Source organism: Palaemon carinicauda, chromosome 19 (genome assembly GCF_036898095.1).
Source record: "Palaemon carinicauda isolate YSFRI2023 chromosome 19, ASM3689809v2, whole genome shotgun sequence".
Taxonomy (NCBI): Eukaryota; Metazoa; Arthropoda; class Malacostraca; order Decapoda; family Palaemonidae; genus Palaemon; species Palaemon carinicauda.
The window spans coordinates 80,591,104-80,663,192 of NC_090743.1; positions in this window are offsets into that span (position 1 = coordinate 80,591,104).

Consider the following 72,089-nt stretch of genomic DNA (forward strand, 5'->3'; position numbering starts at 1 on the left):
AGTATTGTGTTTAGTGATAACACTATAGACTGTTCTCTCTACACAGGTGACATTAAGCATAATAGACTGACACAAGTGCCAGGGATACTTATATGCACAGTGTTCCTAGTAATAACAGAATACATAGCAAAATTTTATATTTCCCTTAGAGTGGCTAATGTTTTTCCTTTTCAGGTGAAACTTATTTTAATTCTGTTATTACTATTTATGCTTTTATGCAGAATTGTTCTGCATAAGATGTAATTGAATACATCCCTGATTTCTATTTTTGTAATAAACAATAGAAGGAATCTTTGCGTCTCTTTCGCCTAGATTAGGAATAAAGTCAGAGCATCCTTGATTCTTTTAATATTTAAGAAAATATTGGGGAACTAAGGTTAAGACTGTTCCAAGCAAACAGGTAAGAACTGATTGTACTAAACTGTTTATTTTACTGAACTAAGGTTTCCTACACGTATATAAACCTGTCTCTCTTTTCAGCCAGACTTGGGAGGTATCAGTAACCTATACAGAGATATACCATTTAAGTTCAAACTATCCTTTATGTATATGATGACACTAATATACAAACTATTCGCTAGATTGTTCCTTGAACTCACAATCCTCGGGTTTTTTTCCTAGAGTCTACCCAGACTCTTCCTTGTAGGGGGCAGGAAGAGCTGACATAGTTTATGATCAGTTAATTGATGTATAACGGTAACATCAAGTGTCTCTAGGTCTAGAAGACCAAATAGGAAATATTTATCTCAAGATAACGGCACTATTGAAAATCCATAGATACATTAATGCTCTGGTAAACTTCCATCAGGACGACATGGACTGAGCCCAAAAAACGGATTTTGAAGCGAAGCGAACAATCTATTTTTGGGTGAGGTAGCCATTTCGTCCTGATGGACCCACCCTCTTTTTGGCAAAAGGATAATGAATCCCTCCCTATGGTACTGTATCTGGAACACCTACAAAGCTACAAAGAATGGCTTGGTGGCGCCTCGCGGTGGCGATCCGACGCACTATTTACATTACAGTAGGAGTGTCGAGAGCATTGTCTCTTTAACGACTCTCCTATATTCTTGCCACTTTTCCCCCTCGAAGCGGAAACGCTACTAGGGGTGTAGATAGCTATGAGATGTGTCAAGAATACGCCCTCTGATTACGCGATATCCAATTTTAAGGGATATTCACTCCAGGAGTTAGAATTCTGGATACCTTTGGTAAATTCTCTGGGATATATCACTGTAGTCAAATATAACCGAGGAAGCTACTAATGAAGGAACTTCCATCAGGACGACATGGCCACCTCACCCAAAAAAATATATATATCGGCACTAATGAGAGGTAATTAATTACTAATTTCTTGGGTGGGAATCTGGAAAATGAAGAACCAACCACTGTGCATTAGAACTTAATTTTTTTTTTCAAAAGTGAAAGTTTTTGGTGATGTTGAATCTCAAGGGTCCAAGTAATCTAAATAAAACATTTTGTCTTTTGAAAATATTCTAAATAAGTATCTAGACCTTGTGCTTACAGTGAACCACTTGAAGTGCAACCGACAACACTATACATAGCACCATTCAGATCTGTATAGATCATAATCTGGCACTTTTTCTGTGTCACCCAAATCAAAATCAGCGTTTCTCAATATTCAACTCGAAACTGGGCTTTCCTTCTTAACGAGGCCAAACTACTTAACCACTCTCACGGTACTTGAGAGAGAGAGAGAGAGAGAGAGAGAGAGAGAGAGAGAGAGAGAGAGAGAGAGAGAGAGAGAGAGATAGCATAGGCACCATGTAGGTCGTTATTAATTCCCAAAGCAATGTAAGAATCTCAAATTTCTGCTAACGTGACTCATTCACTTTGCTATATATATATATATATATATATATATATATATATATATATATATATATATATATATATATATATATATATATATATATATATATATATTTATATATATATATATATATATATATTTATATATATACATATATATATATATATATATATATATATATATAGAGAGAGAGAGAGAGAGAGAGAGAGAGAGAGAGAGAGAGAGAGAGAGAGAGAGAGAGAGAGAGAGAGAGAGAGATGCATTAATAAATGTTAAGTTTGTTCATTAAATTCACCGTTAAATCCTTAAATTTAACTTCCTATACCAAACATCAAAATTGAGGGGCACTCAGTAGAGCGCAGACCTCCACCGTGGCAGCTTATTACTCGACCTCTTGCTCAACCTTGACCTTTGGATGTATTAATCTGAGTGGATTTTCTTACACTCAAATATGAACCAAGTTTGAAGTCTCTGTGACAACAATGTCCAAACTTATGGCTGATTACGTGAACTGGACATTTTGCTTGACAGTGACCTTGACCTTCCAAAATTTAATCTTTCCAACTTTTTACATAAGTTCATCCCTGCAAGTTGCATTACTCTTCGATTAAAATTGTAGTCAGGAAACTCTTTGCAAACAAGCAAACAAACAAACAAACAAAAAAACAGAGGGAAACTTCGTTGGCGGAGGTAACAAAACCTTTACTATATACAAAGGAATACTTTCTGTATTACTTAAATCATTAGCTTATTACCAATATCAAATAACTAAACCTTTAAGCATTTATCTAAAACACCAATGTTAATTGTCCACCTGAATATACAAATTTGATCCATCCATGTGCCCAAAAAGAAATCTAAATAATTAGATTACCCAAGACATTGACCTGTTTAAATATTGCATTGAGCAAGAAACATCCTACCTTTCTTGCTCCTGCTTCAAGAGCCTTCCCCTTTACGTCGAAGACATTCCAAGCTGTGGCCAAGGCAGTGGAGGCAGGAAATGCCCTGCCCTAGAGGAGTGTAGGCGTCTGTCGTTAGCCCTGCCCATGGACGAGAAGGAATGGAAGGAAGTCCACCTAACCTTCTCAGTAGGGAAGCTAGATGCAGATATCGCGGGACGGCAGTTCAGCGAGAATCTCCCTAAGCTGTCAGACTTTCTCTTGCGCAGGGAGCAAGAGACGAAGGAGAGGCTTGCCACCTGCCTGTCCCTACAGATCTGCATCGAGATGTGTGCCGGCAACAAAAACACCCCAGACATGTTTACAGTCCTGGCCAAAATGCATATGGCCACCTTAGTGAAGAACCTGTACGGCTTCATGAAAGCTAGGAGAGCCTGTAGAGAGTTTGTGTTTGCTGCGGCATCAGTAAAACACGAACCCAGGAAGCTGATTTCTTCCAACATCTGGGGTAAAGACCTCTTCCCAAGTGAAGTGGTCACAGAGGTAGTCGAGAAAGCCGCCACAGAGAATAGGAACCTTCTCCAGAAGTGGGCCATCTCTTCAAAGAGGAAGTCTTCCCCGGAAGACTTCCTAAGACAACCTAAACGGAAGTCGAAAATGCCAAGACTACCATCTTGGCCTGCCCAGCAACATCCCACAATCACCATGACCGCAGTGCCCCAAGTGGTTGCTCAACCACAAACCACATTCCAAGTGGTACCTCAACAGCTGGTTGCCCAGTCACCAGCGTTCACCCAAGGTTTGAGAGGCAAACCAATACCTTTCGTCCGAAAGGAAGAGGCTCCCGACGGGGCTCCTCAAGACATTCCTTCCGAGGAAGGGGAGGACGCGGTCAGGGTGGCAAACCCTCCGGACAACCTAAGCAAGGAGATGCTTCAGGTAGGAGGGAGACTCCAACACTTTCAGGATCGTTGGACCTTCGATCCTTGGGCCCACAGCCTAATCAAGAATGGACTAGGATGGAAATGGAACAAGTTCCCACCATCATTTCCTCAATTCTTCCAACACTCCACCCCCTTACTGGAAAAATATACCTTAGAACTCTTGAGCAAATTGGTTATAAGGAAACCAAAGTCCATCAAATTCTAGGGAAGGCTGTTTTGTGTTTCCAAGAAGGACTCAGACAAACTCAGAGTCATTCTGGACTTGTCGCCACTCAACAAGTTCATTGAGAACAGCAAGTTCAGGATGTTAACCCTTCAACACACGAGGACCCTGTTACCCAAAGGGGTGTACATAGTCTCAATAGACCTGGCAGATGCTTACTGGCACCTCCCAGTCAGATGCCCCCTCTCCTCCTACCTATGATTCAAGTTACAGAAGAAAAAGTATGTCTTCAGAGCCATGCCCTTCGGACTAAACATAGCTCCAAGGATCTTCACGAAACTTGCAGACACAGTCATTCAACATCTATGCCTAGAAGGTGTTCAGGGAGACGCGTACCTGGACGACTGGCTGGTGTGGGCAGCATCCAAAAAAGTGATCCAGTTCCTGGAACATCTGGGATTCAAGATCAACTTCAAGAAGTCTCGACTCTCTCCAGCTCAAGAGTTTCAATGGCTGGGAATCAATTGGAACTTGAAGTCACACCACCTCTCCATTCCTCCCAGGAAGAGGAGAGAGATTGCGGGGTCTGTCAAGAGACTACTGAAATCCGACAGGATCTCAAGACGCCAACAGGAAAGAGTACTGGGCTCTCTCCAGTTTGCAACAGTAATAGACCCAGTGCTAAGAGCACAGTTGAAAGATGCGTCAGGAGTCTGGAGAAGATACGCATCAAACGCTCGAAGAGATCTACAAAGACCGATACCAACCTTACTACGATCACTTCTCAAGCCGTGGTCAAAGGTCAAGAGCCTAATGAGGACCGTGCCCTTGCAACCACCTCCCCCATCGGTGACCATCCACACGGATGTTTAGACGGAAGGATGGGGAGGTCACTCCTATCAAAGGAAAACCCAAGGGACTTGGTTATCCCTGTTCAAGACCTTTCACATCAATATTCTGGAGGCCATGGCAGTCCTCTTGACGCTGAAGAAACTATCCCCTTGCAGATCAGCCCACATCAGGCTGGTCTTGGACAGCAAAGTGATAGTGAGAAGTCTGAACCAATAAGGCTCAAGATCGCCCCACATCAACCATGTGATGTTAGCCAGCTTTCATTTAGCGAAAAAGAAGAGATGGCACTTATCAGCAGTTCACCTACAAGTGTTCCGCAATGTAACGGCGGACGCTCTATCCAGGCTAAAGCCGATAGAGTCAGAATGGTCCCTAGACGCAGACTCATTCTCCTTCATCTTGGAACAAGTCCAGGAACTGCAGATCGACCTCTTCGCGACCAGCAACAACAAGAAACTACCTCGATATGTAGCCCCATTCGAGGACCCTCTAGCGGAGGCAACGGATGCCATGTCCCTCGATTGGAATGAATGGACCCAGATCTACCTGTTCCCTCCAACCAATCTCCTGCTGAAGGTGCTCAACAAGCTGAGACCCTTCAAGGGAACGGCAGCTCTAGGGGCCCCCAAGTGGCCCAAGAGCAAATGGTTCCCTCTGGTAATGGAACTGAAGCTGAGGCTTGTCCCTCTACCAAACCCAGCTCTATCTCAACAGGTTCAGAAGTCGACTGTCTTCGCTTCATCACAGAGAACCCAAAACCTTCATCTCATGATTTCCTCGCCCTAGCGGTAAAGAAAAGATTTGTGATCTCAAAAGGCAGTATAGACTTCTTAGAAGAATACAAGTCTAAGTCAACCAGAAGACAATACGAATTGCCTCAGAAAAAGTGGGTGGCTTTCGTCAAAGCAAAAAGGCCAAAAGAAATCTCAATAGACTTCTGTCTGTCCTTCTTCATCCACCTTCATGAACAAGGCCTGGCAGCCAAAACAATAACTACATGCAAGTCAGCCTTGACTAGACCTCTTCTATACGCCTTCCAGGTGGACCTGGCAAACAAAATCTTTAACAAGATCCCAAAGGCACGCGCTAGACTTAGACCTGCAGCCCCTCCGAAGCCCATTTCATGGTCCCTGGACAAGGTTCTACACTATGCTTCAACCTTGAACAATGAAGATTGTTCTCTCAAGGATCTAACCCAAAATGTTATTTTCCTGTTCGCTATAGCCTCAGGGGCTAGAGTTAGTGAAATAGTAGCCCTATCAAGAGACGAGAGCCATATTCAATTCACAGAAGTGGGAGAACTGAATCTCTTTCCTGATCCTACCTTTCTCGCCAAGAACGAGCTACCCACCAAGAGATGGGGTCCCTGGAAAATCTGCCCTCTGAAGGAAGATGTCTCTCTCCGTCCAGTAGAATGTCTAAAGGTCTATCTTCAAAGAACTTCAGACTGCAGGGGAGGACAGCTCTTCAAAGTTGAAACCTCAGGATCAAACTAATCCCTAAAGCAACTGAGGGCGAAGCTCACTTACTTCATTTGCAGAGCGGATCCTGACAGTACACCCGCAGGTCATGATCCGAGAAAAATTGCTTCCTCACTGAACTTTTTTCAGTATATGGACTTTGAGCGTCAGAGCTCATACACTGGATGGAAGTCATCCAGAGTGTTTTACAAACATTATGCGAAGCAAGTACACGAACTTGAACGTTATGTGGTGGCAGCAGGTAGTGTAATAAATCCTGTTATCTAGTTCTGCAATGAACTGTGAATTGATTGGGACTTTCAATTCGGGTAAAAAGGTGATGACACCTTCTAGTGCAATACCCTTTTATGTGAGTGTCACCCTGGTGACACTAGGACTGTTCAAATTTCAGGTGCAGAATTATACGAATGACACATGTGCCGTGTGTACATTGTACACAGTGTTGATATCCAACATTTACAGAAAAATTATATTGATAAATTTTTCAATTTTATGAGTGGCATTAATTAATTTCTTCCTTTTCAGGTAGAAAAACTTTGACTGTACATGTTGAATGTATAATTATCCTCTATGTTCTTTACACTTGTTATCCCATTTACTCATTTAGCCTAAATAAATGAATAAAAATTGTAATTGCGTCTTATTTCGCCCCAAGTAGCTAAATAAAATGTAGCCAGAGTTCTTTTACCTATTTTCCTAAGTAAAACTTATTCTGATTGTACCAATACATGGAAACAAATAGATCTAGTTGATACTTATATTTGTTCCTGCATGTATACAAACCATGAGCCTTTTTTACTGTCTAGCAAGACACTTCCCTGCAGGGGGCAGGAAGCCCTAACATTGTTCCATGATTAGTGGTAATGACGTATAACGGTTGTGGAGAATTTTTTTTATGTTTTGAGTGGGAACTTAGTCCGGGAAAGTCTCCTTATGACAGTTACATAAAGTTCAACAGGGGAGGATAATGAGCACTTACTCTCGGGGCACAAACGCCCTGCTAATACTTTACTATCACAATTCACTAACCATCACTCTTATATACAAAAGGGGGAAAGAGGCCGGAGAACTCCACACGTAGAATATAAGTAATCTATGGCCTACTCTAGCTTTGTCAGGTCTATAGTCATCTCACTCTCAGGCTCTGTTCCGACTCCGTCCCAGCTACCCTAGCGAGATGCTGGACAGGTATTTTACGTTAATGTAATTAGACAAAATCCAAAATGGGAGCAGTGATGTAAAGTAGTTTAAAAGTTTAAAGATAAGGATCTTTACCTTCGAAGCAAATATATTAATGCAAAGTTCCTCGCTGTTACCACCTATAGACTTACTTAGGTTTATTCTTTAAATATTGGGTATTTTGTCCCGTGATCAACTATTCAATTCACACAATAACCTACATACATATACATATACCAAAGGCACTTCCCCCAATTTTGGGGGGTAGCCGACATCAACAAGAAACAAACAAAAAAGGGGGACCTCTACTCTCTACGTTCCTCCAGCCTAACCAGGGACTCAGCCGAGTTCAGCTGGTACTGCTAGGGTGCCACAGCCCAACCTCCCACATTTCCACCACAGATGAAGCTTCATACTGCTGAGTCCCCTACTGCTGCTACCTCCGCGGTCATCTAAGGCACCGGAGGAAGCAGCAGGGCCTACTGGAACTGCGTCACAATCGCTCGCCATTCATTCCTATTTCTAGCACGCTCTCTTGCCTCTCTCACATCTATCCTCCTATCACCCAGAGCTTTCTTCACACCATCCATCCACCCAAACCTTGGCCTTCCTCTTGTACTTCTCCCATCAACTCTTGCATTCATCACCTTCTTTAGAAGACAGCCATTTTCCATTCTCTCAACATGGCCAAACCACCTCAACACATTCATATCCACTCTAGCCGCTAACTCATTTCTTACACCCGTTCTCACCCTCACCACTTCGTTCCTAACCCTATCTACTCGAGATACACCAGCCATACTCCTTAGACACTTCATCTCAAACACATTCAATTTCTGTCTCTCCATCACTTTCATTCCCCACAACTCCAATCCATACATCACAGTTGGTACAATCACTTTCTCATATAGAACTCTCTTTACATTCATGCCCAACCCTCTATTTTTTACTACTCCTTTAACTGCCCCCAACACTTTGCAACCTTCATTGACTCTCTGACGTACATCTGCTTCCACTCCACCATTTGCTGCAACAACAGACCCCAAGTACTTAAACTGATCCACCTCCTCAAGTAACTCCATTCAACATGACATTCAACCTTGCACCACCTTCCCTTCTCGTACATCTCATAACCTTACTCTTACCCACATTAACTCTCAACTTCCTTCTCTCACACACCCTTCCAAATTCTGTCACTAGTCGGTCAAGCTTCTCTTCTGTGTCTGCTACCAGTACAGTATCATCCGCAAACAACAACTGATTTACCTCCCATTCATGATCATTCTCGCCTACCAGTTTTAATCCTCGTCCAAGCACTCGAGCATTTACCTCTCTCACCACTCCATCAACATACAAGTTAAACAACCACGGCGACATCACACATCCCTGTCTCAGCCCCACTCTCACCGGAAACCAATTGCTCACTTCATTTCCTATTCTAACACATGCTTTACTACCTTTGTAGAAACTTTTCACTGCTTGCAACAACCTTCCACCAACTCCATATAACCTCATCACATTCCACATTGCTTCCCTATCAACTCTATCATATGCTTTCTCCAGATCCATAAACGCAACATACACCTCCTTACCTTTTGCTAAATATTTCTCGCATATCTGCCTAACTGTAAAAATCTGATTCATACAACCCCTACCTCTTCTAAAACCACCCTGTACTTCCAAGATTGCATTCTCTGTTTTATCCTTAATCCTATTAATCAGTACTCTACCATACACTTTTCCAACTACACTCAACAAACTAATACCTCTTGAATTACAACACTCATGCACATCTCCCTTACCCTTATATAGTGGTACAATACATGCACAGACCCAATCTACTGGTACCATTGACAACACAAAACACACATTAAACAATCTCACCAACCATTCAAGTACAGTCACACCCCCTTCCTTCAACATCTCAGCTTTCACACCATCCATACCAGACGCTTTTCCTACTCTCGTTTCATCTAGTGCTCTCCTCACTTCCTCTATTGTAATCTCTCTCTCATTCTCATCTCCCATCACTGGCACCTCAACACCTGGAACAGCAATTATATCTGCCTCCCTATCATCCTCAACATTCAGCAAACTTTCAAAATATTCCGCCCACCTTTTCCTTGCCTCCTCTCCTTTTAACAACCTTCCATTTCCATCTTTCACTGTCTCTTCAATTCTTGCGCCGGCCTTCCTTACTCTCTTCACTTCTTTCCAAAACTTCTTCTTATTCTCTTCATATGACTGACCCAGTCCCTGACCCCCCCTCAGGTCAGCTGCCCTCTTTGCCTCACGTACCTTGCGCTTTACTTCCACCTTTTTCTCTCTATATTTTTCATACTTTTCTATACTATTACTCTGCAGCCATTCTTCAAGAGCCCTCTTTTTCTCTTCCACTTTTACCTTCACTCCTTCATTCCACCATTCACTGCCCTTCCTCATGCTGCCTCCAACAACCTTCTTGCCACATACATCACTTGCAATCCCAACAAAATTTTCTTTTGCTAACTTCCACTCCTCTAAATTACCAGTTTCTCTTACTCTCACCTCGTCATATGCCATTTTCAACCTTTCCTGATATTGACTTTTTACCCCCGGTTTTATTAGCTCTTCAACCCTCACTAGCTCCCTTTTACATCCACCTACTCTATTCCCCCACTCTTTTGCTACAACTAATTTTCCTTCCACCAAAAAATGATCAGACATACCGTTAGCCATACCCCTAAACACGTGCACGTCTTTCAATCTTCCAAACATTCTTTTAGTTATCAACACATAATCCATTAATGCCCTTTCTACTACTCTTCCATTTGCCACTCTTACCCATGTATACTTATTTTTATCTTTCTTTTTAAAAAAGCTAGCACTTATTACCATCTCTTGTTCAACACACATATCTACCAGTCTCTCACCACTCTCATTTTCACCTGGTACGCCATACTTCCCAATGACACCTTCTACCTCCCCAGCGCCCACTCTAGCATTTAAGTCACCCATAACAACTACATAATTCCTTCTACCCACCTAGTTAATTCATTCCAGAACTCATTCCGCTCTTCTTCACTTTTCTCACTACCTGGCCCATACGCACTGACAAACGCCCAACATTCCCTACCCAACCTAACCCTTACCCACATTAACCTAGATGATATCTCCTTCCATTCCACTACTTTACCTGTCATCCATTCATTCAGCAATAAAGCCACACCCTCTCTCGCTCTTCCCCTTTCAATCCCAGACACTCTACCAGACATTTCACCAAACATCACTTCACCCTTTCCTTTCATCTTTGTCTCACACAAGGCCAATACATCCATCCTTCTACTTCTAAACATACTTCCAATCTCACATCTTTTACTCTCTATCGTACTACATCCACGCACATTCAAACACCCCAAAACTAGAGTGCGGGGAGCAGTCACTCTCCCCCCAGCTCCATCTCTTTGTTGCTGTCTCACAGGATTTTTTATACAGGAGAGGGGGTTCCCAGCCCCCTCGTCCCGTCCCTTTTAGTCGCCTCTTACGACACGCAGGGATAATGTTGGCGCTATTCTAATTGTTTTATGCCCCCGCGGCCACAGGGGGCATAATAACCTAATATTGATTTATTTCACAAATTTACATTAAAAGAAAACGGACATCTTAACAGCACATAAAATGGTATCATTAGAAATGAAATTCAAATAATGAAAAATGGTTTAGACACGTGGTCTACAATAATTAATAATCAAAATGGGGTCGGACACGTGGCCCATGTGACCCAGAGACTGTGCTAGTCTCTAAGCAAGAAATAATAACGGAAAAATATTTACACACAATCCCACCGCACACAGTCCGAATGTTGTAATTAGCCAGGTTCCCTATCAAGTTAAAATTAGTCTAAGCTAAAAAATGGGGGATAACTAAATGGCCATTGATGTAGTACCTGCACTCCTTTGAGATTAGTCTTATGCCCGTGATAGCTGCTGACCTGGACGTCGCACTAATTGGCACCTTGCACTCTTTTCTGGCCCACCCCAAGAATCCTTGTTTGTGGTAATACGTTTCCCAGGTTCCACTCCTTCACTGTCTCCAGCCGGCAGCCACAGGACTCCTTGGTGAGTCACGTTTTGGGAGAGGGGGTGAGTCAGAGGTGCACAGGTTCACTGACCAAGCAGGTCAGTAGGCCCCATTCGTTCTTTTTAGCGAGCAATCTTCATTGTTCAAGGTCGAAGCCAGATGAAGCACCTTATCCAAAGACCATGAAATAGCCCTAGGAGGGGCTGCAGGTCGAAGTTTAGCACAGGCTTTCGGAATCTTCTTGAAGATTTCATTAGAAGAGTCCACTTGGAAGGCATAAAGAATTGGTCTAGCCAAGGCAGATTTGCATGTCGTAATCATATTAGCCGCTAGTCCTTGTCCGTGAAGATGGATGAAGAAGGACAAGCAGAAATCCGTAGAAATCTCTTGAGGTTTCTTCGCCTTAACAAAGGCCCCCCATTTCTTCCAGGAGGATTCGTATTGTCTTCTCGTTGACTTTGACTTGTACTCTTCTAAGAAGTTAATACTGTCTGCCGAAATCCCGAACCTTTTCTTGACCGCTAGGGTGAGAAAATCATGAGATGAAGGTTCTGGGTTTTCTCTGATGAAGCGTAGACAGTCGATTTCTGTACTAGCTGAGTCAGAACTGGTTCCGGCAACGGGATCAGCTTCAGGCGTAGTTTTGTTATCAACGGAAACCATACACTGCCTGGCCACTTGTGGGCCACTATCGCTGCCCATCCCCGAAAGGATCTCAGTTGTCGAGTGCTTCCAACAGAAGGTTGGTTGGTGGGAACAGGTAAATCCTGGACCACCTGTTCCAATCCGGGGACATTGCGTCCGTAGCTTCCGCTAGAGGATCCTCGTACAGGGCTACGTACCGGGCCAACTTCTTGTCGCTCGTTGCGAAGAGATCTACTTGCAATCCTGGGACTTTGTTCAATATGAACGAGAATGATCCTGGGTCTAGGGACCATTCGGATTCTATCGGGCTGAACCTGGATAGAGCGTCCGCTGTCACATTGCGGAATCCTTGAAGGTGGATTGCTGATAAGTGCCATTTCATCTTCTTGGATAGATGAAAGATTGCTAGTATCACATGATTTAGCTTAGGCGATCTCGAACCTTGTCAATTTATTCATCTCATAACCACTTCGCTGTCTAGATCCAGATGAATGTGGATAGAGTGGCGAAGTTTCAGTTTCTTCTGGGAAAGAAACACTGCCATGGCTTCCAGGTAATTGATGTGGAAGGACTTGAAGAGGGGGAACCAAGTTCCCTGTATCTTTCGATGATGAGAATGACCCCCCCCCCATCCTTCCTTTGAGGCATCCGTGTGGACGGTGACTGCAGGAGGGGGTGGTTGCAAGGGTACTTTTCCTCTTAAGCTCTTCACTTCCGACCATGGCTTGAGAATTGATCGTAGACGACTTGGTAGTGGTCTTAGTAGATTTCTTCGATCGTTGTAAGCGAATTTTCTCCAGATCCCTGATGCATCTTTTAGTCGTGCTCTCAAAAGTGGGTCCGTCAAAGAGGCAAACTGGAGAGACCCCAACACTCCCTCCTGTTGTCTTCTTGATATTCTTCGGGATTGAAGAAGATTTTTGACGGCCCCTGCTATCTCCTTTTTCTTTGCCATCGGCAATGAGAGGCAATGTGACTGTAAGTCCCAGTCAACTCCCAGCCACTGGAACTTTTGAGCTGGAGACAACCGAGACTTTTTCAAGTTTATCTTGAACCCTAGATACTCTAGGAACTGGATCACCTTTATGGAGGCTTGCACGCATTCTTCCTTGGATGCTGCCCACACCAGCCAGTCATCCAGGTAACCCATTACCTGAACATCCTTGAGGCGTAGTTGTCGAGAAACTGCATTCGCAAGCTTTGTAAATATTCTCGGTGCGATGTTCGAACCGAAGGGCATGGCTCTGAAGACATATCTTCTTTTCTGGAGCTTGAACCCTAAGTAGGGGGAAACCTGACGGTTGATTGGTACATGCCAGTACGCATCCGTCATGTCTATGGAGACTGTGTATGCCCTTTTGGGCAGAAGGATCCTTATATGCTGAAGCGTCAGCCTTCTGAACTTGTAGTTCACAATGAACTTGTTGAGTGGAGATAAGTCCAGAATGACTCTGAGCTTTTCCGAATCCTTTTTCGGAACACAGAATAGCCTTCCTTGAAACTTGATGGACTTTGCTTTCCGTATTACTTTCTTGTCCAGTAATTCCAGAACATATTCTTCCAAAACTGGGGTTGAAGGTTGGAAGAAATGAGGAAAGCTTGGTGGAGTCAGGTTCCAACTCCACCCTAGTCCCATCTTGATCAGGCTGTGGGCCCAAGGATCGGAGGTCCACCGATCCTGAAAATGGAGAAGTCTCCCTCCTACCGGCAGCATCTCACTTTGAGTGCTGGTTGGAGGATTTACCTCCTTGTCCATGTCCACCCTTGTAGCCTCTTCCTCTGAAGGGGTGTCTAGAGGAACCTCGAAAGGATCCTCGAGACTTTGGCTTAAAAGAAGCCGATTGCCTTTCAAAGGCTGGGTTGAAAACAGTCGCCAGTGTTTGGGGCACCAGTTGAAAGGTGGTGGTAGGTTGTGCCACTGTGGGGGACACCGTGGGTGGAGACAGGAAGCTGTTGGTGTTGCTGTCTTGGATGAGAGGGCAACTGAGGTCGTTTACACTTGTTCTTCGGCTGGGGACCTCCTTCAGCCAAAGATTTCCTTTTTGAGGATAAGCCCCACTTGGAGAGCAGATTTCTGTTCTCCGAGGCAGCCTTATCTACGAACTCTTTGACCACATCACTAGGAAAGAGGTCTTTTCCCCAGATATTAGAAGCTATGAGCTTCCTGGGTTCGTGTTTTACGGAGGCGGAAGCAAACACGAACTCTCTACAAGCCGTCCTGGCTCTGACAAAGTTGTACAGGTCCTTAGTTACTGTAGCCAAGTGAGCCTTGGCAAAGACCATATACATGTCTGGGGTATCGGGAATGCTAGCCATTGTTTCTAGCCCTGTTTGGAGAGACATAGACGCAGCCAGGCGTTCTTTAGTCTCGTGTTCTCTTTTTAAGAGAAACTCTGACAGCTTTGGGAGGTCCTCATTGAACTGTCGTCCAGCGATATCGGCCTCCAGCTTCCCGACTGAGAAGGTAACATGAACGTCCTTCCAGTCTTTATCATCTGAAGGGAAAGCAAGGGAGAAAGGCTTGCATTCTTCTAGCGTGGGACAGGGTTTTCCTGCCCTCGCCGCCTTAAGGGCTGCTTTAAGCCCTTTATCCATAAATGGAAAAGCACGTTGAGGGTCAGCAATAAATGATGGGTATTTCTTGCTCAAAGCCGGCACCTTTGAGCTAGTGAATGCCCTCTCTTTTAGGTATGACATAAGCATAGCTTGCGCCTTAGCGAGCTCAAAGGCAATTACTTCTTTGGGCTCCGTCTCTTCTTTGGCTACCGGTTCATTTTTGAGCCGGACATAACAGTCCGGGTAGACCCCTCTGCTGGGCCAAAACTCAATCTCCTCCATTGGAACGGAACCCAGTTTCTCCGAGAGGAAGATCCTGCCTGCTGACATAGGCATATGTTCCGCATCCCTCCACGGGTTAACGTCGGAGAATGCAGGAAGGTCCTTAACGTTTAGCTTCTTCGGGGCTAGGCATGAAGAAACTAACTGCTCAATTTCTATCCGGAAAGTGGTCTCTTTCTCAGTAGACTTCTTCTGTAAGTCATAAACCATTGACATTAAGGACTGGAGAGTACTAGTAATCGTCTCCAGATGAGGCGGTTGTGAAGATGTTGAGGGTGCTGGCTCAGCCACCGCAGCCGAAGAAATCGAAGCCACTTCGACGATCTCCACATCACTAGCAGGAGGGACAACTGCCTCCTGGTCTAACTCTTCTACAAGGAGATTCTTCTCGGTCTCCTCAGAGACGACAGGCATATTGTCGTCTAAATGGATACTTTCCAAAGTATCCGCAACATCAGGTTCTTTAGGCTTCTGAACCTGAATCTGCACCAAAGGGATTGCAGGTTTCGTCTGGGGGATGACAGCGTCATCACGCGCTCCGGGGAAGAGACAGTCCCTCATCCTAGCATTAGGAAGATATGGGCCCGAGGTGTTCTTTTGAAAACCTCTTACCCATTTACACAGTGCAGCCCTAGCTGCATCCCTAGACTCGGTAGACTTTTGTTCATCAAAAGCCTCCTTAACCAACTTCTCACACACGGTACATACCTTCGGGTCCCAGTACTTGAGAGCCCCTTTGGTGATGGAACAGCGAGCGTGAGACCTACACACGCCATGTCCGTATAAGTCCTTGCTGCGGACCTTACAAAAGTTGTTCCCGCACTCAGGATGCTTCTCCTGTAAATAAAAGAAAAGCAAATGAGCTTTCTGTGAAATTTTCTGATTCAACATAACAACAGTTATAATATTTAGCTTGGATAGGGTAAGCTATAGAAGGAAAGACACCCACATGTGTTTCCCGGTCAGCCATTTGCTATGACCCCCCCCCCCATATTGAACTAAAAAAATCATAAAGAATTAAATAATAATAGAGGAAATATCTAAGATATTTAGTGTCTTCTTGACACATCCTCTTAAAATGTTCAATATAGTGGATAAAGGGATTTTGACGAAGGAAAAATCTATTTCTGGGGAGAGACCTGTGGCGGTTGGTGAAAAGGGGTCCTTCTAATATACCTTTTCTGATAAAACCTTCCAATTATACAAGAGCAAGATAAAAGCATGGAATGCAGAGGTTACTACCCTCGCGCGAGCACCTTGTGGGTGTCATGTATAAAGCAAAGGCGCGTGAAAACCACTATTCACAGGCTTTCTTCCATTTAGCTAATCCCTTCGTCAAAGGGATGGGCTGATACAGAGGCACCAGCTATGCTACCAGAGCCGCGCCACCCACGCCCCGACGCGATCGCCATCTGAACATCCTTCTGTATTGGACATGATGGCTTGGAAAGGAAAGGGTGGGATCGTGCAAAATAATAGGGAAGGGTTCCACCGGGCGCCACAGGTCTCTCCCCAGAAATAGAGTTTTCCTTCGTCAAAATCCCTTTTCTGGGTCGACCTGTGGCGGCCGGTGAAAATGTACCAGAGAATGCCTTCCAAGCCCAATAATGACTAGTAATGAGGGGAGAGAAAAAAACACCATGTAAGGAAAACTATATATCATATTAAGGTAAGTAAGCATAAATCATAAACTAGCTACAGGACATAGTGAGCGTAAGGCTAAACAAACATGATAACAAGGAAGCCTCCGAGTATCAGAGCACAACAAGCAACAAAACTGACATGGCTAAAAATACCCCAACACTAAAATTACGGTAAACACATTAAAAGTTACAATCATCTTAACCTAATATGTAATTAACTAGGGCTAACGAACCACCAAGGAAGCGGCGTCGTGGTGCGAGTGGCGGGTAGGAGGGAGAAGAAACGAGATGGATGAAAGGAAGAACAAGAGATCACTGGGGAGAGATACGGCTCCCAGCTGCAACCGTTGGGTATTTAAGGGCCTGTAAGTTCTTTAGATAGTGGCGTTTGAAGACCATAGGAGATTTCCAACCTGTGTACTTTTTAAGGTCATCAAAATCCATATTTTGGAAATAATTGATGGAGGTAGCTACTGACCGGATATCATGAGCATGGGGAAATGATCCCGGATTGGCTAATTTTTTGATGAAGTATAGGATCTGTTGCCTAATACCCTCAATGGAAATAGTACCTCCTTGTTCTCTGATAAACAAGGGGCCAGACGATCGGGTAGCAGTTCTAGCTAAAAAGGCCCTGAGAGTAGTGACTGGACATAGAGAAGTATCTTGGAGAAGAGGAATAATCTTCCAAGGGGACCACCTATTTTGGGGGTCTTCATTTTTAGCTAGGAAAGCCCTGTCTGGAGAAAGAAGTACTTCACCTGAAGGGAGGAAATCTATGTTTTCCGAGTTTCGTGAGAGAGCCGCTAGTTCTGAGATTCTAGCACCCGAGGCCAAAGCTATTAGAAATAAAGTCTTCCTAAGAAGAGTGATATAGGAGCAGGATTCATTGTCCGTGTCTGAGGCAAGTTTGAGGACATCATTCAGAGACCAAGAGACCTTTTGTGGGCGAACCGAAGGTCGAAGCCTAGCACATGCTTTTGGAATAGATGAGAAATAAGAATCCGCCAGGTTAATGTTAAACCCAACCAGGAAGACCTTCTTCAAAGCTGACTTAATGGTGGTTATAGTGCTAGCTGCTAGGCCTTTGTCAAATATGGACCTAAAGAAGGAAATGGCTAAATTAGGAGTCATAACAGTATGGTCTGAATTCTTTAAGAAATCTGCTAGTTTCTTAACTGCCGAATCATATTGGCGAATCGTAGAGTCCCTTTTGTCTGATTCTATAAAGAAGACATTATCCGGGTCGATGTTCGCATCCTTACGAGCCGCAAACTTCATGAAATCCACAAAGTTAGGGTTTTGGCTATCCTTGAGGAATCTGACACAGTCCGAGTTTGGACCACTTGGGTCAGTTTGGGGAATGGGATCCGGAAGGGACGGAGTTTCAACTCGAGGAGGAGAGGAAACCAACTGCTCTTTGGCCAGTGAGGTGCCACTAAAGCCACTGCCCCTTGGAAGGAGTAGATCTTCTGCCAATGGTTCCAATCCAGGGTTAATGCGTCCATGGCATAAGCCTGAGGGTCCAGGTTCAGGGTCACATAACAGGCGAGTTTGTGATTGAGTTGGGTCGCGAATAGATCTACCTGGAGACCTGGAACCAGCCTGAGCATCCACCGGAAGGAATTTATGTCTAGGGACCATTCTGATTCCAGTGGTTTTGTCCTGGATAATGAGTCTGCTATCACATTCTGGACTCCTGCTAGGTGAGTTGCTGACAGGAACCAGTTTTTGTCGGCTGCCAAGGCGAAGATAGTGACCAGGATCTGATTCAGGTTGGGTGACTTGGATCCTCCTCTGTTGATGCAGTGTACTACTGCTGTGCTGTCTGAGACCACTCTGATGTGGGTCGACCTCGGAGGAGAGATTCTCTTCAGGGTCAAGAACACTGCCATGTCTTCGAGAACATTGATATGGAACTGCTTCATGGCGGGTGACCAAGAGCCCTGAAACATCTGATGTTGGGAGTAACCCCCCATCCACTCAGAGACGCGTCGGTATGAATTGTCACTTGTGGAGAGGGGAACTGTAGAGGAACCGATTTGGAGAGGTTCCTCCGTTCGGACCATGGTCGAAGTCTCATTTTCAAGACAGAGGGGATCTTCGAGATCTTGTCTCTCAAAGGTATTGTCGCTCTCTTTCTCCAAACTCGATTGATGTCTTTGAGTTTGGCTTTTAATAGGAGATCGGTTAGTGAGACAAATTGGAGAAGGCTGAGGATTCGTTCTAGAGCTCTTCTGGACACCTGTTTGCGTTTGAGAAAGTTCCTGACCTTGGAAGCTATCTCCCTTACCTTCTAGGGAGGAAGGGAGAGCCTGTGCTTTGAAAGGTCCCACCGGATGCCTAACCATTTGAAGTGGCTTGATGGTTGTAGGCGAGACTTTCGGATATTGACTTGGAATCCCAGTTTGGCGAAAAAGTGAATTACCTTCGACGTAGCTCTGTTGCATTCCTGGTTCGACTGGGCTCAAATGAGCCAATCGTCCAGATAGGCGATGATCTGTATCCCTTGGTTTCCGAGTTGTTCGAGCACTGTCTGTCCCAGTTTCGTGAATATCCTGGGATCAATGCTGAGACCGTAGGGCATGACTTTGAATGCAAAGGCTTTCTTGCCGAGACGGTAGCCTAGGTAAGGAGAGAAGTTTCGATCTACTGGGACATGATAATAGGCGTCGGTAAGATCGATAGAGGTGGTGACGGCCCCACGGGGAAGTAAGGTCCGTACCTGAGAGATAGTCAGCATACGGAACTTGTCGCAGAGGATGTAAGAGTTTAGTTTCGATAAGTCCAGAACTACTCTCAACGCCGACGAGTCTTTCTTCGGAACTGTAAACAGGCGGCCTTGGAATTTCAGGGATCGAACCCGTTTGATCGCTTTCTTCTTGAGTAACTCCGTGGTGTACTCTTCCAGGATGGGAGTGGGTCTCTGAAAGAAGGTCACTGGTGGAGGAGGAGATCCCTGTGACCATTTCCAACCCAAGCCCTTGGATATCATGCTGTGAGCCCATGGACTGAAGGTCCAATGGTCTCGAAAGTGATAAAGTCTCCCTCCTACCAGCAACACATCATTGGGAGGGAGTGAACTTAGGTCCCCTCCCTCCACGAGCACCCCTTGCTTTAGGTCCGCCTCGCTGGCGGAACTGTCCTCTACCTCTGAAGCTTCCTCTCTGGTGTCCACGAAAGGAACTGGAGGATTCGTAGGTAGGGTTGTATGCAGGAGAGGACATCCAAGTGGGGTTGGGCTGTGCACCAGGGGGAGCAGTGAGGTAGACTACTTGCTGAGGGGGAGCCGGTTGTTGAGAAGTCGAAGCAGAGGATGACTGTATCGACGAGTGACCCCGGACCGTCTTGTAAGGAATAAATCTCTACTTCTTCTTGAAGAAGGTCTGTTTCTGGGATTCGATCCTTCTTTTGGTCGAGAGACCCCACCTTACTTGCAAATTTTGGTTTGCCCTCTCCGCGTCCTGAAGAACCTTATCAACTTCATTCTGAGGGAAGAGGTTCTTACCCCAGCAGGAGGACGCTATCAGCCTGTTCGGTTCATGTCTGATGGAGGCCTCAGACAGAACGAACTTCCTGCAACTAACTCGAGCCGACCAGAAGTCGTGGAGGTCTATTTGGTAGGACAGAAGCAGGTTCTTTGTGAAAACTCTGAACAATGTTTCCGTTGGGTAAACCGATGCTAGGGACTCTATGGAGGTGATGGAGTGGAGGGACCTAGCTAGTCTATTACGGGTCTCGAACTCAGTTTTGAGAAGACTCTCTAGTAATCTGGGGAGCTTCTCAGAGAAAAGAGTAGAGGCACAGTCTGGGTCTAGCTTCCCCACTGTGAAGGTAGAAGACGCGTCGTCCCAGGTTGCAGAGGTACTCGGAATAAGCAATGAGGTGGGGTCCGTCTCCTTGAGAGCCGGCATGGAAGAGCCTTCCTTGATGGCCTGTATTGTCAGCTCTGTGATTTTGTCTATGAGCGGCAAAGAGATGGACGCCGCCGTCGTAAAAATAGTGAAGGCACCTTTGTGTGGGGTGAGCTTGGAGTTATTACAACCCCACTCGGATAGAGTTCTGGCCCAGATAGCTTGGGCCTTCTCTTTCGGAAATATCACTGTTTCCTTCGGTACCTTGTCCATTCGGACCAATGCATGCTCCTTTAAACGTGCGAAGCCATTGAATGGGAATTCTAGCCCCGGGGGGGTAAAATTCCAGGTCCTCTAGAGGGCGGGTGCCTATGCCCTCTAGAGTTAGGGAACCATCTAAGTATGGGGCATGCAAGGCAAACCTCCAAGGATTGTTTTAATCGAAGGGAGGTATCTTCGATGCATCTGGGGCTGAAGGAGGAGGAATCTGAGTTCCGGAGCGGATCAGAGTAGCCACCATATCCTTAAGCTCTATCATAGCCCCAGATTGATGTTGAATTTGTTCCTTGACGATATCCCTGATCAGTTCGACGGGGAAGAAGGGTACCTGAAAGCCACTCGTTGGTGGTGTCTTGGACTTGGTAGACTTGGACTTCTTAGGAGTCACGGTTTTACGGGGAGCAATAGGAACATCAGGAGCAGTCGAGGGCCCGGGGACCGGGGACGTTGATACTGGCAAAGCTGAAGACTTATAAGTACGTAGTGGCTTCACCTTGGGTCGTACGGGGACTGAGGGATCCCGAGGAGAAGCCTTAGGCTTATCAAAGCCGAGAAAGGAAGAGTTAGAAGGAGTAGGAGAGAAAAGGGTTTCCACCAACTCGGCACCACTTACCTGCTCGTCCATGGGTTCTACGTCTATATCTAGATCTGCCACGTCCAGCGGTAAGAGGGGTTCGTCCTCCGCGGAAATGGTTGCTCTGACTTCTTCAATTAAGGGGTCAGCAACTTCCGGAGAGACTGCTGCAGTTGTCGAGCCTGGGAAGAGACGGGAGGCCATGTCTCCATCGAGGAGATAGGGTGCGCCAGACGGGGCATTCCTGCCGAAGCCCGACACCCAAGGACGAAGAGCAGCCCTTGCTGACCGAAGAGAGTCATCATCGGCCTGAGAGATTTGTAGTGATTAGTGATGCAGGAGAGGGATCGCTCTCCGAAATATACAATGTATATAATATTAATGGCCAAATTAATGTCTGCAAAAGATAAACAAAGAACAAAAGGAAAACCCACTTACATCATCATTCAGGAGTATTGAGGACAACTCGTAACAGAGCGTGCACAAATCCGGGAACCAAACCATGTAAGAGGCTTGTCCCGGTTCCTGGATAAAGGAGATGGCGCAATGTGCATGTGACCGACAGAGGTCATGTCCAACGGGGTCGTTGAACGAGGCAGGGCATCCTTGGGCAGTACAACGGACCTTCTGTAAAAGAAAGGAGACATAAGTCTGAATGTTCCTTGAGACTGGTAAGGGATTAAAAATCTACTAACAGAGCTTAGTATAATGCAACATGTGTGCTTATGGGAATTCAGTGATTGAGAGCCGGAGCTCCATATTAAAATACATTAAATATAAAAGTTCCTGCACCGGAGTGTGCCGGAGCAATGGAAATGGGACCGTATCACTATAAAAGGGATAATAATCAAATAAGAATAAAGAATCTAATGCAATCAGCCGAACCTCTGAGGGTCGGGGAAGCAGTGACAGTCCCGTATGAATAAATTATAAAACACAAGCCGTAGCTAAAGGCTAAGGCTAATATAATAGTTAAGCGTATTGGTGATCTCCGGTGAAGCCGGAGGTCGATGAAAGGTCCTGAATAATTCAATTGTGAATAATTCAATTGTGAATAATAATGGATATTTGTGTGGATATGGCCGTGGCCTGAGACCGGAGTAAGGGCCACCAGAGGGTCGTATCTAAACAATATATGAAGGCCGTCCCAGAGGGTTGCATCTAAACAATATAACAATAGTTCCAAACTCATTGAGAATCCCTTGTGGCGGAGTAGAACTCAAGGCGGAGTGGAAGAATGTTCAGAACTACTCCCAAGCCGTAACGATGAGAGGACGGAACTCGGGACCTATTAAATAACGCTAACTATTTGAATAGTAACCATAAACTAAATAACTCGTAAGCTATCATACACCCGTAGAGGGAGAGGGGGGGAGGGAGAACTCGTTGAACGCACAAAACGGAAAACGGGAAATCCACTCACACACCCGAGGTTAAGAAAGAAAACCAGAGAAAGGGGTAACTCGTGACTGAGTACAGAAAACGGGAACTCCAATCTCTCGCTCTCGTGGTTACAATATCAAAACCTAATAAGCACACAACACTATTATAAACGTATAAAAAAAAATTGTAACATCAAATACAAGACTACGAACGAAGAATAACATCTGCTAAAACCAAAATTAAAGGGATATAGTCCACTGACAAACGCCTCGGGGGGCGGGTACTAAACTATAATAAAGCTAGAACGCTATTCTTGTTCGCAGATTGGACTTGCTAGCAAAAAGTACCAAGGGAAATTAATAACGAGAATAATAATGATGGTTCAAAAAGGCATAAGGCCAAGGACTTAACCAAGAACCTAAGTGACAGAGTACCAAACGGGCAAGACTAAGATGAACTCCCAGCAAGACAATGGAAAAAACAATGGCCGCCGACGACGCGGACGGGCCCAGACGGTAGTGATAAAACAGACTATACTGGGTAGATGACAAAAGCCCAGTACTACAAAAAGCTGTCAAAACAAACTATGGTACTTAACATTGGAATGGGTGAAGATGGAGCTTCGGTCATGACGAAATTAATCCACAAAAGTGAAAATTCCGAGAGCACAAAAATATACACACACGCTAGCAAGTCCAAAGTAGAAGGATGTTGTTCAGATGGCGATCGCGTCGGGGCGTGGGTGGCGCGGCTCTGGTAGCATAGCTGGTGCCTCTGTATCGGCCCATCCCTTTGACGAAGGGATTAGCTAAATGGAAGACAGCCAGTGAATAGTGGTTTTCACTCGCCTTTGCTTTATACACGACACCCACAAGGTGCTCGCGCGAGGGTAGTAACCTCTGCATTCCATGCTTTTATCTTTCTCTGGTATAATTGGAAGGTTTTATCAGAAAAGGTATATTAGATGGACCCCTTTTCACCGGCCGCCACAGGTCGACCCAGAAATATTAAATGGATATAACCATTATTATAGAAGAGAATCATCTCTCTATATGATGGTCTCACAAATGGCTGTACAAGAACCACTTGTAGGCTGGAAAAAAATAAAAATTTTTCCTGGGTACAGCAGTTGTCGGCGGCAGTATGCCGTCAATGTTGCCAGCCCCGCCGACACTGCCGGCCCCGCCGACACTGCCGGCCCCGCCGGCCCCGCCGACACTGCCGGCCCCGCCGACACTGCCGGGCCCCGCCGACACTGCCGGCCCCGCCGACACTGCCGGGCCCCGCCGACACTGCCGGGCCTGCTGGCAATGCCGGCCCTGCCGACACTGCCGGCCTCCCCGACACTGCCGGTCCCGCCGGCAACGTCGGCATGATGGGCTAGCTAGCTTATGCCGACAAGCCAGCGTCTAGTCGAACCTGCCGACAATTGCCGGCAATAAAATAATAATATAAGTGGCCGACAAAGTCAGCCTTGCCGGCATTGTCAGCATATTGGGCTAGTCCGGCATATGCCGGCAGGCTGGTATCTACCAGACCTGCCGGAAACCGCCGGCAATATAATGTTTAATATTTGGATGGAAGGCATAGGATAGTTGCCGGCAAGCTACTCAGTTGCCGGCAGACATACCTAGGACCTAACCAGCGGCATCGGTCTACGATGTCCGAGGAAAGGGTTAACAGCGAACTGTTAGCCTAGCTATCCAAAACTGGCGGCAGAATTAACTGCTGATGTAGCCCATGATTGACAGTAGGAGAAAAAGATAAGGATAGAAGACGGCAAAGATCGACTAAGACGTCTACATCCTGAAAGAGTGTGCCAGTGGAAGAGGAAAATAAATTTGGGCTTCCACTCAACCATATTCCATCTTAAGGCATATGGAAGGCAGTCCAAGGGAGGACTCTAAGGTACACTCAAAGATATGAGGTTATCTGCCAGCAGCGTACTAGCTACGGACAAAAAAACTCAAGCCAGGTCCACAGACGTCCATAGGAGCATATGTAGGACCATGGCCATAAGGGTGTTGGATCATTCAACACGAAAGAGATAGCGAGGCAGGGGTGAATAGCCCATAAGAAAGGTAATACCCTAGGGCCTTACCTAACCTGAAAGATTCTGTCCTCATAGTAACCTCAAATAGGGGAATTTAATTCCCCAGGTTGGGTTAGGCAATGAGAAAAAGTCCGAAAACGAACTCTAAGAGAACAGAATCTCGTACCAGGGATCAAAACAGGGAAGAAACCTATCTTCCAGTTAAGAACCTCTAATATAGGACTGTCTGCTAGACCATAAGGCAGAAATTGTGAAACAATAACCACCAAGGTCTAGGGAGGCTAGCCTCCTGAACAGCAACTAGCCCTACTGGAATACCGACAAGCTAACTCAGTTGCCGGTATAAATCCAGGTAGCTAGATGCCTAACACAGACTTTACTCTGATGTCCCATCCTCCACTCCTAACTCAATGCTGACAAGCTACTCAGTTGCCAGCTCAGAGAAAAGGAGAGAGAAACGAAACGCCCCAGAGAATTTACCAAACCATAGGTAACAGCAAATTCACTGAGGATAGCCTAAGCTAATCAGAGGGAAAGGGAATTACTCTAATATCTCATAGAGATAGTATTGACTTAAAGGGGCAATGATGTCTATCTTACCCCTAAAGACATACAAGAGTAATGGGGACATATTAAGTATACTAAAGCACTAAAGCTATTAAGCTAAAGAGCTTACAGAAACGTTCTACGTAACCCTAGTATACTATATGGAAGAGGAAAAAACGGATTTTGAGCGAAGCGAAAAATCTATTTTTGGGTGAGATGGCCATGACGTCCTAATGGAAGGTTCCTTTAGTAGCTTCCGAAGGGTATATATGACTACAGTGATATTCCCAGAGAATCAAACCAAAGGTTTCACAGAATTCTAACTTCTGGCGCAAGTACCTTCAAGATTACTCTCAAGGGTATCGTATATCATCAGGGGACGTATTCTTGACACGCCACATGGCAATCTGCACCCCGAATAGCCTTTACGCCTCTAGGCTCTAGGGGGAAAACGTGGCAGAATAGAAGGGTAACCGCAACAAAGATTACCCTGGTTCCCCTACTACAATCGTATCAAAACCGCGCCAACTCCCTCTGGCGGTCATTCCTTGTAGCGTTGAGCAAGGTGCTACAGATACAGTAGATCAGGGGGGGAAACCATGAAGATCTTTTTATAGAAAAGAAAGGTGGGTCCATTAGGACGTCATGGCCATATTACCCAAAAATAGATTTTTCGCTTCGCTCAAAATCCGTTTTTTGGGCTCAAGCCATGACGTCCTAATGGAAGCATACCAAAGAATTAATGTATCTGTGGTTTTGTTTTAGTGCCTTAACCTTGGGGCAATATTTCCACGGCCAAAAGGACCAATTGAGACAAATGACATTACCGTTATCCGTCATCATCACTAAGCATAATAATGTTAGTGCTTCCTGCCCCCTGCAGGGAAGAGTCATTTTTAGACGTAGGAAAAGGGCCTCAAGGTAGCATATATTGTATGATCAAACATAAGTATACACTGAGAATACAACCGGTCTCAAGGATTGTATATATTGCGGAACCAATATCAGTGTCCCCATCCATTGATTGTAAGCATACAATGATATGAGAAATACTTACATGAGTAAGTTAAGAACTCAGGTATTTTAAAACATGCAATTGTCGGGCGAATTAGGACGCAACTGCATTTTAAGACATTTATTTCTAATAAATGACTACATGCTAAATGAATGTAGCATGATAAGGAAATTATATGAGAGACATACACAGAAAATAATGTTCCCCTTTTTGAAAGGGGGAAATGATGAGTGCCACTCTCAAACTGAAGAAAAGCTCTTTTAACAAGACTTTTCTTTATAATTTCTGTACATGAAATAGTCTAACAACACTGTGTACTATGTACACACGGCACTAGTGGTATCCGTATAATTTCACACCTGAGATTCTGAACAGATTTAGTGTTACCTTGGCAACACTTATTCAAAGGGAGGTCACACGAAAATTGCTGACCCCTTCTCCTTTTAATTGATAGTCCCAATCAATTTACTGTTCATCGCAGAGCTAGACGACAGGGTCCAAATAGCACCTGCTGCCACCACATAATGCTTCAATCCATAGATTTGCTTAGTATAGTGTCTGTAAGACGCATTGGACAAAGTCCGATCAGTAGGTGAATGAAGAGGCTGAAGTCCACACACTGAAAGGTTCAGTGATGAAGCAACTTTCCTCGGATCTTTTATCTGCAGGAGTACTGTCAGGATCCGCTCCGCGAAAAAGGTAGGTGAGCTTCGCCCTCAGTTGTAGGGATAGTTTGATCCAAAGTTTTCTCCTGTAAAGAGCTGTTCCTCCTGAAGTCTGAAGTTCTATGAAGATAGACCTTAGACGCTCTAGCAGACCTAGCGAGACATCTTCCTTCAGAGGGCAGATTCTCCAGGAGCCCCACCTCTTAGTAGGTAGGACGTCTTTAATGAGAAAGGTTAGATCAGAAAGAGATGCAGATCTCTCACTTAATGTGGCCCTCAGGATAGGGCCACTATTACACTAACTCTAGTCCCAGAGGCTATAGCGAACCGAAAAAATAACCTTTTAGGTTAGATGGTTGAGGGAACAATCCTCATTGTTCACAGGTGAGGCATAATGTAGGACCTTGTCCAAAGACCATTAGATGGGCTTTAGTGGCGTTGCAAGCCTATGCCTGCACATGTTATCGGGAAGTTATTAAAGATTCCAATCGTTAGATCCATTTAAAGGGCATATAGAAGAGGTCTAGTCGGGGCTGACTTGCACAGAGATAATGGTCCATGGATCCAAAGATCCCATTAAGTGATGTCTCTCGCAAAGTCAGCCATACCCTTGGTGCTTACTCAAGGGTTTATATGGAGACAAGGCCGAAGAACTAGCGTTCTCATAGTATTCAAGGATACACTGCCTCCTTCCTCAGAGGCCAACGTGCTGTCGGCCGCCAGACCCTGAATATAAGGGTGGACAGAGAAGGACAGGCAGAAGATCATGAGATTGTTTTTGGGCCCTTTTGCTTTACAAAACAATTTACTTTCCCAAGAAGACTCGTATTGTCTTCTCGTTGACTAGACTTGTATTCTTCTAGGAATTCTATTTTGCCCTTAAGATCCAAGTCTTTTTCCTAACCGTTAAGGGCAAGGAATTCGTAAAATGAAGGGATCAGGTGTACTGTGATAAATAGAAGGCAAAAAACTTCTGAACCTCCTGGATAATCCTAGGTGCATAACTGGGAGCCAATAGAGCCCCTCTTCCTTGGAAGGGTCTCAGCATGTAGAGGGCCTTCTGGAGGAAATTTTGATGGGCTGAATAGGAATTCTAAGTCCATCACTTCTAATGTAGAGACATGATGTCTGTTACCTCCATTAGAGGGTCCTCGTAAGGGACTAAATAACGAGATAGTATCTTGATAACGCTCATGATGAAGAGAACGATCTGCAGCTCGGGGACTTGTCCCTTCCTGGGAGGGAATGGGTCTGCGTCCGTGTACCATTCCAACTCTATTGGGTGGAACCCGAGAAGAGCATCCGCTGTCACCTTGCGGATCATATATAAACGAGCTGCTGATAGGCGCCATTCCCTTTAGGAAGGGATGGCTAGCATTCCCTAGTGAAATGAGACGTCCCTTATCCTCGACAGTTTCGATGCCTCATTATCGCTTCGATGCTCCAGATCAACCTGAGGAGGTCCGATCTGTGTGGAGAGAGTTTATCCAGCCATTACAGGGCTAAAATGGCCTACGGGTCCGTGGCCTTTGGTCATTGTAGGGTAAGCAGAGAGGGAATGACCATCATTGGTCCTATTATATCTCTTCGAGCGTTTGATGCGTATCTTCTCCAGCCTCTTAGCGCATCTTATAGTTGTGCACGTAGCACTGGGTCTGTCATCATCGTGAACTGGAGAGAGTTCGAAACTCCTCCCTGTTAGCGTTATGGAATCCTGACTGATTACCATAGTCTCTTGACAGACCTTGCAATCTCCTTTTACATCCCCAGAGGAAAAGGGGGCGTTAGGGTGACTACAGGTTTCAATGATTTTTTTAAACATTGAAGCCCCTGAGCTGGAGAGAATAGAGATTCTATTATTTGCATCCTCAATGTTCCAGGGCCGGATCATCTCCATGGATGCTCATAGACAGTAATTTCGGGTGCTGCCCACCCCAGCCTGTCGTCCGTGGCCATCGTTGCCTGAACTCTTTCTAGGCTTGGTTTTGCTTGACTGTCTGCTAATTCAGTAAGGATCCTAGGACTGAAAATAGTCCAACGAGAATCTCGTCCAGGATATACGTTATCTTCCATAACTTGGATCCTAGGTAGGAGGGGAGGGGGTGACTGACAGGAAGTTGCTGAGAGACATCTTCCAGGGCTGGCTAGATTGTCAACACCCCTTACTGAATAGGGTCCTTATGTTCAGAAGGATTATCATTCTGAACTTGCTGTTCTATTGGAACTTGTTGCGTGGCGCCAAGTCCAGAATGACTCAGAGATTTCTTGAGTCTTTCATGTGAACACTAACTGCCTTCATTGGAAATCGATGGACTCTACTTTCCTCACCGCTAGTATGCTCTAGACTCTAGAGCTTTAAGGTATACTCTTCTAGGGGGAATTTGAATATAAGAAGAGTTGAGGAAAGGATGGTGGAGGTATGTCCATTTCCATTCTAGTCTCATCTTGGTCAGGCCTTGTACTCCAGTGATCAAAGGTCCGGCAATCCAGGAGGAACTTCCCTCCTACCAGAAGCGTCTGTCTGCTTCGCTTGATCCGAAGGTGTATAAATCTGACTGTCTGTGGAACAACGATCATTGTAACTGGGATGCAGTTTAACATCCTAGGGAGAACTAACAAACCCTTCCGTTCTCCTTTCAGGCCATACCTGACTGTTTGCCTATATCAGCTTTTCAGTGTTTCACTGTAATAGAAGATTCCTTTCTATTGTATAAAGCTTAGGATAAGTACGCTGGAAAGAGGAGAGACACAGACGTGTAAATCCTTCCAGCCAACTGCTGGGGTCTTCCTAATTATTGATTCTAGGGCATCCCCTTTCAAGAATAGGCCGATGGAAGATTCTAGTCCATAAGGCTAGAGTAGCGCCCTACATCCGGGGAATTAATAATGAGAATCAAGAGGCTGATGAAGCATCAGCGTAAGGAAAAGGGGGGGGGGGAGTGGATCCCCCAAATCAGGTAGGTCTCAGCAAGGGTTTGTGCTTAGAAGCACAACGTACTGGAAAACCATTCTATTGTATGGTTATGTACCAAGGATTTCTGTCTGCGATATGGTCCAAAACTGCAGGTGTACAGGGTATTGTATACTCCTATACAACTGGCATGTTACCGTCAAGGCTAGTGCTTGGGGGTAAGTTAACTGGCTCAGTACTTCAGTACCAATATGGCTAGCAGGTCTTCGACATATCAGTGACTTGTCGGCTGTCAGCAGGTCGCTGACAGACGTCACACCATCCTAGCCAGTATTCAATGTGACTGGGTAGTGGTGAAAACTATACGCATAGTCAGCGGATCTCTGAACCAGAGGAGACTCCTCGGGCTGTCGGCAGACCGCTGGGAATCGGCGGGCTGTCGATTGAAGGTATACCAACTCAGCTATTGACTGGGTGGTGACCAAGGGCACACACTGCCGGCTCTTGGCGGCGGAGTCAGATGTGACAGTGAAACAATGACTGCTGTCGTTGATTTCACTACAAGGTGTGGCTTGAATGTGGAGTCTCTGCCCGGTGTTTGTCAGTCGGGGGTTCGAGTCCCGCTCAGACTCACCAATGCCGTTGGTGTCTGCAACCTCGACTTGAGAGGCAGGGTTGGGGGTTTAGACATTAAAAACCTTTAAAAGGAGCAGTAAATCGGCATTTTTAGTAATGAGAAAGTGAATTTTTCGGTCCAATTCCCGTAGAGTTTTCGCATTTTACGGGTTCGCAGTTGAACCGCATTTTAAGAGATAACTTTCGAAACGAAACGACCCACAGTTCGACAGCTCTAGACTGCCGTCCTGTAGATTGGGGATTTTGGAAATAATATTGCTGGGGGAACCTGCAGATATTATGCCCGTGAAAATGCTCATCTTTATAACTGCAGAAGACTGCAATGCATCATCTGGTGTCCCTCCTGTAAGGAAGGGAGAACAGAAAGGAGTATTCAATTGATTATCGCAACGATAAACAATTTTCAAAATTGTCTTTTGACAAAATAGCTTAGGACAGAAAGCTAAAAGAGATAGTGGGAGACACATACCCGTGTATCCCCTGTGAGCCAATGCTGTTACTTCTCAGTCTTAAGGAAATTCCTCCAACCGGGGAATTCCCTGAAGAAAAGGGGGCTCGAACACCTAGGTGTAAGGAAGTGTACATGCACTGTCCCCTTCTATGCTTAACGCTGTGAGGTAAGGAGGATTGATACACAATCAGAGTATCGAAGGAATGTCATTCTTTCGAAATAGGAGCGGTAACAGCAGAAGCTCGCATCCAAGATATGTTGATTAGAAATTAAAAGACATTTATTTGTCTATCCCAACCCATCTATTCGCTGCAACCTCCCTTACAATATTAAATCAGGAAGTTTCCTGAACAGGGAAACTCATGGATAAGGGCTCTCCCCTTTAGGGGTTAGAGGCGTCACACCACCGGCCCTTTACGAAATTTAATATTGCAGGGTAAATAGAAACTGATTTCAAATCAGAATATTGATGAAATATTATTCCATCTATATAGAATTGGGTTCAGCAAATATTTAGACAGGGACACCCAATATATATTGGAAATAACTACTAGTATAATCTATACGTTAGTTATCCATCTGCCGTATTTACTATACCGCAAATATACTGACTACCTGTATAGACCTATACCGTAGTTCAGCCGGCAGAAAATAAAAGACATATACTTATGCATCCCAACCAATCTATTTGGTGTGACCTCCCGTACAATATTAAATCAGGGAGTTTCTTGATCAGGGAAATTCAGGGGTAAGGGCTCTCACCTATAGGGGTTAGAGGTGTCACACCACCAGCCCTTTACGAAATTCAATATTGCAGGGTAAATGGAAACTGATTTCAAATCAGAATATTGATGAAATATTAATCCATCAATATAGAATTGGGTTCAGCAAATATCTGGGCAGGGATACCCAAGATACATTGGAAATAACTACTAGTATAATATAAACGATAGTTATTCATCTGCTGTATATACTATACTGCAATTATACTGATTACCTGTATAGACATATACTGTAGTTCAGCCGGCATATTGCCGGATTAGCTAGCTATTGTCGGAGCATCTAGCAAGCTAGAAAGAGAGAGAGAGAGAGAGAAAGCATGGAGTGAAGGCTATCTATTACTGTATATGTATACAGTAATAAAAGATGTAAAAATGTTATTTTTATTAATAAAATAAATTTTTGAATATACTTACCCGGTGATTATATAAGCTGCAACTCTGTTGCTCGACAGAAAACTCTACGTTCAAAATACGCCAGCGATCGCTATGCAGGTAGGGGGTGTACATCAACAGCGCCATCTGTCGAGCAGGTACTCAGTACTCAATGTAAACACAGAACCAATTTTCTCCTCGGTCCACTGGGTCTCTATTGGGGAGGAAGGGAGGGTCCTTTAATATATAATCACCGGGTAAGTATATTAAAAAATTTATTTTATTAATAAAAATAACATTTTTCAATATTAAACTTAGCCGGTGATTATATAAGCTGATTCACACCCAGGGGGGTGGGTAGAGACCAGCATTACTTGTTTACATTATTATGAGCTAAGTATTTTGTATTTCATTTTAGCAGTTATTCAAAATAACAAACATAAAATAAATAAGTACCTGGTAAGGAAGTCGACTTGAACAATTACTCTGCCTTTTTAAGTACGTCTTCCTTACGGAGCCTCGCGATCCTCTTAGGATGCTGAGCGACCCCTAGGATCTGAAGTATCAAGGGTTGCAACCCATACAACAGGACCTCATCAAAACCTCTAATCTAGGCGCTTCTCAAGAAATGACTTTGACCACCCGCCAAATCAAGTAGGATGCGAAAGGCTTCTTAGCCTTCCGGACAACCCAAAAAACAATAATAAAACATTTCAAGAGAAAGATTAAAAAGGTTATGGAATTAGGGAATTGTAGTGGTGAGCCCTCACCCACTACTGCACTCGTTGCTACGAATGGTCCCAGAGTGTAGCAGTTCTCGTAAAGAGACTGGACATTCTTAAGATAAAAAGACGCGAATACTGACTTGCTTTTCCAATAGGTTGCGTCGATTATACTTTGCAGAGATCTATTTTGTTTAAAGGCCACGGAAGTTGCGACAGCTCTAACTTCGTGTGTCCTTACCTTCAGCAAAGCTTGGTCTTCCTCATTCAGATGGGAATGAGCTTCTCGTATTAACAGTCTGATAAAATAGGATAAAGCATTCTTTGACATAGGCAAAGATGGTTTCTTAACTGAACACCATAAAGCTTCAGACGGGCCTCGTAAAGGTTTAGTTCGTTTTAAATAGAACTTAAGAGCTCTTACAGGACATAAGACTCTTTCTAGTTCATTTCCAACCATACGGTAAGTTTGGAATATCGAACGATATTGGCCAAGGCCGAGAAGGCAGCTCGTTTTTGGCTAGAAAACCAAGTTGTAGAACATGTAGCCGTTTCGGATGAGAATCCGATGTTCTTGCTGAAGGCATGAATCTCACTGACTCTTTTAGCTGTGGCTAAGCATACCAGGAAAAGAGTCTTTAAGGTGAGATCTTTCAGGGAGGCTGATTGTAGCGGTTCGAACCTGTCTGACATAAGGAATCTTAGTACCACGTCTAAATTCCAACCAGGTGTAACCAAACGACGCTCCTTCGTGGTCTCAAAAGACTTAAGGAGGTCCTGTAGATCTTTATTGTTGGAAAGATCTAAGCCTCTGTGACGGAAGACTGATGCCAACATGCTTCTGTAACCCTTGATAGTGGGAGCTGAAAGAGATCGTTCTTTCCTCAGATATAAGAGGAAGTCAGCTATTTGAGTTACAGAGGTACTGGTCGAGGATACGGATACTGACTTGCACCAGTTTCGGAAGATTTCCCACTTCGATTGGTAGACTCTAAGGGTGGATGTTCTCCTTGCTCTAGCAATCGCTCTGGCTGCCTCCTTCGAAAAGCCTCTAGCTCTCGAGAGTCTTTCGATAGTCTGAAGGCAGTCAGACGAAGAGCGTGGAGGCCTTGGTGTACCTTCTTTACGCGTGGCTGACGTAGAAGGTCCACCCTTAGGGGAAGTGTTCTGGGAACGTCTACTAGCCATCGAAGTACCTCGGTGAACCATTCTCTCGCGGGCCAGAGGGAAGCAACTAGCGTCAACCTTGTCCCTTCGTGAGAGGCGAACTTCTGCAGTACCTTGTTGACAATCTTGAACGGAGGGAATGCATATAGATCTAGATGTGACCAATCTAGCAGAAAGGCATCTATATGAACTGCTGCTGGGTCCGGGATTGGTGAGCAAAATATTGGGAGCCTCTTGGTCATCGAGGTTGCGAAGAGATCTATGGTTGGCTGGCCCCAGGTGGCCCAAAGTCTCTTGCATACATCCTTGTGGAGGGTCCATTCTGTTGGAATTATTTGTCCCTTCCGACTGAGACAATCTGCCATGACATTCAAGTTGCCTTGGATGAACCTCGTTACTAGTGATATGTCTAGACCTTTTGACCAGGTGAGGAGGTCCCTTGCGATCTCGTACAATGTCAGAGAGTAGGTCCCTCCTTGCTTGGAGATGTACGCCAAAGCCGTGGTGTTGTCCGAGTTCACCTCCACCACTTTGCCTTGAAGGAGAGACCTGAAGCTTTTCCAGGTCAGACGTACTGCCAGTAGCTCCTTGCAGTTGAAATGCATTGTCCTTTGACTCGAGTTCCATAATCCCGAGCATTCCCGACCGTCTAATGTCGCACCCCAGCCTACGTCCGATGCGTCCGAGAAGAGAACGTGGTTGGGAGTCTGAACAGTCAGGGGAAGACCCTCTCTAAGGTTGATATAGTCCTTTCACCAAGTCAGACAAGGCTTTATCTTTCCGGAAACCGGGATCGAGACCGCTTCTAGCGTCTTGTCCTTTTTCCAGTGAAAAGCTAGATGGTATAGAAGAGGACGGAGGTGTATTCTTCCTAGTGACACAAATTGATCCACGGATGACAGTGTCCCTACCAGACTCATCCACAGCCTGACTGGGCAGCGTTCCTTCTTCAGCATCTTCTGGATGGATAGCAGGGCTGGGGGCTGATCGTCTTGTTCAGCAACGTCCTCATCAGAGGGTTCCTCATCCGAAACTGATGAGGAAACGGCAACGGAGTGTGCAACGTCTGACTCGCTGAATCCGGTCGCACTGGTGGATGCGTGACGGAGCCGGACGCAATATCATGGAACTGTTGCACAGTCTGTGAACTGTCAACAACCATGGGTGCGCGAGGAAGTACAGCGTCAACCCGAAACTGTCTAGACTGTCTGGGTTGTGCAGTCAACACCCTACCGGGTTGCTGAGGTTGACGCACTGCGTCACAACAAGTCACCTCTGCTGGTTGTTGAACGTCCTGAACGTCAACAACCACCTCCGAGCGTCGCTTAACGTCAACGTGCGACTGGCAACCCACACTGGGTCGCATCGGTGGAGGAACCACCTCAACTGGCAGACGCGAGTAGGTTACCTCAGCGTCAACAGGGCGCACAACCGACCGGTTGGAAGGTTGTTGGCCAGAAGGAGGAACCACCTCAACTGGCAGACGCGAGTAGGTAACCTCAGCGTCAACAGGGCGCACAACCAACCGGTTGGAAGGTTGTTGGCCAGAAGGAGGAACCACCTCAACTGGCAGACGCGAGTAGGTTACCTCAGCGTCAACAGGGCGCACAACCGACCGGTTGGAAGGTTGTTGGCCAGAAGGTTCTTCTCCGCATTTAAGTCCTCTATCAAGGACGCAAGCTTGGACTGCATGTCTTGCAGCAAAGCCCATTTAGGGTCTACGGGAGCAGGTGTGACAACAGACGGGGTTAGCGACTGAGGCGGAACCATTTACCATCCCTGAAAGCCTTGTTATGTGTGACATAATAGTACAGCAAAACTTCAAAGGCTCGACAAAAGTTGAGAAGTTGACCTGTAAACAACTTGGAGCGTCTCCTGGCTAGGCGCCATGGCGAGTCTACCAGAATTGAGAAGTCTATCTGGGCAGAGGCATGAACTCCCAAGCCGAGAACTTCTCTCATGTCCTATCAGACTCTCGCTCTATAAGCCAGTTTAAAAGAAGGGAAATCAAAGGCTGTATCCCTAAAACTCCTCCTGGTGCAAAAACCAGTCGCCTAGCCAACGTAACGCTCTTTAGGAGAGCGAGAGAGCACTAGCTTAAAAACAACGGCTTCGAAGTAGCTAGGCCTAGTGTAAGTTCTGACGTTAGGCGAACGAGGAGCAGCAGTTACAAGATCCGGACGAAGATCCTAAAAAAAATCATCATGATTTAAAGAAAGTCCATAGGAGGCTAAGCAGCTTAAGGCTCCTCTCCAAATGACAGAGTCCTCAAGGGAATATCAGTAGGAGGGAGAACAGCAACTTCCTCATCTACAGGAACCTTGTCCGATAAAAGCTAGGTTACCTCAGTGAGTCTCTAACTGGTGCATTAGTAGCAGACCAGAAGGCAACGTCACGTAACTGCTTGACAGTCTGTGAACTGTCAACAACTGAACTGTCAACCACAACAGGTGCGTGAGGATATACAGTGTCCACTCGAGACTGCTTTGACTGTCTAGACTGAGCAGTCAAAACAACTCTAGAATGCGGAGGTTGACGCATCGCGTCAAAACAAAACAACTTAGACTGTTGTTGTACCTCGCGAACGTCAACGGAAGGTTCCGTGCGTTACTGAACGTCAACATGCGGCTGGCAGGGTACACTGGAACGCATGGGTGGCGGGACTCTCTCAGCTGGAGTGCGGCAGAAGGTCGCCTCAGCGTCCACAGGACGCACAACCGTGGTTGGTTGTAGGCTAGAGGTTGGTGCAGTGTCAACCTTCTCCGCACGAAAGTCCCGCATCAATGACGTTAACTGAGACTGCATGGTCTGCAGCAAAGACCACTTAGGGTCTACAGGAGCCGGTGCGGCAACAGACGGTGTGACTGCCTGATGCGGTACCGCTTTGCCTCTCTTAGGAGGTGAGCAGTCGTCGGAAGACTGCAGCGAGTCCGAACTGACCCAGTGGCTACAACTGGGCCGTTGGACTTGCGCGGAAGGGACCGACTTGCGCTTAATAAGCCGCGAGACCTTGGTCCATGGTTTCTTACGAGAACCCTCTTCCGCAGACGAGAAATAAATGGGCTCTCTCGTCTTTGTGTGGGTGGGGCAATCTTGGGTAGATACGCCCGAAACCACGGAGGGAAAAACGTCTGTTCGTTGATCAAGGCCTCTCGAACCCATAAGTCGTTCGACATTACTTCTCCCCTGGGCTTGGGAGCTTGCAAGAGGTCCCGGACTAGGTGAACGACAGGCACGAACAGACGAACCCTCGGACGCAACACTGTAACACTTTGCGCATATCACTTTATCGATTTTCTGTTTTGCACTTATTTCACTGAAATCGAAACTTTACCGATTTCTACCTGAAACACGCAATTCTACCCTTCATTAAAAGGTAGTAATTGCGAAATCAGTCGTATAATGCAGCTCATTAATACTAGCAAAAAACAGAAAACATATATAAAGATAAAAAATTCAGTGGCTGGGAAAGAGACTAAACACTAGTTCAAATAAACTACAGTACGTTTACAATCTCTCACCGCACATAGCCTGGGGACAAGAATAAAACCCTAGAAACGTTTTACCTTCCTCCCCGTACAGAGACTAGGGACGAGAGAAACACGAGAACAACGTTACCCGCTTGAACGGAACGTTTTCTCTCCTCCTCTCCCTCCGTCTCTATCTCTCTCTCTCTTTCTCTCTTGATTTCGCACCTAAGAGAAGAGCCCAATTATATATCGTCAAAAAAACATGTTATTTGACTAAAGGAAAAAACTGAAAGGTTTTCCAAAGTAAAAGTTCCTTAAATTTAGAATTTAAAACATTTAAGCTAAGAAAGAATGAACAAAGCGTCAGAATCGATTTACTCTTACTGCAAAGTGAAACCGTGATACACTCTCTCTCTATCGTAACGATAGAGCGCATGTTGAACGTCCTGAACGTCAACAACTGCGTAGTCTAAAAAACTAAACGTTAGTTCATCTTTGAAAACAGTACGAAGACTATCAAAGAAATTCTTTCAAAAAACATTAAATTTAAAAAGTTTTAAATTCTTAAAGGCTAAATATGATATAACGGGCTCAACGTTGATTAACTTCGGTTCCAAGTTAGGACCGCCTACTATCAGGAAAGGTCGCATATAAACAAAACATAAAAATTTATTTTTATATGTTTATAATAAATGGAAAGTTAATCGAAGAGGCCTAATAAAGGCGGAGAGATATAAAATATATAGATCTATAACGTGTTAAGCAAAATTACTAAAAACCTAAACACACTTCCGTCTAAGGGAAGGGTCGGCCATTTAAAAGTGAAAGAGAGTCCATACTCTCTTTGTCACCATAATTAAATCTATCCAAAACGAGTTCAAGTTTTGAGATGAAGATAAAACACCTGCATAGCGAAAGCTCAAAACTAGAATAGTGTACTTCACCAAATAGTTGTGAAAACAAATCCAGTTAGTAACAGCGAATTAGTAGGTCTTGCCGGTAGCCCGACAGAGAGAAAATTGGTTCTGTGTTTACATTGAGTACTGAGTACCTGCTCGACAGATGGCGCTGTTGATGTACACCCCCTACCTGCATAGCGATCGCTGGCGTATTTTGAACGTAGAGTTTTCTGTCGAGCAACAGAGTTGCAGCTTATATAATCACCGGCTAAGTTTAATATTGAAAAGTCTAATTTTACTGCCTTTCTCCGGAAAGAAGGTTCACTTCCATTTAGCCACAGTACTATTGCCGGCTTACTACTGTAGGCCAGACTCCGGCAGCACGAGTACAGTCGGCATACTACCTACTGAGTCAGTATCTATCTGTGCCGGTCTACTGCCGGCCAGAACAATACGCCGACAACAGAAACTGTGGCTAGCAGTTCAAGGGAGAACTGGAGAACCTTGGTGACAAAAGGGGCCTCCCATCCACAGCCGCCAAAGCCGCTGGAAGCCGGCAGTCGCCGACAGCCGTCATGGCCGTTGGCAGTCGCCGACAGCTGAAGACTGAGGAGGGGGGGGGGGGTCTGGGCGGCTCCGGCAACCCACCGGCAATGGTAAGGTTGCAGGACTCCAGCACAGGAAAGACAATGGCTCGGCCATCGTAAAAGAACAGAGAGGGGAGGGGAAAGGGTCCTATATGAGGTATAGGAGGGACCGGCAATGTTGCCAGATCTACACACCTTGAAGAAACTCTGTTTCAGTACCGGCACGACCACAAGCGGCAGGAGAATCATTTATTCTCCAGCTTAGGAGGTGCTAATACAGTTAAGGGGACGGCAGCTCGTGCCGTTCCTCTCAACAAGGGAGAAACAGTTCCAATGCCGGTGCCATCCTAGGCAACAAGAGTACAGTATACGACTCTATAGCCTAGGGTCGGCGAGCATAGGACTAGTCTACTAGACCACAGGGAGAAGGTGGCGGTAACATTCGACCACTTCAGGTGTAGTCTAGGGAGGGCTAGCCTCCTATGCCGGTAGTTCCGACGGCAAGGGAATGCAATCACCCCACCGATCGACTGCCGACAAAGACTAAATACTGTGCGGTTCTGATCGAATCCCAAAAACTTGCCGACGGCCGTTAAGGGATGAGACAGAAAACTCTAGGCTAGTCATGCCTGAATTCGAAATTCAAGGCCGACGCAGAGAGTTGTAGCCTAAGGCTACTCTCAGAGGGAAGAGAGATTACTCATAAATCTCTAGTGAGATTGATGATGATTATTATAATTCCAGGAGATATCGATCTCCAGGAATGATAACCAATACACAAGGGTAACCGGGGAAATGACAAAAGTATATGTAGTCTAGGTTATGTTACCCAGACATGACGAGATTTCGGTTACCTAAATCACCAAAACTCTGACATATACGATCGCCACGGAAAGGGAAAAATATGCTTATAGATATCTTTACAATATATAATGCCTAAATAGCTTTCATAACAATGAATAAGCTATTTACACCGGAATGTCGTTCTGCTAACTAAATAGCACATGTACAAAGAACGACAGTGCCATGGCGACACCGGCGATCGGCGAAGATTCGCACACAAGAAATACACAATTTCATTGCGAGGCTGGAACTAAATTACATATTGTAAAGAATCAATACTCAACTTTCTAGATGGAGAAAGAAGCCGTAAAAGCATAAAGATTCCCAGAAATCGATCGGAAATGTCAGATCGACAGGGAACACCACCGTAGCGAGTCGCTACAGATAAAGGAATGACCGCTAGAGGGAGTTGGCGCGGTTTTGATACGATTGTAGTAGGGGAACCAGGGTAATCTTTGTTGCGGTTACCCTTCTATTCTGCCACATTTTCCCCCTAGAGCCTAGAGGCGTAAAGGCTATGCGGGGTGCAGATTGCCATGTGGCGTGTCAAGAATACGTCCCCTGATGATATACGATACCCTTGAGAGTAATCTTAAAGGTACTCGTGCCAGAAGTTAGAATTCTGTGAAACCTTTGGTTTGATTCTCTGGGAATATCACTGTAGTCATATATACCCTTCGGAAGCTACTAAAGGAACCTTCCATTAGGACGTCAAGGCTTGAGCCCAAAAAGAAATAGTAATATCTTAATTGTATAAAATATTGCCTAAGCTTCAATAAAACTTTACCAGGAAGGTTATATCATGCATTAGGTGTGAAAGTGCCTAGGCTACTAGCCTAGCACCCGTGAGGCTCTTATCAAAGGCCAAAAACACGACAACAATGACATAATATAAAAATTCCTAGCTAAACTTCTAGATAGCTAAAGTTATTAAAGCAATAATGCCGCGAATATCGTTCTTGCTAACTAAATGAACAAAAGAACGATCACATTCATGACACCATCCGGCTGGCAACGGCTCTTGTTACGTTAATTACGATATTAATCGAGAGCAAAAACTGGCAAGAGCCTACATTTACACAATCTAAAGATATTACTTAATTTTCCAAATGCTGATGAAGCGGGAGAATCCATCATTAGCAAAGAAATTCCTCGAAAATAGCAAGATAACACTAAGAAATACTGTCACCAAAAGCTACAAACGAAAGAAAGAATGTTTGGTGGCACCGCGTAGCGGCGGAAGCCCGAACTATTTTACAGTACTTAAGGAGAGTCGAGTATTTCCCTCTCTAAGACTCTCATATTTTTCTTGCCACATTTCCTCTCATAATGAAAGGCTATTTGGGGTGTAAATAGCTATAAGACGTGTCAAGATACGTCCTTACGCGATATCCCTTGGAGAGATTTAAGGGATACTCGTTCCAGGAGTTAGAATTCTGGGTACCTTCGGTAAATTCGCTGGGATATATCACTGTAGTAACATATAACTTAGGAAGCTACCAACGAAGGAACTTTCATCAGCATGACATGGCCTAAGCCCAAAAATTACTTATAATCTACGTGTGGAGTTGTCCGGCCTGTGGACAGTATATTTCCCCCTTTTATATTTAAGAGTGATGGTTAGTGAATTGTGATAGTAAAGTATTAGCAGGGCGTTTGTGCCCCGAGAGTAAGTGCTCATTATCCTCCCCTGTTGAACTTTATGTAACTGTCATAAGGAGACTTTCCCGGACTAAGTTCCCACTCAGAACATTAAAAAAATTCTCCACAATGGTAACGTCACAATTCTCAATGGTCTAGATGACCATATAAAATTGCCCCAAGGTTAAGGCAGTTATACAAATCCACAGATACAGTACTTTCAAGTAATTCTCTGGTAAACTTCCATCAGGACGACATGGCTTGAGCCCAAAAAAAACGGATTTTGAAGGGAAGCGAAAAATCTATTTTTGGGTGAGATGGCCATGTCGTCCTGATGGACCCACCCTCCTTTTCTAAGAAAAGGCTTAGGTGAAAATTGCTCCCGAAACTTACTATATCTGTAGCACCATGCTCAATGCTACAAGGAATGAGCGCCATCTTGGAGCCTTGTAATAGTACGGGAGGAAGGGTAACCTTGATAATGGCTCCCCTTCAGTTTCACCACTCTTGCCCCTCAAAGCGAAAACGCTATTCGGGGTGAAGATTTCCATGTGTCGTATCAAGATGAACGTCCCCTGATATTATGCGATATCCTTAAGAGAAATTTTAAGGATACTTGCACCAGGAGTTAGAATTCTGGAGACCTGTGGTCAATTCTCTGGGAGTATCACTGTAGCCAAATATCCCATAGAAAGCTGCCTAATGGATCCTTCCATCATGATGACATGGCCATCTCACCCAAAAATAGATTTTTCGCTTCGCTTCAAAATCCGTTATATATACATACAGTAATGCCTCACAACTCAAAATTAATTCGTTCTGGAGTGGCTTTCGTAGAGTGATTTTTTTCATGTTGGTTGCGAGGCATATTTCACATGCAAATTGCCTAATTCGTTCCAAACCCTAACACCACATTAATTAAATCTTACAATAAAGCTACAGTATAACCACAATGAAATACTGTACATTCCAAATACTGTACATTTGAATTATTCAATATACATCGACTAAGTATTAATACCTGTAAGTTAAGTTGTTATTACAACATAATGTAATAAATGGAAAATTATACAATACATACAGTACAATACTGTACATAAAGCGGATTTTGAGCGATGCAAAAAATCTATTTTTGGGTGAGATAGCCATGACGTCTTGATGGAAGGTTCCTTCAGTAGCTTCCTAGGGTATATTTAACTACAGTGGATATTCCCAGAGAATTAAACTAAAGGTTATCACAGAATTCTAACTTCTGGTGCGAGTACCCTAAAGGTTTCCCTCTAGGATATCGTATATCAACAGGGGACGCATGTATTAACACGCCACATAGCTATCTGCACCCCATATAGAGTTAACACTTCGATATGGAAAGGTGGAGAATAACTGGGGAGCCGTTCCACAGTTACTCTCATCCGTGGCTGATTTTGGTACTCGAGACATAAACAAACGGGCGCCATTGCTAAATGACATCACGTCCGTCCTCATCCTGAGCCCAGCTTTTGCTAATCTCCATGATACAGCAGGTCAGGGCGGGGCCTGAAAGGCTGGACTAGAATAGACGGGAGGGTACATCAGGACGTCATGGCTATCTCACCCAAAAAAGGGATTTTGACGAAGGAAAAATCTATTTCTGGGCGAGAGACCTGTGCCGCCCAGTGAACCCTCCCTTGACTTCCCTCCCAACATGGGCCCCAAACCTTGGGTGCTATGAGGAGTGACGTCACTGGCGTGGGTTGGGTTAGTGGTAGTAGTGTTGATCGGCACCTCGCTGTGGCGGGGATTTTGAAGAGGAGATATCTAAATAGTGCGAGACCTCTGGTTGTGAATTATCACGCCCCAGTATTTTATACCGACACCTTATATAGTTGAGCGAGCTGGGTTCAACCTGGCATTCCTATGCTTTTTTTCTCTGGTAATATATAGCAGTTATATTCCTTAGAAATAGTGCTCTAGGAGTATTTCACTGGGCGGCACAGCTCGGAGCCCAGAAATAGATTTTTCGCTTCGCTCAAAATCCGTTTTTTGGGCTCAAGCCATGACGTCCTGATGGAAGTGTACCAGAGAATTAATGTATTGTGGAATTTTTTCCCTTTTTTATGCAAGTATCAAGGGCTTCGAATAGAGGTATGTAACATGTCCTTACTAGAGATTCCGTGAAGAACTAGCTTCCTGCCCCCCTGGCAGAGAAGTCCTGGTGGACAATATTAACATCTCAAAGCGATCATTGAAGAGCTACTCACCCTGCGGAGAGTTTGTGCTGGACTCGGAGACAAGGACATAAGGTTAATATTCGGGTAGGAATGTTATCAAGCATAGGTAAGTAAATAACATTTACTACACTCCCTGGAGGAGAGATCAATCTGGTCTCGGAGGCAGGACAAAGGTTAATATTCAGGTAGGAATATTATCAAAGCATGAGTAAATATATAATACAATTACATATATTATTCTTCTCCTTTAGAGACAAAGGGGTAAATGAAACTATAACAATCGTATATTTCTTAATAAAGAATAGGAGCGGAGAGAGACGCACATGTAATAAAATAGACATTTTATTTCAAAGATTGCAGATTATTGTGGTAGTAATTACAATAATAAATGTAAAGTTTATTTACAATAATAAAGAATAATGTACATAGAAAATAAAGACTTTAATCTTGAATCTGAAAAGAAATATTTACTTTTTAGAAACACAAGTTCCAGAGGAACGTCAGTCTTTTTCAAAGAAAACACATCATGCCCAAGGGCATGTGGCACTCATGTAAAGTCTATGACATTTCACCTTGGTAAGAACAGTCTATGAGAAACACTAAGTGTCCATGAAATCACTATGTATCACCAAAGGGTCAACACAGGTACCCGTAGAGTTAAAGTCCCAAGTAACTCACTGTTCTATGCAGAGTTAAACAGCAGGTTTCATAACACTACCTGCGGCTACCACGAAATGTTTAACTTCGTGCACTTGCTTTGCATAGTGCTTGAAGAAAACGTGCGATGATTTCCATCCTGTGAAGCTCTTGAGGCTTTCGAAATCCATACTCTGGAAGAAGTTCAGAGAAGACGCGACTTTTCTAGGATCGTGACCTGCGGGTGTACTGTCAGGATCCGCTCTGTGAATGAAGTAGGTGATTTTTGCTCTTAGTTGTTTCAGTGACAGGTTGCTACCCGATGTTTCTCCTTTGAAGAGTTGTCCTCCACCGAAGTCTGAAGTTCTTCGAAGATAGACCTTAAGACACTCCACTGGGCATAGAGAGACATCTTCCTTCAGGGGGCAGATTCTCCAAGGGCCCCATCTCTTGGTGGGTAGTTCATTCTTAGCGAGAAACGTCGGATCAGGGAAGAGGGTAAGCTCTCCTGTATCTGCGAATAGGATATGACCCTCTTCTCTTGATAATGCCACTATTTCACTGACTCGGGCTCCCGAGGCGAGAGCAAAAAGGAAGATAACTTTTTGAGTCAAGTCTTTTAGAGGGCACGAATCGTTGTCCAGGTTAGAGGCAAAATGGAGCACCTTGTCCAGGGACCTGGAGATAGGTTTTGGCGGAGGTGCTGGGCGTAGTCTAGCACATGCCTTTGGTAATTTATTGAAGATATCACTGGACAAATCAATCTGGAAGGCGTACAGGAGTGGTCTAGTCAAAGCAGATTTGCAGGTGGAAATCGTGTTGGCTGCTAAGCCTTGTCCATGAAGGTGAATGAAGAAGGACATACAAAAATCAATGGTGATTTCCGCAGGATTTTTTGCCTTGACGAAAGAGACCCACTTTCTCCAGGAAGATTCGTATTGCCGTCTTGTGGATTCAGTCTTGTATTCCTCGAGGAAGTCTAAACTTTTCTTCGAGATTCCAAACCTTTTCTTTGCGGCTAAGGAGAGAAAATCATGAGATGAAGGTCCCTGACTTTCAGTGATGAAGCGAAGACTGTCGACTTCTGTACTTGTTGAGAGAGAACTGGGCCCGGTAGGGGGATCAGCGTGGGCTGCAGCTCCAGGACCAGAGGGTACCAATTGCTCCGGGGCCACTTGGGAGCCACTAGGGCCGCTGTCCCTTTGAAGGTTCTCAGTTTGGAGAGGACTTTCAGCAGAAGGTTGGGGGTAGGGAACAGGTATATCCTGGACCATCTGTTCCAATCCAGTGACATAGTGTCCACTGCTTCTGCCTTGGGGTCCTCGTACGGGGCCACATATCGAGGAAGTTGATTGTTGTCGCTCGTCGCAAAGAGATCGATCTGAAGTTCTGGGACTTGGTGAGAGATGAAGGAGAATGACCTTGCGTCTAGAGACCATTCCGACTCTATTGGGCTTGTCCTTGATAGAGCGTCCGCCGTCACGTTGCGGAATCCTTGTAGGTGAACTGCAGACAGGTGCCATTTCTTCTTTTCTGCCAAACGAAAGATCGGAAGAAGTACAGTACCTGATTTATCTGGGGCGATCTCGAGCCCTGACGATTGAGACATCTGACTACCACCGAGTTGTCCAGTCAGACGAATGTGGATCGAGGGAGGCGGGGAGAGTTTCTTCAGGGTGAGAAGAACCGCCATGGCCTCCAAGATGTTGATGTGAAACGTCTTGAATAGGGGAGACCATGTTCCTTGAACCTGTCGTTGGTGGGAGTGACCTCCCCAACCCTCCAGTGAAGCGTCCGTGTGGATGTTGATCGATGGAGGCGGGTGTTGAAGAGGAATGGACCTTTTCAGGGCCTTTGCTTCCGACCACGGCTTTAAAAGTGAGCGAAGTCTGTTTGGAAGCCGTCTCTTGAGGTCTCTTCGAGCGATGGATGCGAAACGTCTCCAGACTCCCGCGGCATCCTTTAGCTGTGCGCGTAGCACTGGGTTTGTCACAGAGGCGAACTGTAGAGAGCCGAGGACTTATTCCTGCTGTCGTCTTGAGATCCGTTTGGATTTTAGAAGTCTTCTGACAGACCCTGCTATTTCCTTCCTTTTCTTCTGTGGGATGGAAAGGCGGTGTGACTGAAGATCCCAATGGATTCCCAACCATTGGAACTTCTGAGCTGGAGAGAGGCGAGATTTCTCGGCGTTTATCTTGAATCCCAGATGCTCTAGGAACTGGGTAACTTTGATGCAGGCTCTTACACAATCTTTGGGCGATGTCGCCCAGACTAACCAGTCGTCTTGGTAGGCCATCACTTGGACGCCCTGAAGACGGAGCTGTTGGACGATTGCGTCTGCCAGCTTGGTGAAGATCCGTGGAGCCCCGTTGAGCCCGAAGGGCATGGCCCTGAAGGCGTAACTTTTCCTTTGGAGTCGAAATCCTAGGTAGGAGGAAGCGTAATGATTCATTGGAATGTGCCAGTAGGCATCCGCCAGGTCTATGGAGACCGTGTAGGCCCTTTGAGGCAGAAGGGTCCTTATTTGTTGCAGAGTCAGAATCTTGAATTTGTTGTTTGCAATAAGCTTGTTGAGAGGGGATAAGTCTAGAATGACTCTGAGTTTGTCGGAGTCTTTCTTGGGAACGCAAAATAGTCTCCCTTGGAACCTGGTTGACTTTACCCTCCTTATCACCTTCTTGTTCAAGAGTTCTAGGACATATTCTTCCAGGAGGGGGGTTGACTGTTGGAAGAATTGCTGGAAGGCTGGGGGTGGTTGAGTCCAGCTCCAGCCTAGTCCCTTCTTGACGATGCTGTGTGCCCAGGGATCGAAGGTCCAATGATCCTGGAATTGGCAGTCTTCCTCCCACCGGAAGCACTTCATTGCTTCTGGTGTCCCGAGGGTTTGCCACCTCGGCCGCTAGCTCCCCTTCCTCCTCTGCCTCTGGAGGGACGGCGAGAAGAATCTCTGCCGGAGCCTCTGCTTGAGCCCCTACCTCTGGGATGAAAGGTAGTAGAGTGTTGCTCATACGCAGGGGTGAAGACCGGTGACTGCGACACCACCGGTTGGGGGACCAACTGAAAGGTCTGTTGTGGCTGTGTGGCCACTTGGAGAGTAGCGGGACCCGGAAACTGTCGTCTCTGTTGACGTTGCTGGGGTTTCGGCTTCTGAGTTTTCCTCTTAGGCTGAGGGCCATCATCCTGAGAGGATTTCCTCTTTCTTGACATGCCCCACTTGTGGAGAAGGTTCCTATTCTCCGTGGCGGCTTTGTCTACAATCTCTTTCACCAAAGAAGATGGGAAGAGATACTTGCCCCAGATATTGGAGGAAATCAGCCTCCGGGGTTCGTGTTTCACCGTTGCGTTGGCGAACACGAATTCACGACAGGCTCTGCGAGCCCTAGTGAAGCTATATAGGTCCTTTGTCACCGTTGCCAAGTGCGATTTGGCTAGGACCATATAAAAGTCCCGGATTCTAGTATCCCCGGCCATAAGTTCAAGCTGTACCTGGTGGGACAGCGACGCGGCAAGCCTCTCCTTCGTATCCTGTTCCCTACGAAGGAGGTGATCATTTAGCCTTGGGAGGTCCTCATTAAATTGACGACCGGCTACGTCAGGCTCTAGTTTCCTGACCGTGAAGATTGACTGGATGTCTTTCCAGTGCCTATCATCGGGAGGAACAGTAATGGAGAAGGGTCTGCACTCCTCCAGTGCAGGGCAAGGTTTCCCTTCCTCCACTGCCTTTAAGACCGCTGTGAAGGCCTTTTCAATGAAGGGGAAGGTCGCAGCATTTGGCGCAACGAAGGTTGGATGCTTCTTGCTAAGCGCCGGCATCTTGGAGTTGGTGAAAGCCCTACTCTTCACCGCCTAGGCTAACATAGCTTGGGCCTTCGCGAGATCGAACACGATAACCTCCTTCGGTTCGGTCTCCTCCTTTGAGGCTGGTTCGAACCTGAGCCGGACGTAACAGTCCGGATAAGCCTCGAAATTCGGGACAAACTCCACTTCTTCCAGCAAGATAGAGCCAACCCTTTCACTGATGTAGATTTTGCCAGTTGTAATGGGCATATGTTTGGCATATCTCCATGGGTTAGCTTCCGAGCAAGTGGGGAGGTCCTTAACCGAAATCCTTTTCGGTTGCTTAAGGCTAATGAGAGTCGTCCAGAATTGCTCCTGAGTTTCTCGTAGCTTTCTTTCCATGAGGGCTTCAAGCATCTTGAAGACCTCTTGAGTGGCCGATGGAAGAGGGTCCGGGGTGGCAGAAGTCGAAGGAACAGGTTCCTCGGACGGTGCAGGAGTTGCTGCGGGAGTAGGAGCAGGAGCGACCTCGGTCTCCGAATCAGGGTATTCCACCTGATCTTCATCGTAGTCGAGTTCCTCGCCCATGAGGTTCTTCTCCGTTTCTTCCGACACTTCCGACATACGTTCCACGTTGTCAGAATCTACATGGCACTTATGCATGGACTGGGCCATGATAACATCAGGTTCCACCACGATCTGGACGGTGGGGATCTGATCACGGGGGACCACAAGTCTTTGGATGCTTTTGGGAAAAACAAGGCCCTTAAGTCTTCGTTGGGAAGATACGGTCCGGTGGCGTTCTTCTGGAAGCCACGCACCCATTTGCGTAGGTTCTCTCTAGCGTTGTCCCTTGCCTCCGCAGAAGGAGGATCGTCGAACGCCTCGACCAAACGACTCTTGCAGACTGTGCAGTTCTGCGGGTCCCAATACTTCAAGTCGCCTTTCTTGGCGGCACAGGGGGCGTGGGTCCGGCACGCCTTGTGCCCGTAGAAGTCCGGGCGCTTCACCCAGCAGAAGTTGCTCTCACACTTCATATACTACTCCTGTAAAAGAAAGAAATCATGAGTACATGGAAGGCATAAGAATGACTTACATTACAGTACTCTAAAATTAAGATATCTTAATCTAAATTTTTTAAAATTAAATTAATTATAAGGCATTTTAATGCTTCAGATTAATGAGCGGGAAAGGAAGTAGATAGACACATACTTGTGAATCCCGCCCAGCCGGTTACCGTAACCTTATCTGTAGGCAATTTCTTTTATGGCCGAAGGTCACAATGAGGGAATCCATATGGATGAGACGAGCTAAGCTTCTAACAGAAATTGCCCGCAGAGTGTAGCAGGGTTTGAGACCACTCAGATCCCTGGAGGAGAAGGGGTATAGGAGAAACCCCTTATTAAATGTAGGTTCCGGCAATCGACTGCACTAAGATACACAGAGTATGCTGGAATATTGTAATGTGCAATCAAACAGCATAGCCACAATCTTGGATGGTAAGACAATACCTATATAGAAGTGGCCAAGCCATTCTGGCTGCAGTATATTGACTGTCGGCATCTTGCCGGCAGGCATGGAAGGGGTGCATGTCCCTTAACGTCTCAGGAGGGTTCCGGCAGACCGACGGCACACCGGAGGCCGGTCCTGCAGGGTGGAAGGCATCAAGACAGACACAATGAGTATCTAAAGGATAATACCATCGTGGCGACCGCCGGCACAGCGGCGGGTCGTCGGCAGGGGGCGGCGGCTCCGGCAGCCGAAGGCTGACGGCATGGTGAGCCTTTGATCAATTCATAAGATAGAAATGTATATGGTTGTATACCTAGATTGCAGGCAATCAATGCCGGCATGCGGGTGGCCAACTCCGAAAGTCGGCTGGCTGTTACTAGGTAAAATGAGGGGTGGGACGTCGGCTGTATGTCGACGGAAGGCGGCAGCCTCCGGCACACGGAAGGCTGACGTCTTAGAGGGGGGAGGCATCTTATGAAAGAATGTCACCTGAGGTAGTGGCGGCTATCGCCGGCAGTAGAGACGGCAAGGGACCGGCACCAGGATAGAAAGAGAGAAAGGTAAGGAGGGATGGAAGGGGTAAGATCCCATACCCCTCCGGCATCCCTCCGGAGAGAGTGCACTCATGATAGGAGTGGATACTCCTAGCATCCGGCGGCAGAGAACCGGCAGTAGGCCGGGTGCCTGGGGTAACCCAAGGGAGGTTAGAGGGCACCACCGCTGGCAACCACCCCCATAGAACGCTATAAAGGGTATGTGTACCAGAGCGGCCAGCTCAGCAGGAGAACAACTAGCACTACCACTCCACCCAAGGGAGGAGTTGTAGGACTAAGGACAGATGTGAGTAGGCAAGCCTACACCAAAGGGATAGGTGGGGAGGGAGAAGAATAGGTCTTTCTATAGAGGAGAGACTGTATGAGAACGGCCACCAAGGTAAGGGAGAACGCTCCCTAACCTAGGGTAGGTAGCCCAGAATGAGAATGGTACAGATGTACCGTCTCAAACTAAAATAGGGCAGAGTCAACCCCCAGAGCTTAACGTAGAGAAGGAGGGCTAACTCCTAGGCTAGGAAAGCTTGAAAGACACATCGCTAGTTGCAGGGAGGAAGGAGTAACCCAACCAGGTGCAACTGAGGAAGGGCAGGGCCCTTCCTTATCTCTCGGTCACGACCCTAAGGGAGGGTCATTTACTTAGGGTCGGCAGAGAAGCGATAAATACTCTGTTTGTAGACAAGATTCCCCTATATAGAAGGGAAAGCAAGACTACACAGAGGGAATGCCCGCAGGCAGGGGGATAGGGAGCATATAGGGGTTCCTACATTAGGTTAGGATGGAATGATACACAATCAACACAGTCCTCTATATAGTCCCCGAAGGCGAAAACACTTACATCACAGTCAATAGTATGTTTAGTAATGCCACAATCTTCATTACTTAACCTAGGAACACTGGTATATATCATGCATGAAAACAAGCACTAGGCTGTCCAGCCTAGGGGCTAAGCTAGCGATCTAGTATGGGGTCGAACGGCGACCGAGTCTGATGAGCGCTAAAACACGATATAAGTATTTCCTAGCTATGAAGGCTAAATAACTAATAATATTAATTAGTTAAATGACCGGAGGGGGCTGTTCTGGCTAACTAAATAAAGCATGCAACATGAACAGCGACGCCATATAATGGCGCGTCCGGTATCGGCACAGCTCTGCCACAAAACACAATATTTTACGAAAAGTAGAAGTTACTTTACGGCTAGAGCTTATTTAAACAATATTGGGACCTGGTACTCAACTTTCCAGAAGAAGGCGAGGCTGAAGGTAGCGACATAACGGCGATGTAAGCTGATGAAAAAAGCACTTAGGGAAAATCTGACTTAAGCTAGAAGCTACAGGCAAAAGGACGAGGACGGACGTGACGTCATTTAGCAATGGCGCCCGTTTGTTTACGTCTCGAGTACCAAAAGCAGCCACGGATGAGTGTAACTGTGGAACGGCTCCCCAGTTATTCTCCACCTTTCCATATCGAAGTGTTAACTCTATATGGGGTGCAGATAGCTATGTGGCGTGTTAATACATGCGTCCCCTGTTGATATACGATATCCTAGAGGGAAACCTTTAGGGTACTCGCACCAGAAGTTAGAATTCTGTGATAACCTTTAGTTTAATTCTCTGGGAATATCCACTGTAGTTAAATATACCCTAGGAAGCTACTGAAGGAACCTTCCATCAAGACGTCATGGCTTGAGCCCAAAAACAAAATATACAGTACCATATGTACTGTTCTATTATAGTTACTCCTGTTATAGACTACAGCTACATTTCCTGTTGTTGAAACCCATTTTCTTCATTTCTTTATATTGGGTGACTATTTTATTCTCGGCCTGGCTGGAAAATCTCTTTTCTTAAAATGAAACATTTTCGCAAAGTCATAAAAACATTCGCATCTTGTAAGCAGATTCTTCTGTGAAGAGAGGTATGACTGTATATTATATATATATATATATATATATATATATATATATATATATATATATATATATATATATATATATATATTTCTGGGCTTGAACCTGTGCCGGCCAGTGAATAAGCTCCTATTAGCACTTATTCTTAGGTAATTTACTGCTAAATATACCAGAGAAAAAATGTAAAGGAGTGCTAGGTTAACTAGCTCGCTCACCTATTGGTGTCGGTATAAAATTGGGCGTATAATCCAGAGGTCCCGCACTATTTAGATTCATCCACGACAAAGACCCCAATAGAGGAGAGCCGTTCAACCTCACTCGGCACCACCAACTCTGCATCCGCTCAGAGCCCAACTCCTTTTTAGCACGCCTGTGTTGTAACCCGCTTTTTTGTGCTCTCGTGTTTTGCCTTATTTTTCACTGGATTATGGCTTCTTCATCGGTTTCCCAGGAGACACCGTCTAAGTTAAGTACCAAGCTATGTTTTGCTGTGTTTTGAGCAATCTAGATCGTTTAATATTTAAATTATAGGAGTTTATTCTCTTCGATCATCTCGGTCTTGCTCGATTCCGCTTACAGTTGGTACTCCTGTTTTGAGAGCTTTTAGTTTCACTCGCGGTGTTACTAAGTGTATTAATTTTATTATTAGTTTAAATTTTATATGTTTTATTGTGGATATTCATTATTTAGCGTTTAGAACCCTTGTGGTTCATATTTAGGGCCGATATCAGTTACGTATCGTAGATGGCTTGCCGACCTTCGTTACTGGGCGGCAATTTTATTATATAAGCCATCAGGTTGTTGTCCTTTGGGATTTATTTATTATGTTGCACGCCTTGCCCTAAATTTTTTATGTGTATATTTATATATTTTTCAACGCTATTACTTTTATAATGAATATTTGTGCTTATTACTCCGTATGATCTGTGTTTGGGGATCGTCAGTTGGTAGCCCTGCTGCTTCGTATCACGTGATCCTCCCCCAAGCTCCCCCTCTCGCTAGGTGGGTGGCTAGGCTTCTCTCCCCCCTCCCCTAGGGGACCGTTGCCTTCCCTCCTTTTAGAGGGGGTAGTTCAGTGTTTATGGACTTTGTCCTCCGGGTGTCCCGGCGGTTTCGTCTCTGTCTAGACGGGTTGGCCACCGGTCAACAGAGTAGGATCCCGGTGCACCCTATTTTATATTTACCTATCACACTTTTATTATGTTATACGAAACCCTCCGGGTTCGGTTGGCGGTTCTTATCTACAGTTCCGCCCCCCTCTTAATTTATAACAGTTCCTATGATTATATATGATTATATATGACAGATCACTATCCCGGAGTTCCTATATGTATTGGTTTATGGATGTACTTTTATTTCCCGGCCCGGGGCTTAACCTCGCTCCGGGAAATCAGACACCATGTGTCTTAATTCTTTGTTGCATCCTTCTTTATGATCCCGGCTCGACCGGAATGGATAGCTATACTCTAGTCTTAAGTTAGACTTATGTTTAGGCCCGGGTCCTCCGGACCCGCCCCTACTTAAGAGTATTACAGTTAAGCTCTAGTCTTAAGTTAGACTCATGTTTAGTCCCGGGTCCTCCGGACCCGCCCCTACTTAAGAGAATTACAGTTTCTCATATACTATTCTTTTTATAGATGGTGCATTGTCAGACGACGGCTTGTGCGGCTGTTCTTCATCAGCCTTGTGGCCACACTGTATGTAGGTCTCACGCCCTCTGCGGAGTTCAGCTGGAGGACATCGTGGTCTGGCACCCTGATAACTGTATGGTCTGTTTTGACCTCATCACCACCCTCGGATCTGATTCGGTGAGTCCCGTTGGCTATATTGCCTTTCTAATTATTTTACCTTTTTTGGTATACATACACTATTTAGTAAGATTTCTATGGTCTTGAAGGACCGCCGGGAATCTTCCTTTTTGTAATTCCCACTATTATTTCAGGCATCCCCGGAGCAGAAGACTGCGGCTCGGGCCACCCTGAAAGTGTGGGTTGGGGGATTTGCCCGAAACGTGAAATCTAAACAGCCTTACGTCCTATCTGAAGACTACTGTGCCATGATCTACCCTAATGCCAAGTCTTCAGCCGCTGTGGCTAGGCATGTTGCGGCACCCATCATTGCCGACATTGATGCCACCATAGTGGGATTCATCGACCAGGAACAAGATCCGTTGGATGCCCCCGGAGATCTGGAAGACAATGGGGCTTCCATGAACTTGGACGTTGAGCCTATGTTGTTGGATGATCCGGATGCAGGTAGGGTGGTAAGTGAGGCAGGTGTTACCGGCGCTGAGATTCCTATCCTCAGCCCCGCTCTTTCTTCTTCATCTGATCTCTCTTCTTTCCATGGTTTTTCTGGGGACCGTGATTCGTCTCATCGATCACACCCGGTTCCCCCCAAAGATAAGTCTACATCGAGAACTTTGCCAAAAGCTCGTAAGCCCCACAAGGCTTCCCATAGTTCCAAGTCTAATACAAACCCGTCATCTAAGGCTTCCGGCTCCTCCTCTAAGTCTCACGACCCGGGAGTACAACCCGCCACTTCTGCTCCTAGCCCGGGCCTTTCCGAATCAGCCATGCTTCGTATCGTGTCGGAGATGCAATCTAAGATTGTGTCGGAAATGCATGCCAAGATGGACACGATGTTCTCTAACATTGGTCAGAGACTTGGGGCATTAGAGCAAGGTGCTCCGGAGCGAGTTCAAAGCTCTCTCATCCCGGATGCCTCTAAACTTCCGCCGTTTACCAAGAATAACCCTTGGCGCATGGCTCTTCATTCCCCATTCTCAGATGGGATGTTAACATTGGAAGGTCTTGGTACTCGTCCTCTAGAGGATTTTGAATTCTTTCCTCCTGGTCTCGCATTTCCATTTCATGGTTATGTCAGGCTTACCGAGGAAGCTCTGGTTCGGCTGGATAAGGTCCCCAAAGAGACTGTCATTTTCCCAAAAGAACAAGCCCAATCTGTTTGGGCTAGGTTCCTGAATGATATTGGTTGCACCAATACCATGTTGACGCCTTATAAGAGTTCTTTCACAATGTTCTTAATGGACAAGAACACCGTGACTCCATGCGTCAATAAGGTTGCAGAGCTTGCTTTCCAATATGCTCTGGAGGAGAAGCCCTTGCCTCCCATCCGAGAGGTGGATCCGATCTCCCTCCTTCTTCCTTCAGGTAATGAGTGTTGGGACAATGTCCATACCACTTTTACTTCTGGTAAGTTAACAGCGGACTGTGCTTCAGTTATGTTTAGTGAACGGCTTCCCCGTCTCCCGGAATCTCTTATTAAACAGGAGTATGATTCCCGCCTACGTGTTGGGCGAACTTTGAACTTGGCCACGTCTACGGAGTCGATAGCCTTAACTTATGATACTGAGAGTATCTTTAAGTCTCTCAATAAGGCTACTTTGCAGTCGTTATATTTCGATCTATATGACTTTGCTATTGCTAAACGTAGGTGCCGCAAACACGTCCTGGCTGAGGCGACTATTAGGCACGAGCCTAATAAACTTATCCGGTCCTCTTGCTGGGGTTCAAATCTTTTCCCTGAGGATCTTGTGGAGGAAGTCTTGGCAGAGGCTACTAGGGTTAATCAGAGCCTTAAAGCCCGTTGGGGTTTGACTCCTAAGCGGAAGTATGATCCCGCAAATTACCAAGCCCGGGGTAGGAAGAAGCTTCGCCCGTATACCTCCACCCAGTTCCGGCAACAGCAGAGTAGTTCGTCTGTTTTCCGTCAGCCTCTTCCTCCATCTCCTGCTGCTCCTGCACAGCCTTCCACCTTTCAGGCTCCTTCATCGGACGACTATGTCACCGTTCTGCTCCCTAAGAGCCAGCTTCCCGGTGCCTCCACCACCTCTCCAGCCTTTAACCAGTCTTATGAGGCTCAAGGCTCTTCCCAGAGTTATAATAGAGGTAGAGGCTACCACCGTGGTTCAAACCAGAACAGAGGTAGAGGTAGATTCTTTCGCAAGGGAAAGAACTTCCGAGGCGGACGTGGAGGCAACTCCTCAAACCAATACTGAGGTGCAGCGGGTAGGGGGGAGGCTTTATGCCTTCCGCAACAAATGGAGGTTCAGTCCCTGGGCTTTCAGTATCATCTCCAAGGGACTGGGGTGGAGTTGGATTCAAGGACCCCCACCTCCGAACAGATTTCATCAACATTCCACTCCGGACCTAGTCGAATTTGTCCAGGACCTGTTACAAAAGAACGCCATACAAGAAACGAAACACCTGAAGTTTCAGGGTCGGCTGTTCAGTGTCCCGAAGAAGGATTCGGACAAGAGAAGAGTGATTCTAGACCTATCCCTTCTCAACTTGTCCATTCAATGCGACAAGTTTCGAATGCTTACCGTCTCGCAGGTGCGGACCTTACTTCCCCGTGGGGCCGTCACCACCTCTATCGATCTTACAGACGCCTATTATCACGTCCCGATAGCGAGACACTTCCGTCCGTATCTAGGCTTCCGCCTAGGGGGCAAAAGTTACTCCTTCAAGGTGATGCCTTTCGGGCTCAACATCGCCCCAAGGATCTTCACAAAGTTAGCAGAAGTTGCTGTTCAGGAACTCAGGAATCAAGGGATTCAAGTAGTAGCCTATCTGGACGACTGGCTCATTTGGTCAGACACCTCCCAAAATTGCCTAAAAGCCACTCACAGAGTCATCCAATACCTTCAATCTCTAGGCTTCCAGATCAACTTCAAGAAGTCCCGTCTTCTTCCGAAATCAAAGTTCCAATGGCTCGGCCTGCAATGGGATCTTATATCTCATACTCTGTGTCTTCCCAAACCCAAGAGGTTAGAGATTGCAAGGAACACCAAACGCTTTCTAAAAGACAAAGTAAGTTCCAGACGACTCCAAGAGAGGATCCTAGGGTCCCTTCAATTTGCTTCAGTGACGGGTCTACTTCTGAAGGCAAAATTGAAAGATATCAATCGTGTCTGGCGTTCGAGGGCGAACCGGAAGCTCCGGGACAGGAAAGTCCGCCTTCCTCCCATTCTCCGGGAAAGACTTCTACCTTGGACAAGGGCCAACAATCTGTCAAAGTCAGTTCCCCTTCGATTTCCGCCTCCGAAGTTAATCATTCACACGGACGCATCCCTATCAGGTTGGGGAGGCTATTCTCAGCTCAGGAAAGTTCAAGGTCTTTGGTCTCCCTTATTCCGCCAATTTCACATCAATGTGCTGGAGGCCATGGCAGTTCTTCTAACCCTGAAACGTCTCGCTCCACCCAAGAGACAACACCTTCGTCTGGTTCTCGACAGCGAAGTGGTGGTCCGCTGCCTCAACAGAGGCGGATCAAAATCAGGGCCTCTGAACCATGTTCTAGTAGCCATATTCTCCCTAGCAGCCTCGAACCGTTGGCATCTTTCAGCTGTCCACCTGGCGGGAGTCCGGAACGTAGTGGCAGACGCCTTGTCCCGGACCTCCCCTCTAGAATCGGAATGGTCACTCGATCTAAAGTCATTCCGGTGGATTCTCTCTCGGGTTCCGGGTCTCCAAGTGGACCTCTTCGCCACGGAGTCCAACCACAAATTGAGAGTATATGTGGCTCCCAATCTAGACCCTCAGGCTTACGCCACAGACGCCATGTCACAGAATTGGGACATCTGGGAAAAGATTTATCTCTTTCCCCCGGTGAATCTTTTACTGAAAGTCCTAGACAAACTGAGATCCTTCAAGGGACGAGTAGCCTTGGTCGCACCCAACTGGCCCAAGAGCAATTGGTACCCTCTTCTGCGAGAGTTGAGACTACATCCTCACCCGATACCCAATCCGGTTCTGTCTCAGATAGTACAAACACGCGTTGTGTACGCTTTCTCAAACATTCAGAGCGCCCTAACTTTATGGACTTCATGAAGTTTGCGGCCATGCATGGTGCCAATATCGATCCTCAAAACACCCTGTTCCTAGAATCAGATAAACGGGATTCCACCATCCGCCAATATGATTCTGCGGTTAAAAAGTTGGCTAAATTTTTGATAGACTCAGACGTACACTGTATGAACTTGAACCTTACAGTCACTTTCTTTAGAACTTTATTAGAATCAGGTCTGGCAGCCAATACTATCACCACTATTAAATCTGCCTTGAAAAAGATCTTCCAAGTGGGTTTTAACATAGACTTAACCGACTCTTTGTTAGCTTCAATTCCGAAAGCCTGTGCCAGACTGAAACCGGTTACTCGTCCTACCCCGGTTACCTGGTTCCTTAATGATGTACTCAAATTGGCTTCTGATACCATTAACAATTCTTGTGATTACATTCCCCTTCTCAGGAAAACACTTTTCCTGGTGAGTTTGGCTTCCGGGGCAAGAATTTCTGAACTGGCAGCTTTGTCAAGAGACCCGGGTCATATTGAGTTCCTTCCTTCGGGAGAGGTCCTTCTTTCACCTAACAAATTCTTTTTAGCTAAGAACGAAGACCCTCAGAACAGATGGTCCTCCTGGAATATTGTTCCCCTCACGCAAGATCCGTCTCTGTGCCCTTTTACTACTCTTAGGTCTTATTTATCCAGGACCTCCTCTAACTCCTCGGGGCCTCTATTCGTTAGAGAACAAGGCGGTACCATTACCATTAAAGGGATCAGGCAACAAATTTTGTATTTTATTAAACAAGCTAACCCTGACTCTTTTCCTCTTGCACATGATATCAGAGCGGTTGCTACTTCGGTGAACTTTTTTCACCACATGAATTTTACGGACCTTTCCAGGTATACAGGGTGGAAATCACCGTCGATGTTCAAGAAACACTACCTTAAACATTTGGAAGCCCTTAAATTTCCTACAGTAGCTGCAGGGAGTGTAGTTACCCCCAGGTAACTCTCATATTAATTCTTTGTCATTTTATCTCCCCCTTACCTGCCTCATTTATACCCTATTTGTATTCGTTGGTTTTGCACCTGATTACTATTACTATATTTGTAAATTTTTGACCTGAGTATCTGTATATATCATCACTCACGGCATTATTATACCTTACCTTTTTTGACAATTGTTCTACCAAGTGGATTTATGTTCTTTTTAAGATATCCTTATAGCTGTTTTTGGCACTCATCTCTGATTAAAGCAACTTGTATTTCCCTTATGTTTATGTTTTTTCCTTTATTTTGCAAGTTTGGTGACATTTCTCTTGTATATATTCACTGGCCGGCACAGGTTCAAGCCCAGAAAAGGGATTTTGACGTAGGAAAAATCTATTTCTGGGCGAGGGACCTGTGCCGCCCAGTGAACCCTCCCAGCTCCTCTCCCTTGGAGTCCCCAAACTTTGGGTGCTAAGGAGTTGGGTTCTGAGCGGATGCAGAGTTGGTGGTGCCGAGTGAGGTTGAACGGCTCTCCTCTATTGGGGTCTTTGTCGTGGATGAATCTAAATAGTGCGGGACCTCTGGATTATACGCCCAATTTTATACCGACACCAATAGGTGAGCGAGCTAGTTAACCTAGCACTCCTTTACATTTTTTCTCTGGTATATTTAGCAGTAAATTACCTAAGAATAAGTGCTAATAGGAGCTTATTCACTGGGCGGCACAGGTCCCTCGCCCAGAAATAGATTTTTCCTACGTCAAAATCCCTTATATACTACATTATTCCTATGAACATTTTCTTGTAACAGAAGTTCATGAAATTTATGTGCTAAATTACTGTGAACAGTATTTTTTTTTTTTCGTCTTCCAAAAATTTTGCACCCGACTTAATTAATGAACTAAAAAATCCTTGGAATATGCAAGGACAGTTTTATGCTCCTCTTATGAAAAGAGAACTCTCATTGTAATACATGAAGTCTCTAGTGAAAAATATATACCTGAATAGGATTAGAAAAAACAATTTCTTCACAGAATTTATTTTCACAAAACTATAAAATCTATTTACGGCATATATAAACTTACAATTAAACTTAAAAATCAAATGAACAATTTTCATCTCAAGATGATTAGGCCTACCTAATTCATAAGAGGCAATGTGGTTTATGATAGGACTGCAAATAAAATTTATTGTATACAAGGTATTAAACTTCAAAGGAATGTTCTACGGGGATCTTTAAACATCTTACAGGAAAAAATATCTCACATTACTATGTACAAATATATTGATATGTTCCCTTTTTTCAAAAATCTACAAAAAAAAAAAGATTTTTTAAATATTAAAAAAAAATTAATATATAACAATTTCAAAATATCATTTGTCCATTAGTTCTTAATCCATGTTCAAGTGCTTATCAATAACCATGGGTATTGATATTCTAATCCCTTTCCTCAACAACCATATAGCATTACTAGCAAACAAATGAAATGACTGTTGAAGAGATTATGAGTATAAAATATAGGTATAACATAACATTGATTTTCTGATATCTCTGGTTCCAAGGCCTTATAGCATTTTGTGATTTTGCCACAATATGAGAGGTCACCAGTTATCAGCTAGTTATACACATCATTATACCTGACACATGTATTATTAACTTCCTTTATTGTACAGTATAAGAATGGTAGGCTATTAAAGCTTGAAATTGGGGAAATTAAATAATACAGTATAACTGAATAAAATATAGTTCTTATATAATAGAAAATTCTGAAGGGTCTAAAGTAAATAAAAAAACTTGAGGCTCTATGAGAGGACCTAAAATATTTGATGCACTAAACGCCATCAGAACCTTTACTGAATGGAGCACTATCACCACTACACATGACTTGAGGAGTCGGGTTAGGGTAAGCAACCTTTAGGAGAAGACTTACTGGCCTCCTAGGATTCCACAAAAGAAGCTAAAGAAATTAAGAACTTTTGAAGTTGATCAATATCAAATCTTGGTTGGTTAAGTGCTGTATTGGGGGTACTCTTCCAACACAAGGACATCCACAAATATATGTGGACTTCACCGTCTGGCAATTACAAAAATCAAATAGATCCCATATCCATTAATAAAGAGAGAAGGAGGACTCTGAGAAATGTAAGAAGCTGTAGAAGTGCAGATATTGGTAGTGATCATCAGCACCTCACTGTCACACTGAAATTAAAACTGAAAGCACCCAATAGAAATACAGTGATACCTCGGTACTCGACCATAATCCGTTCGAGATCCGTGTTCGACCTCCGATTTGTTCGAGTACCGAATTTTTTTTCCCCATAAGAAATAATGGTATATATTCTATTCCGTTCCCAAGCACTCGAACAGGCCCAAAATATTAATAAAACGTGTACCTAAACAACAATAATTATCTAAATGTGTATGAAATTGGTCAGAAAATCCTATAAAACAATTTTAAACCATTTACTGTACTAAAATAAAACAATTTTAAACCATTTTCTGTACTGTAGTGAACATACCTTTGAGCAGCGGTTCGATGGCATACAGGGATGGATGTGGAGAGGATGGAAGGGGGAGGTTACTGCTTGGAAGGAGAGTCCCCTTCCATGATGTGGCGGGGTAGTTCTCCTTCAGGAGTTGTTTCTCTCTCCAATGAAAGGGTGGGCAGATCTATTTCAGGGGTTTCTTCTCTTCTTTGTCTCTTCTTTGGAGGAGAAACAGGCTTTGATGTAGCAGCTTTCTTTTCTTTTGTGAAAAACTGGTCTATTGTTAATTGTTTCTTCCTCCTCTGCAGTATTCTTCGAAAATGATACATGACACTATCATTAAACATATGCACTGCCCGGTTTGCTACTGCAATTTCTGGGTGGTATTTTTCAGCAAAAGCCTGCACATCTGCCCACTTGGAACAAATTTCATTGATGAGAGAACTTGGAACATCCTCCCTTACCTCATCCTCTTCTGAAGATTCCTGCTCCACAATCAGATCCTGCTGCTGTTGTTGTTGCAGGTGCAACAATTCCTCCACAGTCAACTCGGTAGAATGGCTTTCTACAAGCTCATCAATATCATCCTTGTCGACCTCAAGCCCCAAACTCCTGCCCATGACAACAATTTCCTCAACGACATCAGTGTCATCAGAAATTACAGGGGTAGCAGTGCTTGGACCCGCCTCTGGTTGGAAACCTTCAAACTCCCTCTCTGTGACACATGATGGCCACAGCTTACGCCAGGCAGAGTTCAATGTCCTATAGGTCACACCTCGCCAAGCTTGGTCAATCATGTTAACAGAGTTGAGGATGCTGAAGTGTTCCTTCCAGAATTCCTTTAGGGTCAACTTCGTGTCACTGGTCACTTCAAAACACTTTCTGAAAAGGGCCTTGGTATAGAGTTTTTTGAAGTTTGAAATGACCTGTTGGTCCATGGGCTGGAGTATGGGAGTAGTATTGGGGGGCAAGAATTTGATTTTGATAAAGCTGTATTCTTCTTTCAAGTCATCCTCGAGACCTGGAGGATGTGCAGGAGCATTGTCCATAACCAGAAGACATTTCATTGGCAAGCTCTTTTCAATGAGGTAAGCCTTAACCTGGGGGGCAAACACTTCGTTTATCCACTCAGTAAAGAATTGTCTTGTGACCCAAGATTTAGTGTTCGAGCGCCACATAACTGGTAGTGCACTTTTACAAATATTATTTCGTTTGAACACCCGGGGGTTGTCCGAGTGGTACACTAACAAGGGTTTGATCTTGCAATCGCCACTTGCATTTGCACACAGCAACAATGTTAGCCTATCTTTCATTGGCTTGTGACCTGGCATCTTCGTCTCGTCCTTGGTAATGTACGTATTGGCTGGCATTTTCTTCCAAAATAACCCAGTCTCATCACAATTAAAGACTTGTTGTGCGATCAAATTTTGTTCATTTATGTACCGATCGAATTCCCCCACGTATTTATCGGCTGCAATTTGATCCGAACTAGCTGCCTCCCCATGCCTAGTAACACGATGAATACCTGTTCTATTACGAAACTTTTCAAACCAACCCCTGCTCGCTTTAAATGTAAATGAATCACTTTCACTGGTACTCGGACTTTTCTTCACTAATTCTTCATAGATATGCAACGCTTTTTCACAAATGAACGCTTCACTAACACTTTCCCCGGCCAACTGTTTTTCTTTAATAAATATTAAAAGCAACTTTTCCATCTCCTCAATCACTTGTGGCCTTTGCTTAGTTACCGCCGTAACTCCCGTTGCAACATTCGCCTTCTTAATCATTTCTTTATGCTTTAAAAACGTAGAAATGGTCGACTTCGCCATTCCGTATTCTACCGCTAAATCGGACACTCGTACACCATTCTCATATTTCGCTATAATTTCCTTCTTCAACTCGATCGTTGTTCGCACTGTTTTCCTCTTCTCCTTCCCCTTAACACTCATTACTTTCTTGGGACTCATTATGAAAGCTAAAAAAGCAATTAAAAGCACTGAAAATCACTAAATCACAACGAATGCTGATCGCGCGTTGTCTGAGTGACGCTCTCGAGAGAACTGATGCTTCCCGAACAAGCGAGAGTGGCCGAGATGGCGCGATCATCACAAAGCCCATGCGGTCGTCACGTGTTCGGCTGGTCGAGTACCGAATTTTTGGTCGAGCACCGCAGCAAAAATTTCTCGAAAATTTTGGTCGAACTCCGAATTGTTCGAGTATAGAGTCGTTCGACTACCGAGGTATCACTGTATAGATAGAATACCTAGGTTTGATACAACAAAGCTTCTATAAAATGAGCACAGAAACATTTTCTATTAATATAGGAATCGATTTACAATCTTGGAGACTTTAAGAGACGTAGAGCAGACAATTAATGAGGAATATTGTGAAATTAAGAACATATTAGTTAGTTGGTAGTGAAGTTTTGGGACATGCAGTTATAAGTAGAAACCCATGGATATCAAATATTTTAAATACTATAAAAAGGAGACAAAACAGAAAGATTGTTGAAAGTTTCTGTGGAAGTAATGAAAATTACAAGGTAGAGCCCGCTAAGTATTCTAGTATTGATAGTGAGGTCAAAAGAAAAGCCAGGAATGACTGGAGAGAATATTTAGACAGTACAGCAGATAAGGCTTACAAAGCTATAAATTCAGGGAGTGGCTATGGTGTATGAATTGCTCATAGAATTAGTAATGAAATCTCTACTGGGCCAAAAAAGAAGAAGTATATACCCATCAAAAATAGAGCGGGATCTGTTATAACAACAGAAGATGAAGAAAGGCAATGTTAGATGGAACATTTTAGTGAGGTCATGAATAGGAGATATGAAGGGAATAATTTGATTGATATACCTGAAGCTGAGGAAGACCTTGATGCATCCCTGAATGAGTTCAGTGTGTTTGAAGTCGAAGCTATTACTAAAAAACTCAAGAGATGGGAAGCCCCTGGATACGATGGAATAACTGCTTAGGTGATTTTGGCCGAAAATAAAGTGACTCCCAGAATACTAACAAGATTATTTGGTAGAATGTGGCAGGAAGAGGCAAAACCTGATGAATGGAAGCTGGGAGTGTTGGTGAAAATGGTAAAAAAAGATCTGACTGGTTCCAATAATTGCAAAGGCATCACATGTCAGTGGTCATGAATATGGAGTTTTTATGATACAACAAAGTTTTATGAATACTTACCTGGCAGTTATATATATATAGCCGAGTCTCTGACTGCGGCAGAATTTAATCGAAAATCGCGGCAACCGCCTTGTGGTGGTTGTGTGGTTAGATGGTTAACAACCCTTACAGGGTGGTACTTGGAATCATTCCCATTTTCTGTTCCTCAGATTATCTTTGCCCTACCTGTCTCCTGAGGGGAGGTGGGTGGGCTTTAAAATATATATATAACTACCAGGTAAGTATTCATAAAACTTTGTTTTATCATAAAAACTCCATTTTTATGAATAGAACTTACCTGGCAGTTATATATATATATATATATATATATATATATATATATATATATATATATATATATATATATATATATATATATATATATAGCTGATTCACACATTTGGAGGAGGGAAACAGACAGAAAAAACATAGTTGGGGAAACAACAAAAGAGTTGTAGGAGAACAAACACCTTGATTCCTTACCTGCTAAGGTAGCTGACTTCAAAAGTAACTGCCTCTAGAGTCGCTTTCCCTTAGGAGTGTTCAGCCAGGAGTAGACCTGCTATGCTGCAAACAACTCAATCGAGTCTGTCAAAGGGGTAGGACCAACAACTTGACTAGACTTCAGAAAACTACCTTCCCATATAAAAAACCTGCAACCTCACTAAAACTAATCATCTAACCTTGCAGAAATAGATATACACTATCTATCTGGACTGAGGGAACCGTACCACAGGACGAGGACCTCAGACAACCATAAAAAACACAAACCCATATACAACTACATAAACTAAGGTTGAGTGGGGGTAGTAACTCCTTTGCCTAATACAGAAGCCGCAGCTACGTATGGGCCCAAGGCATAACACTTGTCATAGTCCACTCTTACCTCTCTGAGGTAATGAGAAGCGAAGACAGAGTTGCTCCTCCAGAACGTTGCGTCCATGATCTGCTTAACTGACATATTTTTCCGGTATGCCAGCGAAGCAGCAATGGCCCTTACTTCGTGAGCCCGTACTTTTAACAGGGCGAAGTTTTCTTCCTCACAAAAGAGGTGGGCTTCCCTAATAGTTTCCCTCAGGAAAAAGGACAAAGCGTTCTTTGACAGGGGTTTTTGAGGATCCTTCACTGAACACCATAAGGAGTTGGAAGCACCCCTCACGCTCTTAGTGTGGGCCAAATAAGCCTTGAGAGCCCTAACTGGGCAGAGGAGGCTTTCCTGTTCCTGACCTACTAGATTCGTGAGGTTAGGGACTTCAAAAGTCCTAGGCCAGGGTTTCGAAGGGTTCTCATTCTTGGCGAGAAAGTTGAACCTCAAGGAACAAACCGCTCCATTTAGGTTGAAGCCTACACGCTTCTCAATTGCCTGGACCTCGCTGATCCTCCTGGCAGTCACTAGAGACAAAAGGAAGAGGGTTTTCTTAGTCACATCTCGCAGAGAAGCTTGCGAGATAGGCTCAAACTTCCTGGAGCACAAAAACTTAAGCACCACATCCAGGTTCCAAGAAAGGGGTCTTAAGTGCACCTGCTTCGTTGTCTCAAAAGACCTAATGAGGTCCTGCAAGTCCTTATTCTGAGATAACTCTAAGCCTCTATGCCTAAAGACAGTTGAGAGCATGATCCTGTATCCTTTAATGGTAGATACAGCCAGTTTAGCATCCTGCCTGAGGTACAAAAGAAAGTCTGCAATCTGGCTCAGAGAGGTAGAGGACGAGGAAACCTTGCGCCTCCTGCACCAAGCTCTAAAGGTTTCCCACTTTGACTGGTAGACTCTTTGTGAAGAGATCCTCCTTGCCCTGGCAATAGCTTTCGCCACTTGTGCCGAAAAGCCTCGAGATCTAACGAGCTTCTCAACAGTCTGAAGGCAGTCAGATTGAGAGCGAGGGGGTTTTGGTGAAATCTCTCGAAGTGGGGTTGTCTGAGAAGATCTGGACTTGCCGGGAGTCTTCTTGGAAAGTCCATCAGTAACCCTACCACTTCGGTGAACCATTCCCTCGCAGGCCAGAATGGAGCCACTAGGGTCATTCGTCCCGAATCGAGGAGAGCGAACTTCCTGACAACCAGATTGATGATCTTGAACGGGGGAAAGGCATACATGTCCAGCCCCGTCCAATCCATCAAGAAGGCGTCCACTGCAACAGCTTCCTCGTCCGGGACTAGGGAGCAGTAGTTGGGGATCATCTTGTTTAGACCGGAGGCGAAAAGGTCTATTACTGGTCTGCCCCACAACTTCCAGAGGCTCCGACAGACATGCGGGTTGAGAGTCCACTCTGTAGGAAGGACCTGTCCCCTCCTGCTGAGCATGTCTGCCCTGATGTTTCTCTGCCCTTGAACAAACCTTGTCAACAGCTGGGTCTCGTTCTCGTTCGCCCAGAGGAGAAGCTCTCTCGCAGTTGAGAACAGGGAGAGGGAGTGAGTTCCCCCTTGCTTCCTTATGTACGAGAGAGCTGTGGTGTTGTCGGAATTGATCTCCACAGTCTTTCCCGACACCGAGGTTTTGAAGGCCTTGAGCCCTAACAAAATGGCCATCAATTCCTTCCTGTTGATATGCCAACTGACCTGACTCCCTTCCCAAATACCTGAGACCTCTTTGTTCCCTAGTGTTGCTCCCCAGCCTGACTCGGATGCGTCTGAGAATAACACTAGGTCGGGGTTCTTCTTGAACAAGGAGATCCCTTTTCCCAACAGAGCTGGGTCCAGCCACCACATTAAAAGATCCTTGATCTCTGTCGGAATGGGAAAAGAAAAAGTGTCCTCCTGGATCTTTCTGTTCCAAACCTTTGCGAGGAAGTGTTGCAGAGGCCTTAGGTGCAGTCTCCCCAAAGGGACAAACTGCTCCAGGGAGGATAGAGTTCCCAGCAGACTCATCCACTCCTTCGCTGAGCATTCCTGCTTCCTCAAAAAGTCTTTGACTTTGTCCAGGCACCTGGTCTGCCTCTCCTGGGAGGGAGAAGCCTGAAAAAGAACTGAATTCAGAACTATCCCCAAATAGAGAATAGTCTGATTCGGCTCGGTCTGAGACTTCCCCCAGTTGACGATGAGTCCCAGGTCCTGAGTGATCGTATAAGTTTTCATTAGGTCCTCCAGACATTCCTCTTTCGGCTGTGACCGAATCAGCCAGTCGTCTAGATAGAAGGAGACCCTTATCCCCTCCTGGTGTAACCAGCCTGCCACATTCGCCATAAGTCTGGTGAAAACTTGGGGAGCTGTGCTGAGACCGAAGCAAAGTGCCCTGAACTGGAAGCACTTGCCCTGGAACACAAACCTCAGATATCTCCTCGAAGACGGATGAATGGGGACGTGAAAATAAGCGTCCTGCAGATCGAGAGAAACCATCCAGTCTCCTGGACGAACTGCAGCCAGCACTGACTGAGTCGTCTCCATGGAGAACTTTGTTTTCTCCACGAAGACGTTCAGAGAGCTGACATCTAGGACTGGTCTCCATCCAACCGAGTTCTTGGGAACCAGAAACAGGCGATTGTAAAAGCCTGGGGAGGCGAGGTCTTGAACTGGCTCTATTGCTCCCTTGACCAACATCTGGTCGACTAGCTCCAGAAGAGCCTCTCGTTTCCCCGCGTCGGTGTACTGAGCCACTAAGGCCAGGGGAGAGTCTGAGAGAGATTGTTTCTTTAACGACTGAGAGGGACCAGGTGTCCGCCCCTCTCCTTTCCCAAGACTGCCAAAAACGAGACAGTCTTGCCCCTACTGGTGTCTGGAGGACTTCCATCTCATTTTTTGGACCGGGGCCTAAACGCACCCCTGCTGGTCCTTGGCCCTGACCCTTGTCTTCTCCCCCTAAAATCCGCTCTCGAGGAGATCCTGCCCCGAAAGGGCTGTTGAAACTTCTTCTCCTCCTTCTTCAGAGGAGCAGGAGCAACAGGTAAGGTCTTTCTAGCCGACCAAGACAAAAGGTCCTGAGTAGCCTTCTGAGCCACAGAAAGGGAGATATCTCTAACCAGAGCTTCAGGAAAAAGATGACGTGAAAAAGGGGCGTAAAGTAGCTCCGACTTCTGGGCAACAGTCACAGATCTAGAGGTGAAGGAGCACAAAAGGGCCCTCTTCTTTAAGACCCCTGCTGAGAAAAGGGAAGCCAATTCATTAGCTCCATCCCTTAGAGCTTTGTCCATGCAGGACATGATACTCGTCAGGTCCTTCGTGTCCTCCAGGAGTTCAGACTTCCTGGCCAGAGTCCCGAGAGACCAGTCCAGGAAGCTGAAAACCTCGAAAACCCTGAAAATTCCCTTGACGAGGTGATCAAGCTCCGACATGGACCACATCACCTTGGCAGAGTTTAAAGCATGCCTTCTTACAGAGTCCATAAGAGCCGAGAAGTCACCTTGGGAGGAGGAAGGCACTCCTAACCCCAAAGGTTCCCCTGTCTCATACCACATACCGGCCTAGGAAGCGGGCCGGGATGGTGTTAAAGAAAAGGTGGTCTTGACAGCTTGTCTCCGTTCCTTCATCCAATCATCCACTTTAGCGAGAGCTTTCCTGGCCGAAATTGAAAGTTTCATTTTGATGAAGGCCGAAGACTTAGTAGCTTTCTTCCTGGTAAATTGAGACTGAGGAGAACGAGGGGCCGAAGGTTGAAATTCCTCCCCATAAAGTTCCAAAAGAGAGCGAGAAAGAACCTTGTAATCGCTAGAAGAGTCGGCAGGTTTTTCTTCCTCTTCCGAAATATCTTCGAGGTCCTGCTCAAGGATAACATCCCGAAGAGTTGGGCTGCCAGCAGGCTGGCAGCGAGAACTGTTTGAATCCTGGCGCCGAGCGCCGCTAACATCCAGTCGGCGAGAGGCGGTATCGTCACGATGACGAGAAGCGGTATCGTCACAATGACGAGAGGCAGTATCGTCACGATGACGAGAAACGGAAGCGTCCTGAAGATGCAGGCTGCCGTCGCCTTGAAAATGCAGACTGCTTTCATCCTGTTTCCTAAGAAACGAGGCAGTAACGTCCAGGCGTTTCAAAAGGGAAACGGAATCGTCACAGCGCCGAGAACGAGAGGCAGTATCGTCCTGGCGGCGGGAGAGGGGAGAAGGAAATTCCTGGCAGCGTGCCGATGAAGAGGGTGTACGTTGTCGTACGGCCGACGAAGTGCGCAGAGGTTTCTTGGGAGAGATACTAAAATCTCTCATAGAAGATCTCTTAACAGGCAAAGAGACGTCCTTACGTCTGACGGACTGAGAAGGGTGGCTGAAAGCTTTAACTAACGATGAAAGTTGTTCCTGCATAACAACCATGAAAGCTTTAGCAACCTCCGCTGGCTCTCGCGGTGCCGAAGACGGCAGTTGTCGTACGGCTTGACTGGGAGCGCTGGCAGAAGAAGCAGGGAGTCTAGCAGGATTAACTGGGCTAAGGACTCTCTGTTTCGCCCTTTTAACAGGAACATCGAAATCGTCTTCCGAAGGATCAGGGTCTCTGCTACTCGAACCGGGAGAGGGAGAGCGAGACTGCACGTCCCGGATCTACCCTCTCTTCATTGGTCTCGATTCGTAACGCCAATTACGTCTGGGAGAACGATCAGGCGAAGACACAAACGTATCCGACACGCCTTTCCTACGGCGGTCAAGAGCAGCCTGGGAGATCGCAACAGGACTGTCTGAGGCGACGACTGACCGAGGATAAGCACCTCTCACCCCCTTTCGGCTTTCGACGTACCTTCTCCCTTGGTCCTGGGAGCTTGGTAGAGGTCTATACCTAGGGGTATGACAGATTCGATCAGTCGCCACCTCCACTGCACTTTCACAAGCACTAATTTCACCTACACCCTTACCTTTAAAGGCCTCCAACTGTGCTTTAATGGCCTCCAGTTCAGCAGCTAATTTAGCATACCCAGGGTCATCCGTAGGCACAGGTCCTGTAGAAGGGGCAGGAGTCACTACATTTGGGGAAGGAATACCTTCCAAAGGGGTTACAAGCAAAGGGTCAATAGATAAATCTAAGCTAGGCTCACTAGCAGACTTTGACTTTGATTTAGCTCTTCTAACTCTATCAATCTCAAGTTTGCCCACATAGCACTGCATAGCTAACCAATCATTATCACTTAAAACCTCGCATTCCTTGCACTTATTATCTAAAGCACATTCAAACCCCCTGCAACCCATACAGATAGTGTGAGGGTCAACTGAAAGTTTCGGCAACCTCACCTTGCAAATATCACTCGCACAAACACGATAATGAATTTTCTCACTCATGATAATAAAGGAAAAAAGACAAAAAACAAAAACAACACGATTGCCAAATCCCAACACAGTGTACTTCACCAAAAACGAAGTCCAAAAAGGCGATGAAGGGAAAGCGGTCCGAAAAACTCTGAAAGGCGGACCAACGATGTTGTCGATCCAGCCGGCAGAGATAATCTGAGGAACAGAAAATGGGAATGATTCCAAGTACCACCCTGTAAGGGTTGTTAACCATCTAACCACACAACCACCACAAGGCGGTTGCCGCGATTTTCTATTAAATTCTGCCGCAGTCAGAGACTCAGCTATATAAATATAACTGCCAGGTAAGTTCTATTCATAAAAATATATAGTATGCTCATTGTAAAGAGACTAGAAAAAGATTGATGAAAAGCTGAGATGAACAAGCAGGCTTTTAAAAGAGTAAAAGTTGTACTGACCAAATTTTCATTTTAAAACATGTTGTATAGCAATGTGTATAATATATAAATCCACTTTTGATGGCATTTGTGGACTATGAAAAAGCCTTTGATAGTGTGCACTGGCTAATTTTGTGGAGAGTCCTGCGTTATCATGGGGTTCCTCTTAAATATGAAAATTTTATTACGTCTGTACACGAGCATACCACGTGCAAAGTTAAGGTTAATGGAGTCCTATCAAATGAATTTCCAGTGAACAGTGGAGTACTCCAAGGGAATTTGTTATCACCTATGTTGCTTATCCTCCTCATGGTTTTTGTAATACATAGAACAGGTTGGGGATGGCAGAGAAAGATTGGGCTGGATTGGTAACAGGAAATTAATGGAACTAGAGTATGCTGGTAATCAGAATGCATGACCCAGAGTATGCTTGTTATCAGAATGCATGAAATAATACATGAGGTTGGGCTCAAGATAAATAGAAGAAAGACAGAGATGAAAACGGAATATGCAATGGTAGATGAAATATTATAGGAAGGAGAAACGATTAATGAGGTGGAAAGATTTGAATATTTAGGAACAATGATTGCTAATGCAGGGTCTTTAGAATTGGAGTTTAATGAAAGATTGTAAAATGTTATTTTTATTACTAAAATAAATTTTTGAATATACTTACCCGATGATCATGTAGCTGTCAACTCCGTTGCCCGACAGAAATCTACGGTCGGGATACGCCAGCGATCGCTTATACAGGTGGGGGTGTACTCACCAGCGCCATCTGTGGTCAGGTACTCCAGTACTTCTTGTCAACAAGACCTCAATTTTCTCCTCGGTCCACTGGTTCTCTATGGGGAGGAAGGGCGGGTCATTTGAATCATGATCATCGGGTAAGTATATTCAAAAATTTATTTTAGTAATAAAAATAACATTTTTCAATATTAATCTTACCCGATGATCATGTAGCTGATTCACACCCAGGGTGGTGGGTGGAGACCAGTATACATGTTAACCAAGAAGCTAAGTATCCCGTATTTCATTTTTATTAG